Consider the following 72,089-nt stretch of genomic DNA (forward strand, 5'->3'; position numbering starts at 1 on the left):
TTCTTATTTATTTCTCCTCGTCTTCCTCTCCCCTCTCGGCGACCCTAGACCCCCTCTCGACCCTCAACCCCTAGGCGACCGTCGACCCCTCTCTTTTTTTTCTTTCTCTTCTATTTTATCCTCTTCTTCCTCTATCGCTCGGCGACCCTCGACGACCCTCGTTCCCGATAAAAAAAAGAGGAAGAAGAAGAAAAAAAGAGGAGAAGAAAGAATAGAGGAGAAGATCTTCTCCTCTATTCTTTCTTCTCCTCTTTTTTCTTTTCTTATTCCTCTTCATTTTTTATCCTCTTCCTCCTCTCATGTTCGACGACCCTCGACCCCCTCTTCTTCTCCCTCTTCTAATTCATTTGTTCATATGAATATACAAACATTTTCATATTTACAATAATTAATATCATCCAAAAAATCTATGAACAGAAAAAAATCCTAATTTTTCTAATCCTAATCTTTTGCATATATAACATAGCTAGATATATATACACACAGAGAACATATGTATACATATATATAAAAAATCCTAATATTCTTCTCCCTCTTCTAATCCTAATCTTTTGCATATATACATGAACATAGATATATACACAGAGAACATATGTATACATATATATAAAAAACAAGCATATATATATGAAAAACAAGCATATATATATGAAAAAAAATCTAGGGCGCCGGCCGGACCAGAGGAGGACCGCGGAGTCGGCGACGAGGATGGCGACGGGGCAGTGGGCGCGCGCTTGGGGTAGGAGACGCGGGCGACGGCGACGGCGGGCCGGGGCGGCGGGCCTCGGGCAAGGGGCCGGCCGGCGCGGCGACGGGGGCAGGGACGAGGGCGACGGCGACGGGGGCGACGGGGGCGCGGCGACGGGGGCAAGGACGAGGGCAACGGCGACGGGGGCGACGGGGGCGCGGCGACGGGGGCAGGGACGAGGGCGACGGCGACGGGGGCGGGCCGGGGCGGCGCGTCGCGGGCGACGGCGACGATGGGCGCGGGCGACGGCGACGATGGGGGTGGGCGGCGTCGGGGCAGCCTGGCGGCGTCGGCAACTGCAACTGCAAGATGAGAATGAAAAATTCCAAAGTGCGGTCTTATATAGCAGAGGCTTTAGTCCCGGTTCGTGGCAGCCACCGGGACTAAAGGTGGGCATTAGTCCCGGTTGCTGCCACGAACCGGGACCAATGGCCTCTTTTCGGCAGCCCAAAGGGCGGGAAGCGAAGCCCATTGGTCCCGGTTGGTGGCACCAACCGGGACTAAAGGGGGGCATTGGTCACGGTTGGTGCCACGAACCGTGACCAATGCGGCCTTTAGTCCCGGTTGGTCCCACCAACCGGGACCAATGCCCTTGTGCTGCCCGCGCCCATAAGTTTAGTCCCACATCGCTAGTTGAGAGCGCCCGGCACTGGTTTATAAGCTCTGCTGCCTCCTCCCTCTCGAACTCCTCTGAATAGCAGGCCTATGGGCCTAATTTGACACTACTTTGCCTGTGGGCCTATTGGGCCTTCTGCGGGCCTGAATCCTGGCCCATGTAGGGTTTCTAGTCGTATTCAGGCCGTGGAGGCCCAGTTGGTGGCATTTTTTTTTGTTTTTTACTTTTTTATTTCTATATTTTTTTAGTTTTTTATTTTTTTATTTCTACTTAAAACTAAATACTTACAGTTTTTTAGTGATTTCTTTTTGCTTTTAGGTCACAAAAATTATAAACTTTCTGTTAGTGCCATTAGTTTTAAATTTTAAATAGTTTAAATTTGAATTTTTAAAAATTTGTGTGAATCACTAGTTTATGAATAACTTTACTATAAAATTAGAATTTTTTCTTCTTTGCTATTTATTTTTTATTTATACTTACAATTAAATACTTATAGTTTGATTTTAGGTCACACAAATTATATTCTTTTTGCTATTGAAGAATATTATAGTTTTATTTTAGTTGATCATAACATAATATTTTAATTGATTGTTTTTATTTTCATAAAAGTTTTGTAGTTCATTCTGTTTGCTATTAATTCATTCTTTGAGCTAAATGACTCTGAAATTGGAAAGCATTTCAAAATGAACTCTGAAAAGGTTGAAAGTTGGCATGGTATCATCATTTCACCCACATAGCATGTTCCAAAAAGTAGAGAGGGTTACGACAAAAACTTGATGCACTTCGTGTACAAAATGGACAATCACTTTCGAAGTATCAAAGTTTCGAACCATAAGACATGAAAGCATTTCAAATGAACTCTGAAAAAGTTGAAAGTTGGGATGGTATCATAATTTCACCCACATAGCATTTGCTTATTGCGGGAGAAAGTCTTCACTTTTTCTTTGCTTGTGTCATTTGCTTATTGCGCCGTAACCATGGATAATCTTCATTGTTTATCAGGATGCTTGGCTCAGCCTTGACATTGAAGGGAGGAATTTCATGAAACTTTTCATAATATTCAGACATGTCTGTCTTGCCGTCCACTCCCAGGATGTCCCTTTTTCCTGAAAGAACTATGTGGCGCTTTGGCTCATTGTATGATGTATTCGCTTCCTTATCTTTTCTTTTTCTCGGTTTGGTAGACATGTCCTTCACATAGATAACCTGTTCCACATCATTGGCTAGGACGAACGGTTCGTCAGTGTACCCAAGATTTTTCAGATCCACTGTTGTCATTCCGTACTGTGGTCTACCTGTACCCCGCCGCCTAACAGATTGACCCATTTGCACTTAAACAAAGGGACCTGAAAATCAGGTCCGTAGTCAAGTTCCCATATGTCCACTATGTAACCATAATATGTGTCCTTTCCGCTCTCGGTTGCTGCATCAAAGCGGACACCGCTGTTTTGGTTGGTGCTCTTTTGATCTTGGGCGATCGTGTAAAATGTATTCCCATTTATCTCGTATCCTTTGTAAGTCAATACAGTCAAAGATGGTCCCCTGGACAACAAGTACAACTCATCACAAACAGTGTTGTCACCTCTGAGACGTGTTTCCAACCAACTGCTGAAAGTCCTGATGTGTTCAGATGTAATCCAGTCGTCGCACTGCTCCGGGTGTTTGGAGCGCAGACTGTTCTTGTGTTCATCGACATACGGGGTCACCAAGGTAGAGTTCTGTAGAACTGTGTAGTGTGCTTGAGACCAAGAATATCCGTCCCTGCATATTATTGAGTCTCTTCCCAGAGTGCCTTTTCCAGTCAGTCTCCCCTCATACCGCGATTTAGGGAGACCTATCTTGTTAAGGCCAGGAATGAAGTCAACACAAAACTCGATAACATCCTCTGTTTGATGGCCCATGGAGATGCTTCCTTCTGGCCTAGCGCGGTTATGGACATATTTCTTTAGGACTCCCATGAACCTCTCAAAGGGGAACATATTGTGTAGAAATACGGGCCCCAGGATGACAATCTCGTCGACTAGATGAACTAGGACGTGCGTCATGATATTGAAGAAGGATGGTGGGAACACCAGCTCGAAACTGACAAGACATTGCGCCACATCACTCCTTAGCCTTGGTACGATTTCTGGATCGATCACCTTCTGAGAGATTGCATTGAGGAATGCACATAGCTTCACAATGGCTAATCGGACGTTTTCCGGTAGAAGCCCCCTCAATGCAACCGGAAGCAGTTGCGTCATAATCACGTGGCAGTCATGAGACTTTAGGTTCTGAAACTTTTTCTCTGGCATATTTATTATTCCCTTTATATTCGACGAGAAGCCAGTCGTGACCTTCATACTGAGCAGGCATTCAAAGAAGATTTCTTTCTCTTCTTTTGTAAGAGCGTAGCTGGCAGGACCTTTATACTGCTTCGGAGGCATGCCGTCTCTTTCGTGCAAACGTTGCAGGTCCTCTCGTGCCTCAGGTGTATCTTTTGTCTTCCCATACACGCCCAAGAAGCCTAGCAGGTTCACGCAAAGGTTCTTCGTCACGTGCATCACGTCGATTGAGGAGCGGACCTCTAGGTCTTTCCAGTAGGGTAGGTCCCAAAATATAGATTTCTTCTTCCACATGGGTGCGTGTCCCTCAGCGTCATTCAGAACAGCTAGTCCACCGGGACCCTTTCCAAAGATTACGTAGTGTAAATCATTGACCATAGCAAGCACGTGATCACCGGTGCGCATGGCGGGCTTCTTCCGGTGATCTGCCTCGCCTTTGAAATGCTTGCCTTTCTTTCAACATTGATGGTTGGTCGGAAGAAATCGACGATGGCCCAGGTACACATTCTTCCTGCATTTGTCCAGGTATATACTTTCAGTGTCATCTAAACAGTGCGTGCATGCGTGGTATCCTTTGTTTGTCTGTCCTGAAAGGTTACTGAGAGCGGGCCAATCGTTGATGGTCACGAACAGCAACGCCTTAAGGTTAAATTCCTCCTGTCTGTCCTCATCCCACGTACGTACACCGTTTCCATTCCACAGCTATAAAAGTTCTTCAACTAATGTCCTTAGGTAGACATCAATTTCGTTGCCGGGTTGCTTAGGGCCTTGGATGAGAACTGGCATCATAATGAACTTCCGCTTCATGCACATCCAAGGAGGAAGGTTATACATACATAGAGTCACGGGCCAGGTGCTGTGATTGCTGCTCTGCTCCCCGAAAGGATTAATGCCATCCGCGCTTAAAGCAAACCATACATTCCTTGGGTCCTTTGCAAACTCATCCCAGTACTTTCTCTCGATTTTTCTCCACTGCGACCCGTCAGCGGGTGCTCTCAACTTCCCATCTTTCTTTCGGTTCTCATTGTGCCATCGCATCAACTTGGCATGCTCTTCGTTTCTGAACAGACGTTTCAACCGTGGTATTATAGGAGCATACCACATCACCTTCGCAGGAACCCTCTTCCTGAGGGGCTCGCCGTCAACATCGCCAGGGTCATCTCGTCTGATCTTATACCGCAACGCACCGCATACCGGGCATTCGTTCAGATCCTTGTAGGCACCGCGGTAGAGGATGCAGTCATTAGGGCATGCATGTATCTTCTCCACCTCCAATCCTAGAGGGCATACGACCTTCTTTGCTGAGTATGTACTGTCGGGCAATTCGTTATCGTTTGGAAGCTTCTTCTTCAATATTTTCAGTAGCTTCTCAAATCCTTTGTCAGCCACAGCATTCTCTGCCTTCCACTGCAGCAATTCCAGTACGGTACCGAGCTTTGTGTTGCCATCTTCGCAATTGGGGTATAACCCTTTTTTGTGATCCTCTAACATGCGATCGAACTTCAGCTTCTCCTTTTGACTAATGCATTGCGTCCTTGCATCGACAATGACCCGGCGGAGATCATCATCATCGGGCACATCGTCTGGTTCCTCTTTATCTTCAGCAGCTTCACCCGTGGCAGCATCATTGGACACATCGTCTGGTTCCTCTTGATCTTCACCAGCCCTCCCCCCCCCCCCGTTGCAGCATCACCGTATTCAGGGGGCACATAGTTGTCATCATACTCTTCTTCTTCGCCGTCTTCCATCATAACCCCTATTTCTCCGTGCCTCGTCCAAACATTATAGTGTGGCATGAAACCCTTGTAAAGCAGGTGGGAGTGAAGGATTTTTCGGTTAGAGTAAGACCTCGTATTCCCACATTCAGTGCATGGACAACACATAAAACCATTCTGCTTGTTTGCCTCAGCCGCATCGAGAAACTCATGCACGCCCTTAATGTACTCGCGGGTGTGTCTGTCACCGTACATCCATTGCCGGTTCATCTGCGTGCATTATATATAATTAAGTGTCCAAATTAATAGAAGTTCATCATCACATTAAAACCAAAGTGCATACATAGTTCTCATCTAACAACATATAGCTCTCCAGAGCATCTAATTAATTAAACCATACATTGAAACTATGTAAAACATTTCAATGCGAAAACAAATGCGATCATAATCGCAACCAAGGTAACAATTGATCCAACGGCATAATGATACCAAGCCTCGGTATGAATGGCATATTTTCTAATCTTTCTAATCTTCAAGCGCATTGCATCCATCTTGATCTTGTGATCATCGACGACATCCGCAACATGCAACTCCAATATCATCTTCTCCTCCTCAATTTTTTTTATTTTTTCCTTCAACAAATTGTTTTCTTCTTCAACTAAATTTAACCTCTCGACAATAGGGTCGGTTGGCATTTCCGATTCACATACATCCTAGATAAATAAAATCTATGTCACGTTGGTCGGCATAATTTTCATAAACAATAAATGAACCAATAGTTATGAAGATAATATACATACCAAATCCGAATCATAGACAGGACGAGGGCCGACGGGGGCGGATACCAAAACCATCGCACTATATAAGATGCAATAATAAATGTAAGAAAATGATACAAGTATCTATCTAAACAGACAAGTAAGAATATTTTTCCTTTCAGAAAGAAGATAAGAACAAGAGGCTCACCACGGTGGTGTCGGTGATGAGATCAGCGCGGGTGATCGACGGCGGTGAAGACGGGGACGGGGCGTGACGGACCGCTAAATCTAGACAAATCTCGAGGAAAATGGAGCTTGGAGGTCGAGCTTCGAGAGGAGAAAGTTTAAGTAGTGTGGCTCGGGAATTCCATCGAACACCTCATGTGCATAGGAGGTGAGCTAGAGCACCACAAACCCCTCCCCTCGCCGGCCAGAGAAAAACAGAGCACTGCAGTGCTCTGCTCGCGGGCGAGGGTATATATAGGCACCTCATTGGTCCCGGTTTGTGGCAAGAACCGGGACTAAAGGGGAGCCTTTGGTCCCGGTTCAGGCCACCAACCGGGACCAATGGTGGTGGGCCAGGAGCGAGGCCCATTGGTCCCGGTTCGTCCCACCAACCGGGACCAAAAGGTCCAGACGAACCGGGACCAATGGCCCACGTGGTACGGCCGGCCCCCTGGGCTCACGAACCGGGACCAATGCCCACATTAGTCCCGGTTCTACACTGAACCGGGACTAATGGGCTGAGCCGGCCTGGATCATAGCCCTGTTTTCTACTAGTGGCCCGGGCCCATGAGTCAGCCTCTGTTCTGCCCCGGCACGTGGTCAGCTCGGAACTGGGGACACGCACCATATAAGCACGCCCCACGGCCTCCGACGAACGCCGTGCCCGCCCCAAACTCAAACTCCCACCGCCAGCCGCTCTCCTCTCCTCGCGCCGGCCACAATTGAGCATGGACGCAGCCGCTTGCTACACACATGGCGACGATGACCACGATGAAGATGGCGTTGCATGTTTGATGAAGATTTTGTCCCTTTAGTCAATGATTTTTAGGTCCACCAATTGACTCCGTAAAAAGTGTTTATCAAGTCTACCCACTTTATCAAGTCTGCTAACGTTGACAAAACTCAAAGTTATATATTTAAGAGCAAGTACAATAGCAGGTTTATAGCCCGCTTACATGGCAATTTTGCCTATATGGAGTAGAGAAACATGAAAAAGTAAGGGCAGTGAGGGTTCTCATGCAAGAGTCTAGCTATATGTGTGCTTCAAGGCAAATTCAATAAATGTGAATAAAGAGATAGGGAGAAGATGAGAAAAAAAATTACTAATCCTATATAGTCAATCTTATAGCCAACCTTATAGTTAACCTTGTTGTATGAGTGACTATATACGTTGGCTACAGACGATATGGCAACATCTTATAACCAACAGTTGACTGTATTATTACCATGTTCTAAGTAGAACTAACATTAGTAATAGTACTAACTTCCATAAATGTTTGTCGAGGTATTCCCATCGGCCTAGAATATTCTACCAAGATATTTGGATATCTCGGTGCAACTATGTATAAACACAAATATAAAACATTAGATCTCATTAATTCGTTTATCAATAAATGCAATTTTATTAGATTTCTAAGATTTAAATTAAATAAGATTTCTTAAATATCTTATATTACAATTACCAGGAACAAATATTTGTTAGTGTAGCACAGGAAAGTGTTTAGTGTCAACTATCATGTTACTTAACCACCAAGTGATCTTAATTCAAGTCGATATAACAGAAATAGTAGTAAATATTATATTGAATCTTGTGTCAATAAACAAGAGACACTTATTTACTGTTAGTATAAATGATGATAAAAGTAAAAAATTTAACATAAATATTGAATTGACATAAGTTTTACATAATCTTCTACATGTCTAAATTTGGAAAAAAGTGTCTCAGAATACCAAGTTATTACGGCGGATCATGAGCGTGATGGGGTAGATAGGAGAAGCTGGAGAGGGATTTGCAAGAAATAAACAAAATAAGCACAACATGTGGAGGATATACTTGTAACTGGAAAAAAAATTCAAGACTAGTGGCATTTCGAGGGTGCATCTGTAATATATATAATATGTAACCAGCAACACAACCATTTAAATTGCATCTTGCCACACAAAAAAATAATTTAAATTCACACAAACACAAAAAATAATTTGAAGAACGCTCTCTAAATAAACACTACTTGCATGCGTTCTTTACCAACAAATCTTTTTTAAGTGAAAAGTAGAAGAAAAAGAGACAAGACGTCAGAAATAGACACATCCCAAAAAAACTAAACACAAATGGCCTACTTAGAGAATGACGCAAAAACGCACAACGGTTGTGCGAGCCAAACGGTCACACCAGACGAGTATGTGCTTAGGAAAACATGAATTTCCTAAAAAGGGAAAAAGAAAAGAAAAGTATAAATCTTGGAGCTTCAGAATCAGATGGTACGAAATTTAGATTAGAGATAAATATTTTTCAGTTAGATGAGAATTAGCAAATCCCATAATTCACATAATTTTATTTCATGCAAAAATTCAGCAAGATTTATTGTAATCAGACTGAAGGTTTTATGTACGTAGATAACATATTGTCTGATGGCTAATATAGTTTTTTAGGGGAACATGCAACTATATCTGAATATAGGAATTTATTTATTTTGGTGTTGATGGATTTGGGTTACCCATGCATTGTCATGTGTTGTTAAGCCCCGCTCCTCCGGCAATGGATGTGAAATGTCAAACTGAGCGGAGTAAAATATATTGTTGCGTCTCCTTTAGTTGTGATGAGATAGTGAATATTTTTTGGAAAAAATGCAATAAGTGATCATAGAAATCGTGTGGTACAAAAAAATACAACCGAGAAAATTTCTAATTACAACTTATAACCCGATGAATTGCAATTTTCAACCAAGAGAAAAAAATCAAAAGAAAAAAAGGTGGTTCGTTGGAGTAAAAACAAATTCACAACTTCAAATTTTACCACTTGCCTCTCCATATGAACAACACAAACATAGATAGAAAATGAAAAAATGTGTTCGTTGGAGTAGGCCACGGGGCACAAGCGGGCCAGGTTTGTAGTGTCCTATTATCCTTCTACCCGTTGGAAGCGGGTAGTTGTAGTTGCTCTATGAAGTTAGCCTCTCGATGTGCCCGCCACATTGTGGACCGTGAGTCCATGAGGCCTAGGTTTCACATGGGGCCCAGACGGTCTGCTATAGAACTTGGAATGGGTGGGGCCAACAGAAGCACAACGGAACCCGGCCCACAAAGTCCATATGTCGTAATTGTTGGGGAGCACGCCGAAACACTTCACTAGCACACTTAAAAATTTGAACCCCAGTACTCATCGATCGTTAGATCTGGGGCGGGCATGAGGAGCTCGATCTAGTAAACGATTTCGTTCACTTTGGGGAGGTTGCATCGAGCGAACCATTGCACGAAATCACTAATTAAGTGGTACCCCTTGCAAAGGTCACTCTCACCTTCTCTGATAATGACAAGCCGTGCATTGCATGTGTGCCACTTGTTGTGACCTGGGAGTTTTCCCTTTTTCATAGATTCAGTTTTTAAAAATGTTTTATTTCTTGAACCGTGTGTCCAACTCACGAACCGTTTTCATCTTTGATTTCTCGCATCAGGATCTCTGGAAAGGAGATCCCATGTTAATAGATTTCGAAAACTTATTTTTTTTCAAAAAAATCCAGAAATCAAAAAAACCAATAACTGAAACCAAAAAAAACTAATATCCCCCCAAAAAGAAAAAAGAAACATGAATCATAGTTGTGCTTTTTCACTTTTGTATAGGAAGGACAGTTGTGCTTTTTTCTTTTTGGGAGTTGTTCTCGTAGATGGACATGTTCTTTTCCGTTTTTGATATGCAAAGTTGTGCTTCTCGTGAAAACATACACTGTAGTTTTTCCTTTTACAAGAAGCACAACTATGTTCTTTTTCGGGAAGCACATATGTGCTTCTCATGCATGCATGTTCGGTGTTTTTATTTTCCTTTTCGAGAAAGCACATACACGCTTTTGGTGAAACCACATATATACTTGCTTCTGATGAAAGTACGTCTGCGCTTTTTCCTTTCTTGAAAGCATAGTTGTGCTTCACGAAAAAAACACCACTTACCAAAAAACAATTATTGTTTCACCACAACCTAATAAAAACTAGACAAAAGCCAAAAAAAAAAAACAAGACCAAGAAACATGTGGAAAAAATCCCAAGCGTGCGCCAGCGCATGAGATTTCGTTTTGGGGTGGGTAGATCTCGAATGACCGATACTTAATTAAGTCTGAGTGAAGTGACACAACATATACCAAAAAATAAGAAAGGGAAAATTAAAAAAATGCACAAACTTTCATGTAAAATCTCACGAATATAGCACCGATTGATACTTTTGACTGAGATTTAGCAATCCCGTTTTGTTTCTGGGACGCCTAAACTTTCCAAACGGGTTTGTGTGGGTTCCGATTACTCCAACTCCAACCAACCATTTTAACCATCATCACACACACACGCACGTGTGTTGCCACCTGGTCCACGGCCCGTGTGACAGTTCGTGGTCCGTGGTGAATAAAATCGTAGCCGGCAATCGTGCCTTGTGGTGCGGACCGCGTTGACGTACGCCTCCTTGTGCGTCTTCCTCACATTGGTCTCTGCCTCGCCCGAATTGAGTACACGAGTGAGCCTGAGCCAGTGGTTGCCCAGCCTACAGACTAAGATCTGCTCTGCAGGGCCCGCCCGCCCGCCTAATTAACCCCACTGCCGCTTGCTCGCCGGCGAGCTACCCTACCCGGTGGCCGCCGGCTGCCCGCACGAAACCTCAGCGGGCCCACACTATGCATATCTCCAAGTTTCTTTTGGAGCTTTCGCTGCCGTACGACCTGCCAAGCAAAACCAAAGTCGATCTGGATGGCACAGTGGAGGCGATGAGTCAAAGGTCAAAGCCCCCCGGTGCGTCATCTAGAGGGAGACGAGAAACCAGAAGCCGCCGCCGTGGCCCATCACCCCGCGGCAACACGTCCTCGCGCCATCCTCTTCTTCCCCGACAGCTCGCCAAACTCCCAACCATCTATCCATCCGCGCCGTCCATCCCGGCCCGTGCGCTGCCACAACCTCTTTCCAGGGTCGACTCGGAGCTGCGGACGCGCGCCATATAAGCACGCCCCGCGGCCTCCGAGCAACGCCGTGCCCGCCCCGACCTCAGACTCCCGTCGCCAGCCGCTCTCCTCCCCTCTCCTCCCCTCGCGCCGGCCACGATCGAGGCACACATGGCGACGATGACGACCACGACCACGACGAAGACGGCGCTGCGCCACCGCGGGTGCTGCGGGCACGCGCCGGCGCCGGAGTCGGAGGAGGACGGCCGCGACCTGGTGGCGCTGTCGAGCGCGGCGGCGGAGGGGCTGGGGAAGGAGGCTGCCAGGTGGGCCGGCGGGCTGCCGCGGCTGAAGCGGTTCGAGGAGCTGCCGGACTACCTCCGCGACAACGAGTTCATCCGCGGCGGCTACCGCTGCGAGTGGTCCGTCCGCGACGCGCTCCGCAGCGTCTTCGCCTGGCACAACGAGACGCTCAACGTCTGGACGTATGTATTCCCCTCTCTTCATCCTCTGCTTCTTGTTTCCTGCATTGTGTTTCTAGTTCATGTTCCACTGCTTGCGATCTGACTCCGGTTGTTGACGCAGCCATCTGGGGGGCTTCTTCCTGTTCCTGGGCCTCGCTGTCGCCGGCCAGACGGAGTGGCGGCCGGCCGGAGCAGCCGCGGCGCCGGGGTTCATGACGATGGTGATGACGTCGGCCAACGCGTCGTCGTTGGCGACCAACAACAGTTCGGTAAGAAAACGAAAACTCTGTCCTCACTCGACGACTAATCCTCCCGCATCTTCACTATAGTTTTTCTTCTTCTTTGTTGAGATCGCATCTCGGTAGTTGGGTCAGAACAGACTACGATTAATTCTAGTACTAATCGACTCGTATCTTTACTCGCTGGGTCGTCGCTGCACGATGGAGTAGCAATATAAATTATAAACTGAGGAGAATTCTTCAACCCTACCTGCTCTGTTCCTCCATGAAATCCAAGTGGAGTAGCATCATAAACTGGCCCAAAAATAATTAGCTGGACACCTTAGCTATACACACAGTTGGGCATGCTCTGTATCGACAACGAAACTAACTTAGGTGAGCAGGCACACACTGATCGATCGAGCTGGACGGCAGCTGTTTGTCGGAGGGAGGTTGTGGCGGTTAATTAACGAACCGCATTATCTGGTCCTAGACTAATCAGAGCTCCTCTGTCTGAATTCTGATGAGTCCAACGACCGGCAGCCGCAACGACCGATCAGAAATTGAACTTGTCGTGCCAGCTACAATGTAGTTGTAGTAGTATACTGCAGATTCTTATGGTTAATTCTGTTTTGGTTCGAGCAGAGCATGGCGATCCAGAGCGCGCTGGCGTCGGGCATGGGCGGCGCGGGGCACGTGGTGGCGCGGTGGCCGCGGACGGTGTTCGTGTTGGGGGCCATGACGTGCCTGTCGGTGAGCGCGGCGGCGCACCTGCTGGCGAGCCACTCGCGCCGCTTCAACCGGCTCTTCTGGCAGCTCGACTACGCCGGCATCGCCGTCATGATCGTCGCCTCCTTCTTCCCGCCGGTCTACTACACCTTCCTCGGCAGCCCCGCGGCGCAGCTCGCCTACCTCTCGGCCATCACGCTCCTCGGCGTGCTCGTCGTGGCGGCGCTCCTGGTGCCTGCCCGCTCGTCGCCGCGGCTCCGGCACCTCCGCGCCGGCCTGTTCGTGTCCATGGGGCTCTCGGGGGTCGTGCCAGCGCTGCACGCGCTCTGGCTCAACTGGGGCCACCCGGAGTGCTACCTGGCGCTGTCGCTCGAGCTGGCCATGGGGCTCGTGTACGCTACGGGCGCCGGCTTCTACGTCGCGCGCGTGCCGGAGCGGTGGCGCCCGGGCATGTTCGACTGCGTCGGGCACAGCCACCAGATCTTCCACGTGCTGGTGCTCGTCGGCGCCGTCACGCACTACGCCGCCACCGCCATCCTCATCGGCTGGCGCGACGCCCTGGCCGCGGCCGCGTCGGCGCTCTTGTGACGTCGCGTGTAGGATGCGATAATATTCATGTACGCGTAGGCGTAGGGCGTGCCATTGATTCGTTGATTCGTGTACCTAGCTTAGATGATTCTTTGAACATGTATCAGGTGATGTTTGTGCTCTTGCCTTCTTACTGTCAGTCTGTACTCTGTATTTCTGTAATGCTGAATGGTGTACAGCAACTGAGCTGCAACAGGAAAAGGGACGAGCACTACGATTTTTTAGTACTTGTAGTATATGAATTCTCTGTTCCTTTTGGCTACGAACACTAATGGTGTAATGCAAATTTATGCCCAAATCATAGTTCATACCTGAAACTGTGCCTGCCTATAGAATAGCACCCACAAGCAGGATGCATGAACAATGTCATAGGGACAATGACACCGTGGTCCTTTTATGCGAGGTTTGTAGTTCATTGACCGTAAATGTTCAACTACACGTTCATGTTTGGAGCTATTTTGAATGAATTTTGCCAAACTCATCGTAGACGGTCGACCGTTTGAAATTTCCTTTGACGAGTAGTTTCATCTCACAGTTTCACGCTAGGGTGCTATATTTTGTTACCTTGAATGTTGGGTGCGTGTTCATGTTAGGTTGCTTCATAAAAGTAATTGGTGATGTGTTCTGTTTGTGCTTAGCTGAGTTATACTTTGCTTTTTACTGTACTTATCGTTTCCCCCAGGGTTTGGCTAGGCACCTATTCCCCTAGGGTTTCCTAGGGTACACCCCTTCCTTCGGCGGCGCCGCCGAAGACCACCAATTTCTCACGTCAGATCGTTGTTTCCCTACCGTTGTCCGGTGGGTCGAGGCCGACTAACCCCAAATTTGCGAGTGCATGGCGGATCAAGGCAGTCCGGGGGGCGAGGGAGGCAAGAAGGGAGTTGCAGGAGAGGAGGCCTTGCGATGTGTGAAGGGATCGGGAGGCGGGCTGGAGCCGCCAGGTCCGTCCGTGGCGGAAGGGGATGTAGACGAGGGGATCACAAAAACCGCGGAGCCAGACCGGGAAGATGCAGATGAAACATACTGGGACCATTATGGACCCGATCCGAATCTTGAAAATGCTTTTGAAGGACTGAATCTATATGGCGAGGAGGAGGAAGATCTTGATCTATCATGAGAGGTGGATGAATTGATCAAAGAGGTTCGTTGGCTGGCGCTGTTTAGGGTTCACACTTTGCGTCCGCTTAGCCACGCTGCCCTACTGAAGTCGATGAGGAACGCGTGGGTGTGCGCGCAAGGGGTGACTTTCAATGGTATCACCTTGATTCTTTGCACGAGATTACACGAATTTATATATACTTGTAAATTGCTTGAAAATCGGCAAGCCACTTCATGAACCAAAGAACATCGGTTATGCTAATTTTCAGCTGGATGAAAACAATTGGCGTTCATTCGTTTTTCTGTCCGTCCGATCGCCGTGTTTAGATTTGTGTTGTTCCTTTTTTTTCGAATCTCTGGGCTGTTTGGTCGTTATCGAGCCCGCATATTTTTTTGGGAGAGACCCGTTAATCGCGTGCCCGCGCCTCCCCTCGCTGAGTGCCCTCTCATTTCTATTTTTTTTCTTTCATTTTCCTCTAGCTCCTCTCGTCTCTTCCCCTTCCATTTCCAGTGGCGGAGACCTCCGTGAGTTGAGAGATGGAGTCATGGCAACTTTGATTGGGAGATCTCCTTTGGTGGGCCCATGAGAGGGTTTCGATCTGTGTGGTGCTCGTGTGATGGGTAGGGGATCGTATGATGTGATCTGCGGGTGCTCGTGTGCTGGGCTCTGTTTCCCTGATTCTGTTCGTGTCCTGGGGTTTCGATCTGTTAGTTCGTTTGGATCTGAGCACCTGCTGATTTTTACATCTTGGTATCCCTTTGGTACGCGCTGAGTTTGATTTGGTTGGTGAGATGAGGGGTTGGTCTCTCTGTTGTTGTGCTTGGAGAAATTTAGGTCATCAGTTTTACTTTGTATGCTCATGTTGTACCTTCAGACCCATATATTTATACCTGATGCAGTTTCACTTGCAACAGAAGCTCATACTTTCTCTTCAACCACAGAAGCAGCAGAAACATTCTGCAGAAGCTCTAAATAGATCCTTTTTTACCTGATATTCTCTGCATTGAGGAAGAACAACAGAATAATACTCGCCCCCCGGACCTGGAAAAAATGCAAGTAATTTTTTAGAGATTCATGTACTGGAACTATCATTCCCTGACATTTCCTCACAAATCTGAAACACTTTTAGCTAGGGCGGCTGTAAGATCTGCTTGATGCTTGGCTAAATCCATTTTACTCTGTTATAGCATGTTAGAGGGTTCAGTTTCTCTAGTGTAAGTGTTGATTGTCCCTTGTCTTCTGTTCTCTAATGTATTCCATTTAGGTGGAGATGGTAGTTCTGTGGGATTTCCATGTATTTACTGTAGTTTTGCCTTTGTAATTTTAGTTGGTTTGCCACTGTATTATAGGATGCTTGTAACTGTTTATCATTGTAATTCATTGTAATTCATGTGTGTAGGAACTGTAATTGTAGTAATTTAGTTCTGACTGTTTAGTATGTGGTTAGTCTTGATATTGTAATTACAATGGTTCACCTTGAAATTTTTGCTTGCTTAGTGTAATTCCAATGATTTAGCATATGGTTAGTGTTCCAAATTGAATTCCGGTGGTTTGCTTAGTCTAACACAGAGCTATATCACTGTAGATTTTGCTTACTTAGTGTAATAGCTTTGTAATTCCAGTGATTTCGCATTGTTTATGATTGTAATCCAGTTTTTTTTCTTGGTTTACACTATAATTTTAGGTGAGTTGTAAACCATTGTATTTTTTGCTTTATTCTCCAGCGATATCTCTGTATTTCCACTGGATTAGTACTGTAATATTTATTGATTTCGACTGTAATTCTAGTGGTTTGAACTCTAATTTTTATTGATTTCAACTGTAACTCCAGAGTTCTAGCTTTGTAATTCCAGTTGGTTATGATTGTAATTCCAGTAGTTCTTTTCTTGGTTTTCTATTGTAATTTAACATGACTTTCAATGTAATCCTTTGTAATTTTTCGTTTATATTTTTCCAGTGACATTGCTCTGTATTTCCGGTGTCTTATTACTATAATTTTTATTGATTACGACTGTAATTCCAGTTGTTTCTTAGTGATCTAGCTCTGTAAATTTTATTTGATTTTTACTGTAATTCCAGTGTTTTTAGAGTGATCTAGCTATCTAATTCCAGCAGCTGTTTTTTTTCCCGGTGATCTAGCTCTTCCAGTGGTTTAGTACTGTGAACATTATTTGATTATTACTGTAATTCCAGTTGTTTTTAGAGTGATCTAGCTATGTAGTTCCAGCGGTTTAGCTTTTATTTTTCCAGTGATCTAGCTATGTAATTCCAGTGGGTTAGTGCTGTATTTTTAGTCCTTGATACAGCGACAGTGGTGACAGAGAATCCGGCTACATGCCAGTCAAAATTGAAGAATTCCTGCCCTTCTTCTTTGCTCTTGAATTGGATCCCTACCTCAGGTTTGGTTATGTTCCTTAAGTTCCCATCCTTTGCTGCTGCTTCTTCATTTCCCATAAGGACAGTTCATCACCATGAGGTTGTTCTGAAGTTTGCTTGTCTCTCATAGATCTGTATTGCCTCCTGGTTCTTGCTCATTTGGTATATTGTCTGATGTGTGGGATGTAGATGTATTTTGCTAGTCTTAGTTCATGTTTCAGTACTAGTTGTATTTTTTATAGTGCACAAATAATACTGGTTTAGTCCAACATTTAGACCAAGTGCTAGTTCAATAGTTACTGTAAATTGAACATTCAGACCAAGTGTTCAGCACAGATAATACATGTTTCAGTACTAGGTTTAAAATTCAGACCAAGTACTAGGTGTAACATTCAGACCAAGTGCTTCATGATGAATTTACAGTTCCCAAATAAGCAGTTTTTTCAGTCTTGTTTCTCCTGAATGGATTTTGGGATATTTTGTTTCTTGTATCCGTGGTTCCTCTGAATGCTTGTTTTTTTCTAGGAGTTGAACTAGGTTCACTGTAACACCTAATTATGTTCTTGCTTTTCCTGTTCTTGTTTTGATTCCCTGATTTTTTTGAGCAAACTGGTAAACCATGTCAGGTTTCTGCAAAGTAGGAGAGGGATCTGTTCACGATGCAAAATCTGTTCACAATTGAAGTGTGTGTTTAACGCAAGTAGAGGTGGATCTCTTTGGTTACCTTTGTCCCCTGCGTTTCTTCGGCCATGGATTTCTTCAGGTTTGTGACCAGCTCCTGCATGAATCTCCCTCACTTGTTCTTCTCGTACCTTCTTCCTGTTCTTTCCCCTCCATGGATTTCTTCAGGTTTGTGCCCCAACTGATGTATGAATCTCCCTCACTTCTTCTCGTACCTTCTTCCTGTTCTCCCTCTCCATGATTTGCTTCAATTTTTGCTGAGGACGATGGTGAGATGTGGGTTATGTGAGATCTGGTTTGGTCCTTCCCTCCCTTGTGTACTTATTGGCGCGGTGAGATGTAGTAAGTAGCTTTTTGTGTCTAGTTTGTTATTATTGGCGTGGTTCAGTTTGCTAGTACTTTTCTGTTCGAGTTAGGAAATGTGCATCTGTACACCCGTTAAATGTTGGGTTTGCCTGTTCTTGTTGGTGCGGTTCTTGAAAAGGCGGGGACTGAGTCGAGCAGGAGGACAGGGGACCGGGGACAGTTGTCAACTCCTACTAGGTCGAAAATATGACTGAAAGCAAATTCAATTTCAGCCGGATGTCATTTAGACACTCCCAAGAACAAAGGGAGCAATGGAATTAACTCTACAAATAGTGTTAATGGCTGCACGTGCCAATAAAAAGAGAGAAAGACATGATAAAGGAGGTGACATGCACACATGTTAATGTTAAATTGATTTGTGGGCTAGCATGGTTGATTGGCTCTAATTAGTATTGGATTTGAGTGACTGGTCACTTCCATATGAATTAAGCCGGATTGTAAGTAACATTATATTCCGGGATTGTTGCTATATATGAGAGAGGCCTTGTAATTAATGAATTAATCCTTGCCGAGTTCATCAATCTTGCGTTAGTAGTTCACTTTTTAAGACTTTGGTGATTCGTGAGATAATCCCAATAAAGGGAGGGAGTAGTTTTCAACTGGTGCACATTTTTTACTAGACCTCAGCCTACGTCTTTCTGTTGCCGTCAGGTGGCACGGTGAGAATATTGTTGTGTCGCATTGATATACGTCTCGGTGGAGATGTCAACTACTTCTCTCGTTGCAATGCACGGGCATATATGCTATTTCAAAAAAAAAGGACGCTGGTAACTTTCACACATGTGGCACAATGAATACTCGACCACACGACCCATCCTGTCGTACTCAGGAGACAGCTCACACGACCTTGTGTGACCAAACATTAAAACCGTACAGACGACCTTGCGTGGGCGAACATTAAAACTGCCCATACGTTTGGGCGCAGCTAAAACGGCCCACACGACCCTGTGTGGCAACTGCTCACCCCCACACCGTGAGCGCGAACACGTGTGTAATCAACTTTAGTTGCCATATGTAATTAATTGTAGTTGCCATGTATCATTAAGAGGTTTTTTAACATGCTCCCTCTTACCCCCTCTTTTCATATGAGAGGTAAGAGTATATAATATATCTGAGCCGTTGATTGTATTAAGTAGTGAGTTTGATTAAGTCTTACCTTCTTACATCTTATATGAAAAAGGGGGTAAGAGGGAGCATCTTAAAATTGCTTCATTAAATATAGTTGCCATGTGTAACTAATTGAAATAGCCACGTGTGGTTAAACCATAGTTGCTATGTATGATTAACCATAGTTGTCATCTGTGATTAACTAGTTGTCATATATGCACACCTGTAGTTGTCGTGTGTGGTTAAACCATAGTTGTCATGTATGGTCAACCATAGTTGATGTGTGCGATTAACTAGTTGCCACATATGCACACATGCAGTTGCCATGTATCACCATGTGAGCGTTATGTGGGCGAAGAGCAGTTTCACCCACATGTTCAGAAGAGGGTCGTTCGGGCGAGGAGCACCCATACGTATGGCACTAAACGATAACACCCACACGACGCTGGGTGCTTACATGGCTCTTCACCCAGATGTCAATTGCTTTAAAATTCGTGCAAATGAATCAAACGGCATCAAGCACGTGTGGGCTTGTTGATAAGTGCCATGGACGTTATCATTTAAGAAAAGGAATGCATCTCTACCAAATACTAGATGAATGAATGGTTCCCATTTCCACATGAATAACATAAAACATGACAATTCCTCTAAAGAAGAATAATGTTAATTCATTTCTAAGGCCATGTTGACGAAGGCATACACGATTTATAGTTATGTTTTGGATCCAGACAGGAATCGTATCAAAATCATGAAATCTCTAATACAAATTACGAAATTGCACAGACCACAGAGCACAGCAAAAATCCAGGGAAATGATAGATTTGTTTTCTAAAAAAGGATAGAATTATTACGAGATTCGTGTCCATTTCCAAACGCCCGTCCATGAGACACGACAGAGGATTTATTAGATAACAAACTAGCTAGGTTTGAAAGCAAAATCGCTTCAAATTGTTGAGAGAGCAGAAAACATAAACTAGCACACCCGATTGATTATTCAGAGAGCACGTAGTCGATCAGTCGAACACGACGAGCTTCTCGTACAAGGGCCCGGCGATGGCCTTCTCCATGACGGACCTCGGCGTCATGGTGACTTCTTTTCCTTTCTTCAATTCTTGTTCTTCTTCTTGTTTTGAATTCCCGTCTCCCTTTTGTAGTTCTTCTTCTTCATCCTTTTGTTGTTCTTCTTCCTCTGGGTCTGGGCCGAGGAAGAGCTTGAGCATGTTCTGGGAGAAGCCGCTGACGAGCGCCACCCCCTTCTGCTCCGACGTGACCGGCACGGACCTCGAGTCCCGCAGGTTCCAGAAGACGATCTGCGGTATGGCGTCGGCGTACCCGGCCTCGGTGTACTTCCTGGTGATGGCCTCGTAGTCCGTCTACCATGGCCTGGCCGACGCCTGGTCGAACTCCATGTCGCTGAACACGAACACCTTCTTCACCATGCTCTCGGGCGGCAGCTTGCCCGCGACGGCCACGTGGAGCAGCTGGTCGAACACCGCCTGGAAGTCGGTGTTGAAGCCCCACTCCATGCGCTGGATGAACTGGGCCTTCTCCCAGAGGGTGTCGCCGACGACGTGGTGCAGCTGCGGCGCCGCGCTGAAGGTGATGACGCGGTGGCGCCACGGCTCGTCGCAGAGCTCCGAGAGGAGGAGGCCCAGCGAGACGCACACGTCCATGGGGTGGCCGGACATGCTGCCCGACACGTCGCACACGGCGAGGCAGTTGTTGAGCTTGCCCAGCGCCAGCAGGTCGTCCACCGTGTGTTAGCCTAATCCTGCCCTGTTGTTTTTCTGTCAGTTTCGTCAGGTTCAGAGAATAACGCTGCAGTGGCAGCCGTAGCTAGGTTCAGTTATCTTTCAGTTAACTTTGGATTCGCTTGATTAGTTAGCTTAGGCCGCAAGATGCGTTCTGTGCGATCTGTGGCGACATAGTAGGAGTGGCAGGAGTGCGCTCGAGGTCGTGGGATGGCACGATTTGGTAGCCTGAGCGAGTCTCGCTGCACGTTTGTTTCGTTCTCTGAATAAAAGGAGCAGAAATCAGAAAAGCTGCAACAGTTCGCAGCGCAAATCTCTCTCGCCTCTTGAGTTCTCTCTCGGCTTCGTTCTGAATCCACAACAACAACAATTGGCATCAGAGCCTTCTGAGATCCATGGCTGGAGGGCGTGGGACGCGGCATGGCGCTGGTGGCGTCGCTCCGCATGGCGGCGCTGGGAGCGAGCAGCAAGGCGACGGCAATGGCGTCCAGCAGGAACCTAGCGGCAACGAGTCGCAGGGCACCGGCGGCGCTGGTGACGGTGCGCAACGCCTCGGCTCCAGGTCACCGGCGCGCCATCGCAGGTTGTCGCGCTCTCCTCCGCCGCGTCGTGGGCGGCACGGCGAGCTGGTGGTGCGCGAGCGAGTGGTGAGGGAGAGCGGCGGCTCTGCCCAATATCCGACACTCACTCGCACCAACTACGTCGACTGGGCTATGATGATGCGCGTGTAACTGCAGGCACAGGGCCTGTGGGAGGCCGTGGAGTACGGCGACGGCGACCGCGATGATCGCGCCGCGCTGGCCGCGCTGCTCCGCGCGGTGCCTCCGGAGATGATCCGCGCCCTAGCCGGCAAGGACTCGGCTAAGAAGGCGTGGGACACCTTGCGCACGATGCGCATGGGTAGCGAACGCGTGCGGGAGGCCAGGGCGCAGACCCGCCGACGCGAGTTCGAGGAGATACGCTTCCGTGATGGTGAGTCCATAGAGGATTTTTCTCTTCGTCTTACAGCGATCGTCAACGAGCTGGAGCTCCTGAACGACCCGGTGACCGAGTACCGCGCCGTGCTCAAGTTCCTCCGCGCGGTGCCTCACAAATTCCGGCAGATGGCATTAGCCATCGAGTCCTTCGTCGACCTGCGCACGCTGTCGATCGAAGAGCTCTGCGGGCGTCTGCGGTCCGTGGAGGAGAGCTACGCTCTGGACGACGTCGACCGCGGCGTCGGCGAACTCCTCCTCACAGAGAGGGAGTGGATCGCTCGGAGTCACCATCAAGGCCAAGGCTCCTCCTCCTCCTCCGGCGCGAAGGAGGGGAAGGGGCAGTCCGGTCCGCGACCGCAAGGCGGCGAGCGGGGCAGTGGACGCGACGGCGGCAAGAAGCCCGCCGACGGAAAGCGGAAGGGAAAGTGCCGTTACTGCAATATTCCTGGCCACTGGGCCAGGGAGTGCAGGAAGGCGGAACGCGATCGCTAGAACCAGGGCGAGGCGGCGAACCTAGGCGAGGCGGATGTGGAGCCTCCCGCGCTCCTGCTGGCCACCGTTGAAGAGGGCAAACTCCCGATCCAGGCCTCGGGCACGGCGGGCAAGGTGCAGGCGGCACCAGTTCGCGCCCAGGCAGTCTACCTCAACGAGGAACGTGTGGTTCCGGTCACCACTGGAGCGCGCGGCACCTGGTACCTGGACACCGGAGCCAGCAGCCATATGACCGGGGCGCGCGACGCGTTCACCAGCCTCGACGACACCGTGCATGGCTCCGTGCGCTTCGGGGACGGCTCCCTCGTCACGATCAGTGGCAAGGGGAGCGTCATGTTCCGGTGCGCGAACGGCAACCAGCGCGTGCTCGCGGACGTGTACTACATCCCCAAGGGCCAACATCATCTCTCTCGGGCAGCTCGACGAGAAGGGTTGCAGGTCCGTGATCGAGGACGGACATCTCTGCGTGTACGACCAGCAGCGGCAGCTGCTCGTCCGTGTCAAACGCACGGCGAACCGGCTGTACGTGCTGCGGCTGGACCTGGCCATGCCTGTCTGCTTGGTGGCCAAGCTGGATGAGCCAGCGTGGCTGTGGCACGCACGGCTCGGGCATCTTCACTTCCGGGCGGTGAAAGCCATGTCCACGAGGGGCATGGTGCGTGGGATGCCGCAGGTCGATCACGTCGACGAGATCTGCGACGGCTGCACACTCGGGAAGCAGCATCGCCTGGCGTTCCCGCGCGCGAGTCCACACCGTTCAGAGTGTGCACTGGATCTCGTGCACACCGACCTCTGCGGCCCGATCAAACCAGCTATAGCAGGCGGTAACCAGTATTTCCTATTAGTAGTTGATGATTATAGCAGATATATGTGGCTCGAGGTCCTCAGGTCCAAGGACGAGGCGTTTTCCCGCTTCAAGAAGATCCAGGCAATCGCGGAGGCGAAGCAGAGCTGTCGCCTGCGCGCGTTCCGCTCTGACAGAGGGGGCGAGTTCAATTCTGGTGAGTTCAAGGCCCATTGTGAGACGAACGGCATCGCCCACCACACCACTGTGCCCTACTCGCCGCAGCAGAACGGCGTCGTCGAGCGCCGCAACCAGACGGTGGTTGAGATGGCCCGGTGCATGCTGAAAGGCATGGGCATGCCGGCCACGTTCTGGGGCGAGGCGGTAAAGTGCGCCGTCTACATCCTCAACAGAGCTCCGACCAGAAGCCTCAACGGCGTGACGCCGTACGAGGCCTGGAACAAGAGAAGCCCCACTGTCGAACACCTGCGCACGTTCGGCTGTGTGGCTCACATGAAGAAGACAGGACCCGGAGTGACGAAACTCTCGGATCGCTCCGTGCTCACCGTGTTCATCGGGTATGAGGAGGGCGCGAAGGCCTATCGAGTGTACGACCCGGCGGCAAAGCGAGTGCATGTCACTCGCGACCTGGTGTTCGAGGAACGGCGCGCGTGGAAATGGGCGGGCGACACCGGCTCTGCAAGCGGCGGCGAACCGCTGTCGCCATCCTTCTCTGTGACGTACAGCACCGAGACCGGAGAGCACCTGGTCGACACCGGTGACACGGACGGGCACTCGGGATCGCCTGACGATGTCAGACATTCATCGCCGGCGGTCGCCACGCCAATGAACGCTACACCCTTGCCGACAGGGGACCGGCGCACTCCTCCCACACACGACAGCGCCCTGGACACTGCAGTGGACGCTGACGTGGTCCAGAGATACAGGTGCCTGGCGAGTGTGTACGACGCCACCAAGCCCGTGCCCACTCCACCAGAGGCGCCCGATCCAGCGTTCGACGACGACAAGCTCGAGACTCTGCCTCGCCACGGCGGACGAGCCGGTGTGTGTCGAGGAGGCGCTGTCCTCCCCCGAGTGGAGGGCAGCAATGGAGGAGGAGATGAAGGCCATCGCCGACAACAACACGTGGACGCCCGCAGCGCTGCCCACCGGGTCGCGAGCGATCGGGCTGAAGTGGGTCTTCAAGTTGAAAAAGGACGCCGACGGGAACGTGGTGAAGCACAAGGCCAGACTCGTCGTCAAGGGGTACGCCCAGCGCCAGGGGGTGGACTTTGACGAGGTATTTGCACCAGTGGCGCGGATGGAGACGGTGCGCGTGCTGATCGCGCTCGCCGCGCATGCAGGCTGGCCTGTTCACCACATGGACGTCAAGTCGGCCTTCCTGAACGGCGATCTCGCTAAGGAGGTCTTCGTCCACCAACCAGAAGGGTTCATCAACGACGACAACCCGCACGGCGTCCTCAGGCTCAGCAAGGCGTTGTATGGGCTGCGACAGGCACCACGGGCATGGTATGCAAAGCTCGACGCATCACTCTGTGAGCTTGGTTTTGTGCGCAGTCCCCTGGAGCATGTCGTGTACAGGCGCGGTAGCGAGACCTCATTCCTGCTGGTTGGGGTCTACGTTGATGATCTGATCATTACGGGGACAGACGGCATCGACATCGCTGCGTTCAAGGCCGAGATGCAGCACTTGTTCAAGATGAGCGACCTCGGGTTGTTATCTTACTATCTCGGGATTGAGGTGAAGCAGGAGCACGGCAGGATCACTCCCTGCCAGCGTGGGTATGCCGAGAAGGTGCTTGAGCGCGCCGGCATGGCCGGGTGCAACCCGAGCCAAACTCCCATGGAGGTGAGGCTCAAGCTCTGCAAGGAGGACGGTTCGCCACCGGCGGACGCAACTGAATATCGCAGCATCATAGGATGCCTGCGCTACCTCGTCAACACACGCCCCGACATCGCTCTGGCCGTCGGAGTGAGAAGCCGGTACATGGAGGCGCCCAGCACACGCCATTGGACCGCGGTGAAGCAGATCCTCAGGTACATCCGCGGCACTTTGCACTATGGGTGCAGCTACATGAAGGGCTCCGGAGCTCCGTCACTCGTCGGCTTCAGCAACAGTGATCACGGTGGCGATGTGGACGATCGCAAGAGCACATCAGGCGTGGTGTTCTTCCTCGGTGGCAGCGTAGTCACCTGGACCTCGCAGAAGCAGAAGGTGGTGGCAACTTCGTCCTGCGAGGCAGAGTACGTGGCCGCGGCGGCGGCGACGTGCCAAGGGGTGTGGCTGAGTCGCCTCCTGGCTGATCTGACGGGGCGGTCGGTGGAAAAGTTTCAACTCTACATCGACAACAAATCCGCGATTGCCCTGAGCAAGAACCCGGTGCATCACGACCGGAGCAAACACATCGACATCAAGTATCATTTCATCCGTCAGTGTTTGGAAGAGAACAAGCTCGACGTTGATCACGTTGGCACTGACGAGCAGCTCGCAGATATCCTCACCAAGGCGCTGGAGAAGATCAAGTTCGTGGAGATGCGGGCGAAGATTGGTGTGGCAGGCTTAAGGGGGTGAATTGTTAGCCTAATCCTGCCCTATTGTTTTTCTGTCAGTTTCGCCAGGTTCAGAGAATAACGCTGCAGTGGCAGCCTTAGCTAGGTTCAGTTATCTTTCAGTTAACTTTGGATTCGCTTGATTAGTTAGCTTAGGCCGCAAGATGCGTTCTGTGCGATCTGTGGCGACATAGTAGGAGTGGCAGGAGTGCGCTCGAGGTCGTGGGATGGCACGATCTGGTAGCCTGAGCGAGTCTCGCTGCATGTTTGTTTCGTTCTTTGAATAAAAGGAGCAGAAATCAGAAAAGCTGCAACAGTTCACAGTGCAAATCTCTCTCGCCTCTTGAGTTCTCTTTTGGCTTCATTCTGAATCCACAACAACAACACCGTGCGCCTCCACTGCAGGTTGGCGACCTCGGGGTCGAAGTAGGCGGACGTCAGGATCTCGTGCGGCAGCAGCGCGCCCGCCGCGATCTTCACTTTGCCGGCCTCCACGTCGGCGAGGTAGCGGGCGAAGCGCGCTTGGTCGTAGTAGACGAAGTGGTCCTTGTAGTTCTTCATGGCGACGGAGGACACGCGCGTGTACACCACTTTCGCCCACTCGCCCGCTGAGATGAATATCTCGGGGAGCTTCAGGGCATGGCGGAGCGGCACGTACGCTTCCTTGCGGAGGCGCTCGCATACCCGGTAGGTGTAATGCGCGTCCGGCAAGTCCTCGGGAAGATCGCGGGCCGAGCACTTGGGGAAGAGGCGGCGCGCGATGGCCTCGCAGATGAGCGTTGAGCGGTCGTAGCAGCTGTCGACCGACGGGCACCACTTCCCGGCCAGCGAGAGATCCATGTTGCCTTCCGAGAGCTTCTTCAGGTCCTCGGCGAGAAGGTCGGCGAACACCTCCGCCGTCATGTCGTGCAGGAGGCGGTAGTTCTGGTCGCGGGTGTACCTCTGGACGGCCGTCGCCGCGGCGTCCGCGCGCTTCTTCCTGCGCGCGACGGCGGCTTGGGCGGCCTCCTCCAGATCACGCCTCTGGCTAGCTGCAATGCGCGCCCTCCTCGTGCGCTTCTTGTTGCGGCGCGCGAGCCCCGACACCTCAATCCTCCGGCCGCGGCTCGGCATACGCGTACGAGATCGGAAACGGGCGAAGCGAGCGTAGGCGGGGTGGGCGTGCGCGCGGGCCACGAGCCCTCCTCCCTCGGCGGCGAGGCGGGCCTGCTTCCCCGGCTTCCTGGTGGAGACGCCGCCGTGGATGATGCGGTGGAGGATCTCGCGGAGGTCCTTGAGGTAATCCTCCCATTGTAATCTATACTTCGGTTGCATTGGCAACCTTCGCACCTCTCCCCTTGCACCTCTACGAACAGTCGCATTTCTTGATCGTGTCTGTTCCTCTTGTATATATACCGAGAATCATTCAATGGAATTGATAGTTGATTCATTCGATCCTCTCTCGATCTCGATTCGAAACACGTTATCAGCACGCTCCCGTAGAGCGACTTCATCAGCGCGGCGCAAATCCCTGCCGGTGGCTAGCGAAACAGCCGCGACGTCGTTCCTCCCGGCCATTGCTAGCCTTTTTGGCTACCGACGGTGGAGGCCCTAGCGCCCCAGGACACCACCGGCAACGCCCGCTCACCCCTTCTCTTCTTCTCCTTGAAGAGAGCCGGCGCACGGCCTCAGCGCGTGGTGCCCTCCTCTGTGAGGGCCGGCCTTCAACCTTGAGCCCTCAACGCTGCCGTGGCCCTCAGACCCGGCGTGCCAGCGCGCGGTGGCAGCAGTGTGGTGGCGCCCGCCTGACGACCTCCGGCGGCACGGCGCCCGGCGTTCCATCGCTGCTTCCCCCGGGCCTGAATCGCGGCTCCTCGCGAACGAAAGAGGCAACGGCGGTCGAAGAAAATGGTGGCCAACGACCATCGACGCTCAGATCGCGGCGGCGCCCAGCCCGTCTCCATAGGCCATGACCGCTCATAGCGCACCTGTCGGCACTCCTCCCTTCGACGGAGAAGCCAAGGACTGGCTTGTGGCTTCGCCCCATCGGCACGGTGCCAAGAATGCCTCGGCCTCCAATGCCAAGCGCGGCGGTGCTCCGTCCGGCTCGTCGCAGAAGAGGCTCTAACCGGCGGCCTACGGCCTTGGCGATGGCGACCAACGCCTCCCAGCGTAGGTCCCTGGACGCCTGGCTCCTCGGAACACGGCGACCCTGACGTGTGCTCCCGACTTCCGACGCGCAGCATGCCGACGCCCTCCGGCGCAGAACGCCCGTGGTCCACAGCCTGCACGCGCAAGCAGCAGCGTCGGCGATGTCCTCGACTACTATCTCCCGATGGCAATCACTGGGGCTTGGTTCAAGAGTTCTAAACTCTGATGTAGAACCACACGTCCACACGGGAGAAAGAGATAAGAAGCCTTATCTCTTCGCGAGTTTTGAACTATAGCCCATGTTGCTTTACCTATTTCCACAATAGGCCAAAACTCGTGTCTATAAGTCTTGCGGCTAATTCTTGGACTTTTCAGGATAATTCAACATGGTACAACTACTAGTGCTATTCATTAGCACTTGTCATATTTAGACCATGTATGTATAGATATGCATTTCACCCATTTTTTGTTGAGTTTTAATATTCCAGAAATGTGTGTGTTGATATTCAACATGTTCAATGCGTTTGCTATTGCAATTCCCTATACAACAACATTGCTTTGCTTGAGATTTTTTTATCTCTTGCAAAGATAAATTTAGTACCTCTAGAGTACTGATTTGTGATTGAGAATTTTCTTCTCTCGCAAAACAATCTCATTGCGATTGAGATTAATTTTCTCTCATAAAATATTAATTTACACTGCTGAATTATCTTGAAACTTGATACAAGATCATCTCATTTAATTTGAGGTCTATACAATTCAAGTTTTTCACTTGAGCATCAAGTTTGCAACATCATTACTATTCATTATAATAGTGGTGTATTTTTGTTGAGTATGATGTATTCCGGAATGTATGTATCTCCATGTTCGCTACATGTCAAGAATAATACATCTATTTGCAATTGAGATTTTTAATTTCTTGCAAATACATATGAAAAATTCAAGGTGTCATCCTTAGCTATTTGAGATTCACACTAATGATTTCGAGCCACCTTCTTGAAATCTATTAATTTTGCAACATTACGATGTATTTATATTACGCAATCTGTAATATAAATAAATTACCGCTTTTTCACCGGGGATGATATGTTCTATGTGTTTACCACATTGACATTCTTCATGAACATGTCACAGCGGTCGAGATTTATTTCTCCCGCACAACAAACTTGTAAATTTTTGACAATAACATCTCCCTCATTATATTAGGAAAACACAAGGTAATGAGTTCGATCTACTGCCCATGTGCAGACTATCTCTATTACTGTGAGATCTGTATGATCTTCAATGTGTTATGTTTCCACAATTGAGGTTGAGCATTTTCAAGTTATACACTTGAGTCAAATTTTTGCATTCTTTTTACAAAACCATGATGGTTTTTAATTTACTTCTTGTAAATTAATTATCTCTGGCTTGCCCCTATAAGTAATAGATGGCTAACAATTTGAGGCACTTGCCCTCAATGGCCACAACTTACTTAAGCGGCTTATGGACATCAAGATCAGTCTTGCATCCCATGGGATAGCGCCTGCAATCCAAGCCACGCCACTGGGACGCAAAGGACCTCAAGGGTAATGGTTTGAAACTCACTTCAAACCCTCAACCTGACACCATCAAGCTGTCACGAGACCCTATGAGCATGGAGAGCATGAGGGTTGAATATGCATCAACCGACATGTTTGGAGACTATACATTTAGTCCCTTAGTCTCCTTAGTGATCTATTTTTATGTCCATTTATGATGTTCTAATAAGAACATGATTATTGTTGTCATCATATATTGTATATCACAATATATTGTATCAGCATTTTCATACAAATTCATTTGTATGTATTCTATATATCTGACAGTGATTTTCTTGAGAATCTTCATGTCTATATATAGATTTCTACGGGAGTCAATCCGATGAAAAATGATATGTGCCTTGTGGACATATGCACCGCAAACTCTATACTCAAGGAAGTCCAATGTTTCTACTCTCATTGAGAGAAAGGAGATATTTTTAAATCGCTAGACGCAATGAGGTATTTGTTGGCTCAACTCGAGTCATATTTACTATCCCTGTGGGTACTCGAGTAACATCGGGATGCTTTATTGCTTCCCGGGATTAACTCGTACCCTACTAAACTATGGAGGTATCCGTCAAAATAGTTTCCATAGCGAAACTTGTGATGACAACAAAGAGAAATAACTTCTCTTTACCATGTGCAACGGATATGGCAAGCACATTCTCTGTGTATCATCTAGATTGTACTACACATACAATACAACCCGTAGCACATGTTGCTTACGAGATAGTTTTCCAGAGTGTCTTGTACATGACAAACTTGGCATACTCGCCTTCGTCATCGAGACATTGGGTTGAAATCAAAACTATCAGCAATTCCAGTAGTTTATGATTATTTTGATGCTAAATACTAACACAATTTGGATTTTATGTGCGCTACAAGTAACACAGGGAAGCTAATTTTAAGGCTCGCACACCTTAAAGTCTACGTTGAACCACTCAGACTCGTTGAATGCATCAAGTTGAGGGAAGTGGCTCTTCCCATCCATTGACCAGACTATTTAGGTATTCCATGGTTCTAAAAGACATATCTATATGATGATCTTAAGTGTGTGCTTTATTCACACGAAACCATTGGCTCATTATCCTGACATCGATTTCAAGCAAATCGAATGGATAACATTGCAAAATTCTCCTTGAGTGCCTTCTCTATGGCCCTTGGATTGAAGTTTAGCAATTTGTCCTAATGTTTAGACTCAAAATGGTTTGGTAGAATCCTATCCAAAGTGTTAACCTCATTGCATTATCTTTACTTTGGAATTGCAACTTACCAACTTTACGTTGGAGTCATGCAGTTTTACACGCTCATGACAGAACTGCATAATATTATTCCACTCTGTTTTTGATATGTGGATATCTACCAAGTATTTCCTATCTGCGGTAATTCGGTTGCATACCGATATCACCACCCGACATACATCATTGGCTCCTCAACATATAGTTGGGATCTATGCGAGGAATAACTGTATTTCCGTCAATACGTCGAGCCCCTCGCATGGGGAGTTATTCAAGGCTAGTATGCTGATTCAATGAGGAACATTTCCAGGCATTAGGGGGAGATTTCAAGTACCATAAAGAATGCCAGGAAGTTAGTGGATTGTTCAACACATTATCTGCCTCAAATCCACATACTCAAAGATCTGAACCATGCGTTCAGAAGATTTGCAACGCATTGCAAATAACCTGCCGGATTCATTTACTGACTATAAAGGTGTCACGCAATCCTACAATCCTGCAAAAATATGTCGAAAAGAGTGGAGGTACCATCTAAAACCACTCAACTCCTCGTTCAAAGCAATATGGGGAGAAGTATGACAATAGTACATCAGGATTCAGCTTCTTGCTAGCAAGGATATCAAGGCCTCCGAATCAGTAAATGCAGGTCAACTTCATGTTGACAGACACCTAATGGGTAGTATACACCCAGTGGATGGGAAACCTCCACCAACCCAGGTCAGAGTGCACACAATGACCGGGACATCGGAATACCCGACTCAATCGCATTGGGAAATTGCGAGTAGTCACCATGGGTAACGATATTTCCATCAATTATATATTGATATATAGATTCTGGAGAATCAAATAACCGGAAGTCTACAATTGTCGACATACATTTCTTAACTAGATTGCAAAACCTTTCACATGATTCAGGTCCAAAGACCATGGCCATGGCAAAGTGTGAACAACACTTGGACTGAACTCAAGCAAAGGGTATAATCTAGGTAGAAATGATCTTGCTCAATAATGGGAAGGTATTCATAAGCAATACCTACACTAGTTTTCTTCTGGAAAAAGAATTGAGAAGAACAAGGTGGTGAAACATAGAGCAAGCATTGTAGCACAAGGGTTCACGCAGATACCCAACTATTCTCCAGAGGTGGAATCTCTTTCCGATAACTTATATCATTGGCAGTACAAAATCATCTATCTCTGCAGTTGATAGATGTAGTTATCACATACCCATGTGGATCACTAGATTCAGACATATATGGTTGATTCCTGATGGAATCTCACTTCTGAATCGAAATGCAATACGCAACATACATTGTGTAAAATCAATAAGTCACCATATGGCTTATTATTGTCGGTACATTTGGTATAACCGACGTAGTGAGTTCCTTATACACAAGGATTACTCCTACAATGATGATTGTCCATGTTTGTGTGTCTGCAATGACGACACATGTAATCATCTAAATGACGGAGTTTAAAATGAAGGATTTGGGTAAACCAAAACACCGCTCGTTACTACAACTTGAGCACCTTCATTCATACATTATGGTACACTATGTTGTCTATATCCAAAATATATTGGAGAAATTCATTGTGGGCAAATCTTATCCATCCATAACTCTCATGGTAGTTCATTCTCTAGACATAGAGAATGATCTATTTAGACCAAGAGATGATGGAAATGAGATATTGGGACTCAACATTCCATAATGCCATTGGATCCACCAAACACAATTGGTTGGTGCTCAAGAATATCTTTTGATATCTCCAAGGCATCAAACATCTTGTCCTGGTTTTCAATTTCACAAAAATGTGAACACTGATATCATTGGGTACATCGATCAGATCCCCATTATGTCAGATCATAGACAAGCTTAGTGTTCCTACTAGGTGTGGTAGCCCTCTCATGAAGAGTCTTCGAAACAGACCTCATGGCTACATCCACCAACCATTATCTCAACGATAATGTTTCTTGTGTTGCCCGGATGCAAACAGGTTACATAATAAGCAATATCACTATATTGCATATCTTGCAAGTCAAATCATGCGACTAATTTTTTCATCGGGTTTCTACCAACTTCTATGTTCCAGAAATGTGTTCATGGAATTGGTAGGTGACGGCTTCGAATTTTGCAAGAATCAGGGGGAGTATCTTCCTGAATTGTTCCTGTTCAGTGCATCATATTATACTCTTTTTCCCTTCATGAGTTTACTTTATAGGTTCTCATAAAGGTTTTTAATGAGGTAATATCAACATGAGATCATATGTCATACTTTCAGTTTTCCCCACCGGGTTTTTAGGAAAGTATATACGACATATTTATTGTCCTCTGAACTCTATGGGTTTTTTCGTATTGAGTTAAAAGAGACAATAACCATTATATGTTGCACCATTTTCTCCTTATTTTTCCCACAGGGTTTTTGGAGAAGAGTTAATTCAAGGATGATTCCAGAGATGGTCGGTTGCAAAGACAAGGAAGGATTAGGGGGAGTGTTAGGATTAAATTAATAGGTTAATTAAAGAGATAATCCTCCCATTGTAATCTATACTTCGGTTGCATTGGCAACCTTCACACCTCTTCCCTTGCACCCTCTACGAACAGTCGCATCTCTCGATCGTGTCTGTTCCCCTTGTATATATACCGAGAATCATTCAATGGAATTGATAGTCGATTCATTCGATCCTTTCTCGATCTCGATTCGAAACAGAGGGCGAGTGTGGCGGGGTGGGAGCCGTGCATCCAGAGCGCGGCGGTGTAGAACCCCTTGCGGTCGGCCTTGCCGGTGCCGCGCACGCCGCAGAGGTTGCAGGCGAGGCGGAGCGCGGTGGTCGGCTCGGCGGCCCAGGCGTTGGCGACGAGGGACGACACGGACGAGGGCGGGGTGCCGGGGACAACGTGAAGAAGAAGTCGAGGCAGGGGTCGCCCGAGGTGGCGAACGTCGCGGAGTTGTTCTCCGTGCGCGTCTTGGGCGGCGGCGGCGGGGCCGGCCTGTTGAAGTTGGCGTCGAGCAGGTCCAGGAACTGGTCGCTGGTGGGGGCGGCGGCGCGCCCGGCCGTGGTGGCCAGGCTCTCGATCGGCGGGCCGCGGAGCGTGCTGGAGACGGCCCTGCGGCACGCCGCAGCTGCTGCCACTGCCGCCGCCATTGGTGATCGGGTTTTCGGGTGAGGGTTTTGGCTCAGGGTTTTTGGGAGGTGTATATCGTGTGCAGAAAATGGGGAGGAAATGGCGCGGTTTGTTGGAGGCGAATATAAAGCAATGTTTTAAATAGCAAGCTATGGCATATAGCGGTGACACTTAAAAACAGCTATAGCTGGGCTATAGCGAGATATAGCAAGGCTATAGCGGCAAATTGTACATGAAATCATTTAGCGGCAACATGTTCAAACAGCTATAGCGGAGCTATAGCGGGGCTATAGCCGGCTATTTAAAACTATGATATAAAGCGAGTGGTGTCGTGTGGTAGGCATATTTTTTAGTTTGATTTTCCGAGGTCATATATTTTTCAGTTTGCTGTCACGCATCGAATATTTAATAATGTAAGCGAGATTTTTATTTTGCTGATTTAACATACACCTACGGTCGTACGGGCATATAATCCATGTATCAGATGTACTAGTACTTAGGGAGAACGTACAAAGACAAGTACTCTGCAGAAAGGAATGTGTGGACATTTTTATTTTGCGGAAGAAGGAATGTAGTAGTATTTTTTTTTGAAACCGAGGCAAAGATTGCCTTATCTATTAAATAAGCAGAAGAGAATTGTTCAGTTAATTACGAAAAACCGGGCAAAAACGGGAACAACAAGGGCCAAGCCCACCCCCATAGATTGAAACACACAGGGCAAAGCCCACCCTTATCGACAACATGCCGACCTACGGCCAGACAACACAACTCCAACTCTGACGAAGAACTCAGAAGAACGAAACCAGGCACAACTGGCGCCACGGAAGATCGCCGAAAGGGCCACCTGCAGCCAGTCGTCATACACCACAGGGCCCCGCCATCGCAGTTTCGACTCCACAACAACAAACAAACTGAGGCAATGCCATGGACACGCCGGAGAAGAGCAGACTATCGCAACCATTGCCGCGTCACCGACATCGCTCCCACCATCATCTTTGCCACAGAAGTTTTGGCCGCCATAGTGATTCTCTCGGGGCCGCCGCCCCAACATCCACCGCTCCCTCGCGCCTAGCGCAATCAACCGGCACCGCCTTCCGGGGCCGCCGCACCGACATACCACCACTCCCCTCGAGCAGCAACGCCGCACAACCCAGCTGCCCGCAGCCCACGCTGCTCAGGGCAACCGCTCGCAGACCACGAACGTCGCACCACATCCGGGGCCGCCGCCCCGACGTAAAGTCAGACCGCCCCCTCTGGGGCGCATCGACCGGGCCGACGACCTCGCTACCCACGCAGCATCAAGCCGCCACCAAAACAATGCACAACCGCGACTCTGCCCCATAGAGCCACCGTTGCATCGCTATCCGAGGCCGCCGCCTCGGTGTACATCCACCGTCCAGAGCCGCCGCCCCGGCCTCCATCACCCCGACGACGACGCAACTCTGCACCACTACCATGAGACCACTACTCCACGAAGGTCATTGCTTCCAAGGCGGTGCCTCCAAGAAGGTAACGACATAATTGCCGCCGCCGACCAAACCCAAAATGGTCTATATACTGAAAACATTTCTTCGGCTCATTTACCATCAGTTGAAGGACTAGAAAAAACATATTTTCAAAGCTTGGTGTTATTCTTTTTATCAGTGACATTTTCCACCTTTAGCTTCTCATCAAGGGTCGTGGAATTTTTCCGAACCTTTTGGTTCACCTTATATTAATAAAATTAACTTGTCAAAAAGAAAAGCAGGAGGCCAATGGAGTATTTGTTAATCTTGTTGAGCTGATGCAGGGATGGATTTTCCGTACCTGGTGTGCCCACATTGGCGACGCCCCAAGGAGCTTATGCGACACCCAACAAACTCTACTTGATGCCCACACACGTTAAATAGTTGGCGTGACGCCTGACGCGCGCTCCCTGCCGGGCTAGCCCAATTAGACGTTCGTTTAATTCCGAGTGGTTTAACTATTTTCTTGTTGTTTCTAAAAAAATGCTTTTTTGTTTGTTTATTCTTGTTTGTTCTGTTTTCAGTTGTTTTACTCTTTATCTTCAATTTATATTTCAGTTTTCCTTTTCCCTTTTCTAATTTTTATTTTATTCTTTTTTTGGTTTAGATGCTTTTTTATTATTTCTTTCTTTCTTGATTCCCCTCAGGTTTCGGTTTCCTCATAATGTTTTTATTTATCTTTTTTATATGTTTTCGTAATTTTACTAGTATACAATGAACATCTTTGAAATACGTATTAAACATTTTTTATGTAAGTTGAACATTTTTGTTATATATGGTGGCCATTGTTTTAATGCATGGTGACATTTCTGTTGTATAAACTATATATAGTGAACATCTTTTAATGCACAGTTAACATTTTTATACTATACATTGAAGTTTTTTAATTACATGTTGAACTTTTTGGTAATATATGGTAAACATTTTTTAACAGGCGATAAAATTATAAAATGTATATATATTTTAATTGGTTCTTATATACTATTAAATTCTATGAAAAATCTAACAACCAGTTCTTATGGAAGACAAATTGATATAAAACCATTGAAAAAAATAATAAAATGAAAGGGAACTTTTCAAAGGTGTGCACCACACCCCTAACCATGCATCGCCAGTACGGGCCGGCCCATTATTCTTCAACTATGCGAAACTTCAGCCATTTTTTGCCTACAGGCATCCAATAGGAAGCCTCGCAACACCCTACAACATCAAGGTGACTAAAATCACGATGTCTAGGGTTTATGTCTATTTTCATTTCTGGGCCTTACCTTGTTGCCCCTTTAGCCTTTTTTTTCCTAACTAGACTCCTCACTCCGTCTTTCGGCTTTTGCCGCCCACACCTATGATCTCTCATTGGTTGATCATCTGATGGATTCCGTGACGGTTGAAGCGTGGGGCAAAGCTTTGCCTCGCCAACATGGAGGTAGGAGGAGGTCTCACCTCAGTCGGCGCCTCACATCACTACTATAGGACCAGCCCAATAGTAGCCAAAGGGGTGACCGTTCGTTCTTTCTTCTTCGCTTCTTTGTTTGTTAATTTTCTCTTTTTATTTTTCACCTTTATCATATTTCTAAATATTATAAACACACATGATTCAAAAATTAATTTACTTAGCCTTTAAAAAAATGTTCACCATGCATGTGAAAAATATTAACACAGTGAAAACTTTCTCTTCATGCAGTTTTGAAACAATGTTCACACCATTCAATAAAATGCTTCAGACAATTAAAAAATGATCCTGCATTTCAAAAATGTTTATTTTTTATGAAATATAAAAATTATTCGCATAGTTTCAAAAAATGTTTCTTACAGTTCAAAAAATATTCATAAAATTCTTAAATTTTTTAATACAATATAAAAAATGTTTCATAGCATTCAAAATAATGTTCAAAATATATTAATTTTTTTTAACATAGTGAAACTTGTATTTGAAAAGTAATTCATAATGTGTTTGTAAAATGTTCAACATGTATCAGCAAAATGTTCTTTGTGTATAAAAAAATCTTTGACTTGTATTTTAAAAGTATTCATCATGTATACTGAAAATTGTCCATTATCTACTTGAAAAATGTTTCACATGTAACTATAATATATTCAACGTCTATGAAAAATATATGCAATTTTTATTTGAATATGTTTTCACATGTATTACAAATATGCTGAAACATGTATTTGAAGAAATGTTTCACATATAGTTATAAAATAGTAAACGTCTATTAAAAATATATGCAATGTTTATTTGATTTTTTTCACATGTATTACTAAAATGCTCCAACATATATATATGGAAAAAATGTTCTCATCTATTTGAATTTTTTCTCAATTTGTATAAAAAATGTACAACATGTAAAGAATAAGTAGAAAATTTGTATTAGAAAAATCTACATGCAACTGAAGAAAGAAAAGTAACCAAAAGCAAAAAAAAACATGAAAACAATAAATAAAGAAGAAAATATAAATAAATAAATATTTTTGAGGTTTTTTATTGGGGGAACCTTACCAAAACCCGGCCGAAACTGATGGGAGGTGCCATGTTATTGGGCCGGCCCATCCCACCGGTCGCTTGAGGCGAGACGAAGCTCTGTTTCACAAAGAGCGAAACATGGCCCTCACTGAAGTGTGTGCACAACCTATGACGGTACCACAAGATCTTGAAGCCTGGAAAAATCCATATCACTTTTGATGCTCTAGCTATGGTGCACGAAATCAATAGCATTTGGGGAAGGAAGCAATTCACGGATGGGATTTTCATCCATGAACACGGCTTCTAATTTGAATGCTCATAGTTTAGTTTGGAGCGTCTTGCTGATTGCAAGTGGTCGTTTTTGACTGATCCCTGGGATTCAGTTATTGTACCTCTAAAAAGAAGACCACTTATTCTATGATATATCTATATCAATATAAAAAGACACAAAAAAGCAGATCCAAATAATCTTGACCGTCAACCGAGGTCAATCCAATGACCTAGGCTGCTCCAATGGCGAGCGCTTATCATGTTTAGCATGCAATTAATATCATACCAAATAAAAATGTTAGAATTAATCACATAATTAACATGCAAGATGATATCCTACTTGATATCCACATGCAATTAATATTTACCTAATATCAACGTGCATTGCACGTACACATTACTAGTACCGTATAAAAGACCACTTATTCTGCTAAAAAACAACCCCTCATGGGCTTGGGATTTGAAGGACATTACTTGTCTCCTACATACATATACAATGGGTTCACGGCGTACCACCATTGACGAAGTGGTGATGAAATGCGTTGAGATGGACACTGTCCAAATCGTTCTGTTGCGGTGTTGCCCATGTTCGCCGTCTAGATCTTCCCACCGTCAACGGTTGCCGCGATGCCGACGTTAGTGGAACCGCCGACCTTGAGAAGAGAGTGATGGGGAAGACAATGAAGAGTGAGTGGTGAGGGCATTTATGGCACGCCTTTGAGAAAGACTGCGCAGTCTCACGCTGATTTCCACTTGCAACAGCGTGCCGTCTTTGCAGTCGCACTGACCTGACTCATCAGAAATGATCGATTCAGCCGTTCCTTTTTCTCTGAGCCGCTTTGAGGAGTGTGCGATATTGGCCAAGCCAAACACGCACGTAACCAAATAAAACGATCAATGAAACACGACTTTTGTAGAATCTGCACATTTACTCTTGCATTCCATGCCTATTTTAGATGCTTTTTTGCAAGTGTAAGGAGGATATTAAGGCTATTTTTTTCATCTCTTTCCTCCTCTACAAGAAAAGCTCTTCTTCTTCTGTCGGCACCGCCGCCGGTCCGTCCCATCTCCGACGGCCTCTAGGCCATGGAGGTGCGGAGGATTTCGGTCCCAAGCATTGGAGGGACCCCGTTCTCGTTTTTGTTAGATCTAGCGTCTTGTTGGGGCCGTGTGACTGCGATGTTATATCCCTTAGTAGAAATAATGTCTCCCATGTTCTATCCCCGTTCTGATGGTGCGTCTAGTATCGTCGAAGGGCGTGTGGAGGTTTGTCTCTGTCGGATCTCGCGGGATTCGGTCGGTGCTGGTCTTCGGTGGATCTGATTGGATCCGGTCTTCGTCCATCTTCGCTTGGGTGTTTATAGGTTTGACCCTTTCTTCATCGACGATGGTTGCTAGTCTGGTGCGCTGGTCCTATGGGGCCTTAGCACTTTCCGACTGTCTACTACAAGGTCGCTCCAATGCTTGTAATCGTCGCAAGGTGGTCCATGAACATGGTTGTAATTTTTATTACCTCTGTTGTTCTTTGTACTGTCATGATTGAAGATGAATAGACTAAAAATTTCTCGCAAAAAAGGTGTAAGGAGGAGATTGGTTAAGCTGCCTATGGTGAGTAGCATTAATATCAATGCATATAATACAAATGTATGATACTACCTCTGTAATACATAATATCAAATATTAGTATCTTAGATGACCTTATTTATTGTCATGCATGACATATACTAGTAGCATAACACTATTATGATACGGTATTGATATCACGATATGATACTCAATTCTCTCCTTCTTTATTTATTTCTATGTCACCTCATCAAAATTGTCACGTTTTGGGTTTTTATATTAAGGAAATAATCTCTGTACTCTTTTTCGCAAATTTCCTATATAAATTAAAAACATTTTTCTGAAAAAAAAGAATGCACGTCTTCCTTTTTGCATTTGTCCAAACAAAAAGACAATAACAAATATGAGATGAAAAGTTTAAAGTTCGTTTCATGAACAGCTCTAAACTATAGACAGAGTTGGCCGCCTGCAATTTCTTCAGCAGAATGGAATGTAAACAGCTACAGAGAAAACCATTGCAAGCAGTCACGCTCACTCACACGCGTCCCTACTCTTCACCTTTTTTTTTACCAGTCCTTCAGTCGAACACAACGAGCTTTTGGTACTCCGGCCCGGCGATGGCCTTCTCCATGACTGCCCTCGGCGACAGGATGTATTCGCCCTGGAGGAACAGCTTCACCATGTTCTTGGAGAAGCCGCTCACCAGCGCCACCCCCTTCTGATGCGCCGTCACCGGCACCGAGCGCGAGGCCCGCAGGTTCCAGAAGATAATCTGCGGCATGGCGTCGCCGTACCCGGCCTCGGAATACTTCCTCGTGATCGCCTCGTAGTCGGTCTCCCACGGCCTCGACGACGCCTGGTCGAACTCCATGTCGCTGAACACGAACACCTTCTTCACCATGCGCTCCGGAGGGACCTTGCCGGCGACGGCCACGTGCAGGAGCTGGTCGAACACCGCCTGGAAGTCGGTGTTCATGTCCCATTCCATCTCGCGTATGAACTGTGTCTTCTCCGCGAGGGTGTCGCCGGAGATGTGGTGCAGCTGCGGCTTCTCGCTGAAGGTGATGACGCGGTGGCGCCATGGCTCGTCGCAGAGCTCGGAGAGGAGGAGGCCGAGCGCCACGCATACGTCCATGGGGAGGCCGTTCATGCTGCCCGACACGTCGCACACGGCGAGGCAGTTGTTGAGCTTGCCCAGCGCCAGCAGGTCCTCCACCATGCGCTTCCACTGCAGGTCGGCGACTTCATCCTTGTCGTAGGCGGACTTCAAGATCTCGTGCGGCAGCAGAGCGCCGGCCGCGATCTTCTCCTTGCCGGACTTGACGTCGGCGAGGTACCTGTTAAAGCGATCTTCGTCGTGCTCGAGGAAGAGGTCCTTGTAGTTCTTCATGGCGACGGAGGCCACGCGCGTGTACACCACCTCGCCCCACGCGCGCGCCGAGATGAAGATCTCCGGGAGCTTGAGGGCATGGCGCAGCGGCACGTACGCGTCCTTGCGGAGGCGCTCGCGCACGCGGTAGGCATAGTACGCGTCCGGCAGGTCCTCGGCAAGATCAGGCGCTGAGCCTTTGGGGAACAGGCGGCGTGCAATGGCCTCGCAAATGAGCGTGGAGCGGTCATAGCAGCTGTCGATCGACGGGCACCATTTTCCGGCGAGCGAGAGGTCGATGTTGCCATCCGAGAGCTTCTTCATGTCCTCGGCGAGGAGGTCGGCGAACACGTCGGCCGTCATGTCGTGCAGGAGGCGGTAGTTCGGGTCCCGGGCGTACCTCTCGACGGCTCTCGCCGCTGCATCCGCGCGCTTTTTCCTGCGCTCGACGGCGGCCTGGGCGGCCTCCTCCTGGTCGCGCTTCAGGCTGGCAGCAATGCGCGCCTCGCTCGTACCCCCGTACATGGGCTCTTCCGCGTCTTCGCTCCACTGCTTCTTTGGTGTCCTGGCGGTGGTGGCGACACCGCCATGGATGATGCGGTGGAGGATCTCGGGGAGGTCCTTGAGGTATCCGAACTCGGCGACCGGGCGCGCGTTGAGGGCGAGCGTGGCGGGGTGGGAGCCGTGCATCCAGAGCGCGGCGGCGTAGAACCCCTCCCGGTCGGACTTGCCGGTGCCGCGCACGCCGCGGAGGTTGCAGGCGAGGCGGAGCGCGGTGGTAGGATCGGCGGCCCAGGCGTTTGCGAGGAGAGATGAGACGGTCTCGGCCGGGGTGTCGGGAACGACGTGGAAGAAGAAGTCGAGGCAGGGGTCACCCGAGGTGGCGAACGTCGGGGAGTTGTTCTCCGTGCGCGTCTTCGCCGGCAGCGCCGGGGCAGGCTTGTTGAAGTTGGCGTCGAGCAGGTCCACGAACTGGTCGCCAGTGGCGGCCGCAGCTACCGTTGCGGCGAGGCTCTCGGCCGGCGGACCGCGCAGGGTGTAGGAGACGGCCCTGCGGCACGCCGCAGCAGCAGCCGCCGCCGCCATGATGATCGATCGGTTTGGTCTGGGTGAGGGTTTTGGCTCTGGGTTTGGGGGGATTTTTAAGATCGTAAATATCGTGATTAGTTTAGAAGAGACGGATTTTGCGGTGGATCGCGCGCCATTTGTGGAAGGTTTTGCTAATTATAAGACGGTCCTTATCCTCGGAAGGTTTAGTATAGAGCCGTTTTATTTTCCTATCTCACATATATGCATCTCTTTCTTTGTACGTTAATATATTTTGACGCAAGTGTTATCGAATTCAAAATTCGTTTAAATATTTCAGGCCCAAAAAAAATCTGGAAAATCCGTGATCTTCTGGAAACCGTTTTTTCTGGTTCCTCCCAGAAAAAACCGGAATCGAGGAAAAAAAAACCTTGGCAGGGACATGTACATTTCTAACGAAGTTCTGCTAAACTTTTTTGAATTCAATTCTGCTCAATCTTATTAAGCCATGTACAAGAATCAAGATTCCATTTGTTTCACAGGTATTCAATGATTGCATATCATCCATGGTTTTCCTAAGCCATATACCAAGGATCAGCCCCAAGCCAGATACATATTTTTCCACTAAAAAAAGTACCTTTTTTAGAGAGAGAGAGAGGAGGACCACCTGATTAGATTAATTTTTTGCGAAAACACTGGACCTTTCATTGATCAACAACAATGTTGACATAGTCAGGGGGTTCCAGAAACCATATGTATCGGCCTCGCATTAAAACAAGAGAGTTTCTAGCTATTTGAAGAGCATCAAAGTTCGGGTCACCACGTTCATGTCGAAATGATAGATCACCCACCGCGATCTTTGCACTCCCGATTTCTTCTATCACCACTAAATTTTTGCCTCAACTTCCTTTTTCGACCACACTTGCACAATCAGATACAATGACAACCACTCCTATGCTCTGGTGTTGCCGCATGAACAAAGCTTCACGACATGTCGTGACCTAAACACATGCCGAATCTAATATCCTGTCCAAAAATTGTACTGAGGTTCCCATGAACAAGCCATCTTCTTTTCTGGATATAACAACTGCTACCCATCTTCTGTTCTCCGTCGAAAATGTTCCATCACAGTTCCCTTTGACCACACCTAGTGGTGGCGGAATCCACTTGCTTCTCTGTTCACGAACCCCTCTCATGGTTTTTTGTATCTCCCCATCCTCCAGTGCAACAAGCTCATCCAAGAAACATGTAATAAAATTGCTTATGCAAAGGACTTTGGCAGATGTTTTCGTGAATTAAGTCACGCTTCGCCCTCCGCAACGCTCATAGAGTAACCATCATAGTAACATCTTTAATTAAAGGGGAGTTTGTACATCGTTCAGGGCTTAGGTCTCACCCGTCCACCCAAAAACCATGTGCTTGCATTAACTCAATCAAATCATACCAAAACCTCAACTAAGTCACAACTTTCCTTGCCTTCTCCTACCCATAACCAAATAAAATTAAATATTACCAAAACCTCAACTAAATCAAAACTTTCCTTGCCTTCCCCTACCCATGCTCAAATCAAATCAATCTTACAATTTTTTCGAATATGTGGGTGTAAGATATATGTGAGACATATTTGATGTTGAACAACTAAAAATATGTGTGCCCCAATTTCATCGCATGAAAAGTCTTTATGATCCAGTTCCTCTTCCATGGCAAACAATCAATTTTTCGCATTAGGCTCTCCACAATTCTGAATTCTCGCATACGTGTCCCTGTCTACCAGTACCCACACACATTGTGTAATTGATACTCCAAAAAGAATGTCTTCACAAATCATCTCTCCCGTAGGCTGTGCATTTTGATTTTGTAGCCATATTTCTATGTTTTCCAGGCTAGCCTCCATGAGAAAATTACAATTTTCCCCAGTATTTTATACTTCCAAAGTCTCATCCATCCCTTCTGTTCCTTCTCCGTGTTAGACACACTAGGGCTTCCTTCAAGCCTCCTAAACACCAGAGAAAAAAACTCAACAATCAATGCCCAAAGAACTAGCAAAAGAAGCCCAAGCCACTTCTTCATGATTATTTCATCCACACCTTTTATGTAATATCGTCCAAAAGTTAATATAATTGCTCAAAGAGAAAAATGATGGAAGCATGATCATCAAGAAATTTGCGACCAAAGAAATTATTGGGTGTCTTTCAAATGAACTAGTAAATGAGAACTGCCAACCAAGGAGCAAGCTTCACGATTCCATTACAAAAGAGAAAATTCATCTGCCGGGCATATCCTCAACGTCGGATGGTGCCCTCTGGAAGCTCACAATTCGCCACCTATCAGATGAATATTGCTAAAGAACACTAAAACGGAAGATGGTTCACCATCTCTTTCACAGAGTAGGGCAATGCTCATCATCTCTCCATCCCCTTCTCATGAGATTATCTTGTGTTAAGATGTTCTTTCTCAGTCTCAACCGAAGGAAAATTCTGATTTTCAAAGGGATCTTTAGCTTCTAAAGATGTTTGTAGTGGGCCACTAGTCCTGCTATGAGTTGAAGATAATAAAGTGATTTCGCACATAACTTGCCATTGTTTAATTTCCAATCATACTATCTTCTTCATCATTCGTTTGCAAATATTGAACTTTTTCTTCAAGTTGTAACCACTATAATGCCACTTCGTCCATAAGTATTCTTCTAAAAGGTATCCTATCTGATCATCATCCATGATATTCTTGATTGTCTTCTTCTTTGAAAATGTGACGCTATGAAGCCTAGAGAATTGGGGAGCTAGATCCCCTCCCCCCATCCGTCCAATCATCTTCCCAATGCATTTTTATAGCTCCATAACCAATTGTTTTCTTATGTATCTCGGAAAGATATGACCCCCACCCAATCAAGCTCTGTCATAAGTGAGAAACACCTGAACCATTTTCCCACTGGGCCAAAACATGCCTGCTGAAGATATTTCTAGTAAAGTATCATTTTCCAGTTGTCGATGGTACTTCACAACTTCCACAACCACTCGCATAGAAGACTGTAATTCATTTTGGTCAAGTGTAAGATTCACATTGCTCCATAATATTTTGGCAAGTAGATAGAAGGCCTCTGAAAATTGTTCAAAATTAGAGATAATTTCTCTGGTTTATAAGGGCATCCATGGCAGACAAATAGATATATATTGCAAGAAATATCAAAATAGCTTAGATAGGCAACCATGCAGCCTAAAAAAACTCAATAAGACTCTGAAGAAGACGTTCTAAGGTTCCAATTTCCAAGTGGACAAAGGTTCACACTAACATATTAAAAGTCTCAATTAGGCAATATTAAATAAGCAACTAATAGCAATGACTCCTAGACACTTGTATGAATGTTCACTAAGCATTGTCCAGAAATATCTGATGTTGCTATGCGGTGCATATGCCATGATGGTCTCCCATGCATGTCGCTTCTTTGGGGCATCTCCAAGGGATAGCCTAGAATTTGGCTACCTAAAAACTGATTTAGGTGAGAAGAGAGAAGATTTAGTGTTTTTTTTCACAGCAGACGTAAAACTGGGTATCTAAATTTTCGAAACCAAATGAAACATGAAGACCCGATAGTGGGGAGGCCAGGAGGTGGATCCAATCACCGCCGAGGCACCGAGGTTATTTAAGCCGACGGAGGTCGTTGGGGCCGAGACGCTTGCCGGAGGCAGAGGAAAGGCGATGTAGGAGGGGATCCAGGCGTGCTAGATAGTTTGGCGGCGCAGCGACGCGCGAGCACCGACAACTCGGTCCGTCTCGATGTGGCTTGCTGCACGTCGCCTGGCTCCTATTCGAGCTCGGCAGACAGTGGCGAGGCTCATCTTGGGCGGCCGTAGGGCTGAGGAAGGCTGGAATCGATGAGACCAGGTGGCGCCGTCATGAGCTCGACAACAGTTGTGGGGGCAAGCATTTTTTTAGGCGAGTGGGGGCAGGCATCTTGAAGCAAATGGATGGCCGTATGCATGTGGGCCCCAGACGTGCGTGCCCCGAGTTTGTCGAACTAACCCAATTAGATAAGATAGTATCACACCAAATGAGAAACAGTAATGAAATAATCACGCAATGGGAAGCCAAGTAGAAACATGAGTTCATCATGCACCGGCCTTAATTTGATATTCAAGTTCAACTGCAAAATCAATCTTCACACATGAATTTTTCCGAAATTGTGGATTATGCCACTTACCACCCTCTGAAATATTGTACCCAAGATGACATCTGTTTTTCTTTTGCGGGTAACATATCGATATTTATAATGAAAAAGGCAACACCCTCTTGCCTCCCTAGCTCAACAAAGCAAGGCTCCGGTGCAAGATTTCTATATATACATGCATATTATGTAGAAATCATAAGGTCCAAGTTTAACTTAGCGGTTTGTTTATTACTTCTAACGCCCAAATTTGATGTACTGCTACACTAGACACACACTACACGAAAAGGTTGCCAGTACAAGCGTACGTTGAGCAGCAACAAGCAGGCATCGTCACGTGAAAAGGGCAGCAGTCAGCCAGGAAGCCCGTGTCTCCTTTCCGCCCAGACATGTTTTGCGCGCCAACCAGAGTAGATTGAGAGAGCAGGTGACAAGCATGGTCTCATTCACTATCTCGGACAACTCAGCTACGTATACATTGTTCCATCAGTTTTGCACTATACAGACGACAATGGTTCACGAAACAAAGGCACACTTAGACGACTCTGCCTAACAAATGGTACTAGCTAGCACCACACTTGCTGAAGCGTCACCAGGAATTCATAACTATTCAACATGTTTTTGGCTAAAATCTCAGCCGTTGGTGGGCCGGATTTGATCGGCGACGGCGGGCTTGCTACTGCTGCAAAGCCAGGTTTTATCTCTCGACGGTGACGGAGACGTTATCGCTGCCTCCGCTAATGTTGTTGTTGATGGCGTTGGGCAGTTCGACGTTCTTCTCCTTCTTCGGGGTCGACTTGTAGTAGCAGGCGTAGAGGATCAGCTGGACGAGGCCGAAAAAAGCGCCAAGGCCATTGGGGATCTGCACATAGTTAAAAGAGGGCACCACAATTGATTAGATCTATGCAAAGTGTAAGTCTGCGTTTGGAGCTTTCTGGGATGTGTATGTATGTACTGACCGTTACATAGAGATCGAACTTGATGAGCGCATAGGCCGTCCAGCAGCACCCATTGAGGAAGTTCACCAGCGACAGGAAGAATGGCATGTACTCCACGCTCTTGGTCCTGATCACTTTACCCTGCAAGCAGTACAGTATTAGTTACTAGTACTTTCATAATTTGCTACAAGCACAAGGCCAAGTCATTAAATATATATGATTAAGATGATGAGTAAACAAATTCCATGGTCAATTAACAGCAGTACAAAGATGAACCCTACACCTAGAAGGCATGACCCACGGGATTCATGAAACCCCGATGTTAGTGGCCGGTGCGGTATCCTTTTTCTTCGATTTCGACATCATGTCATCATCAACTCATAGAGTTGGCAAAAGGGAAGGATCACAAAAAGGCAAAGATTACAACAGTGGGAACATATGATCTATATCTCCATGCATTGCATCCCCTAGGTACCGCACATACACTTGTGATGAAGCGCTGGATCACAGGTTTTAGTTAGATCATGAACGTCACTCAACAGCTAACACGAGAGTTTGGCGGTTGCAACAGAAAGTTGTTTCGTTCGCTAGCGCTAGCCATACGGACTACAAGTACATTCCATAAGGAGAGGACAATGTTGGTTAGCCACACGTGCGGCATTAAGTTTGCTCATAATGGCTAGTATCATAAGTTAGTATCATGCATATGATACTAGTGTATTGATACTATCTTGGTAATTCATAGTATCATATCTTAGTATCTTATAGGTGACCTTATTTATTGCCATATATGTCATAGAGTAGCATAGCATTTATTATGATACTCAATCCTCTTTTTCTTCATTTAATTTTTATGTCACCTCAACAAAATTGCGTTGTTGACATGCATGATACTAGATATGATACGGGTAGCCCAACACGCAACTACTAACTGAGTGCAAAATAAAACTCTACAAAATAACAACACCTCCCACCAATTAAAAAAAATAGATCATCATTTTACGTACCATGATGGTGAGCGGGGAGGCATACATGATGGAGCCGAAGATGACGCAGAGGATGCCGACGATCATGGAGCGCTTCTCGTGGGTGTGGGCGCCGAGGAGCACGCCGATCACCACGCACACCATGAACACCGCCTCGGCGGCGAGCACGCCGAGCATCTTCAGCTGCACGTACACACGCAGGGGCATGGGTTAGGGCCACATCTTCTCTATATATACAAAAACCAACAAGCCATGGGGATTAATTAGGAGGGACGTAGTACGTACCCGCTTGTTGTTGGTGGAGTAGATTAAGAAGATGATGAGGTAGGCGCCCTCGATGACGAGCCCGATGCCGTTGATGGTGGCGACGAGGATGCTGTTGGGGTGGACGATGGGGAGGCCGTAGAAGACCCAGAGCATGCAGTTGAGCAGCGTCGCGAGGTAGGGGTCCGGCTTGAACTCCTCCACATCCTTGGCCTTGCAGATCCGACATAACGTCGGCCTGCACCGGCAAGGCAAAAGAAACAAGTTAACGACAGCCACCTTCCAGACAAAGGCCGCGGAGGAGAGGAGGGCAGGGGCTTACGTAGGGGAGAGGAAGAGCCCGAAGGAGATGACATTGCCGATGATGCCGATGATGTTGCGAGCTGCGTCGGCGGAGACCATTTTGCTCGCCGGGAAGGAGACGGCTGACTTGAGGAAGAGGAGCGATGTTCGTTGTGAACTGGCTGGGGCGATGAGAGAGGCCTAGCTTATAGCGTGGCGGGGTTCGCATTCCCCAAGCTATCCCCCAATGGATATGGCTAGGGGTTAATGGTTAGTTAGACTGGCTCCTCGTGGCTGGGTAAAATCCGAGTCTAGCTCGTGGGTCAGACTGCATCATACCTTGGGTGTAACGTGCGCGCGTGCATGCCCTGATCGGAAAACTGAGAGAACATGGGGGGCATGCATAACCTCCGCGTACGCAAGTGCCGTGCCCGGCCACATCCGTACCAATAACATGACATTGCAAGACACCGAATAAAGATAGGATAGATGAATGCAAGGCCCGCTCAAAAGAGATGCACAAGGATGTACGATTTGACATAGATGTGGAAAGACAGCAGAAAAAAAGGCAAAAGCAAATAAGCAAAGCATCTGGTTTGTTCGGTTGTCCAAGAAGCTAGATTTAAATTTTTATTATGTTTGACCCCGTATTTTTTTATTATGTTTGAGGTGTTTTGTACTTTCACTCAACTTTTGTAATAGATCTATGTTATTAGCAGTGTGACACAGATGCATTTGCTAGTCTATCAAGAAAATCATAAAAAAAATTGCTTCCATTCACATGAATTTTGGCAGTTTTTTAAAGGATTTCCGGTAGCTTTTTTTCAAGCTAAAACACACTCACTTTGTTACTCAATAATGTCTCCTCTGTAGCGGTCCTTTTGCGCTCCAGGACCACTGAATCCCCTTTGTTAGTTTTTCTTTTGTTTGCATCGTTCTTGTTTCCCCTCGTTTTGTAGCACTTTAGCTCGCCCCTGCTGTACTCCCCTGGCTTGACGTTTTGGCGATGATTTATGCGAATTGAGAACCCGTGGAACTTTGCATATTCTTGATAGTAGTTTTGAGCTTCCTCAAAGGTGCCAAGCTTAATTTCAGTGCTTGGCGGTGGGTACACCACCATCTCAGAGTGATTTTCATCCCAGTTGGACGCCTGCCACTCATTTGGCGCATGTGTTGCCTCTAATGTTATTGCAATGTGCGCGTTTGTGCGTTGCTTGCGACAATCTGTTATGACGGCTTGTGTTGCGCTGAAAAAACTGGTTGTGCTAGCCTTGTAGTCTGTGTAGGACAGGCATCCTTAGTTGAAACAGGAGGCCCTGCATTTTTCTACAAGGATCAATGTTAGGTTCTTTTTGCTGTACATGGCAAATATTGTCATCTTTGCTTGGCAAATTATACTATATGTACATGGCAAATAACGTTATTTTTGCATGTCAAGTTTTTGCAATACCATGTAGTAAACCTTTTCTGAAGCTCCCTTATTTTTCCCTTGGCAACTAACATACCATGGTGATGGCAAATTATTGCAGTACACAGTAGCAAAACATATTTTTCTACTCTTTATTCAATGTTTCTTTGTCATGATATCAAGTGCAAGCAAACCGACTGAAAGTTGTATGCCGAAGAGCACACACATTGTTTCTAATTTTTACAAAGTTAGATGGCAAAACATTCTCTCAATGCCCACTAAAATCCATTGTTGTTAATTTCATTCAATTTATGATGGCAATTTCCCCAATATTTCAAAATTTAAAAGACATTACCAGAATAATTCCCTTTTTCATCTAGCTTTTCCATTGCAAATTGTAACAATATGTTTTCAACAGGAAATCTACATGATCTCAATTATATAATGGGTATTTTCCATTTATGCAATTGTAATGATATGTTCATGGCAATTATTTTCTCATGCAGCTTTTATCGAAAGTCCATCTTCTCACAGTGAAAGTTGTCACATGCCAGTCCCTGACATCAACTGCTGAAACTCTTTATGTCATGCACATGCAAGGTAAGTATTTTGTTGTGTTCAGTGCTGAAATTGGCTCTTTATGTTTTTCTCTTTTTTGTGTTGTTCGGCATGAAAAACAAAAACCAATGTAAACATGGGAAATTTGTTTTTTTTTTGCACCAAACAATTACTCCTATACACGTGTATCATATGTTCCTTCACATACTGTCGTTATAGGGGTAGCAGTGGACAAGTTGAATCCAAATCATCCAGTTTTGTCGTATTTCACGATGGCATTCTCCATGCCTGGCTGCTACCGCCCTGTCCATTTTTGTTTTGCAAAATAAGGAAAACCCCGCATGCAAATCACATTACACATCAAAGAATGTTTGGGGCTAGTGGGCACAGAAAGCATAGTCTCATTTTTGTACCCATCTACCCATGGAAATTTTCAGTCATATGTGGATGGCATTTTGTTACATTACAACTTGGCTAATACTATCTCTGTGTCATGGCATGACGTGCAAAAGAGCAACTCTACACTACTAAGGAAAAGCTTAGCAGTAGTGCGTGTTTTAGGCCTATCAGTAGCACGGGCGAAAGCGTTACTGCTACGGCGCTACAGCTAAAGGTTAGCAGTAGCGTGGGTTAACCCACGCTACTGCTATATCGACTTAGTAGTAGCGCTTTCTCCAAAGAGCGCTACTGGTAATTACTAGTAGCGCTTCTCCCAGCCCGCGCTACTACTATTATTCCGTATTTTATTTCCTTTTTATTTCATGTTGTATTCATACACCTTTATACATTTTTTCATACAACAACAATTTAGAGTTTGTTTTTACATCATAATGAGTTATTACATCACTGGATGAAAGAACCGTGGAGTAGTTTCAAGCGGATGGACATCCACTTGAAACTAATCCGCGGTTCTTTCACCCAATGATATAATAAATATCATCATCATCATATCATTAACAACTTATCATCATAATATATCATTGTCATATAACACCTCCTCATGATCATCAATGAGACATCATATAGCAAGTTGGTCACTAGTCATAATCACAACTACTCCTCATCATCAACTCTAACACATTGTACCATATAATAAACATTGTACCTCATAGGACCTACTACATTCTCTTAGGACCTACTATATTTTCTTAGGACGTACTATATTCTTTTAGGTAAAATAGCATAAAACAAGATAGCCCCTGACTCTTCATTATGGAGAATGAAGATTATCTTGTCTCCAATTCTTGCCTTTCGAACAATGTTTCTTCCAAGAACCTCCTTACAATTGTTCATATATTTTTTCCATTCTTTGATTACCATGTGTTCATCAGTTTTAGAAATCCGATATGGACATGTGAGATTCGTAGGATGACCTGGCTGTATGTTCAAAACATCAAGGCGACCATTTTGATATATCAGATGAGGCACACAATCCTTCGGGATTTTCTGTTGAAAAACATAGTAATAACTTCGTAGTTAGCAATGTAGTTTAGTTTTAGAAGTATGCAAAAGATGCACGGATGTCGTGATAGTAAAAAATCTTACCATGGCATCTCCATGAATGTTACCGTGGTTCAATACGTGCACTAGTGGCACATATTGACCATAATGTGGAGGAGTTTGATAATAGATATTGTAATTCTAAAGTTCAGTACAAAATGCGATCAGATGATTTTTCTCCTGATAAGTTAAGTCGGAGCCATCGGTGTAGTAGGTTCTGTCTACCATCTTCCGCACATTGTTTGAAGAATAAAAATAAGCTGTCAACTATTTGAAATAAACAATATAAATTAGTTAATAACTATGTTTGAGAAACCCATGTAGCGGTAGAATTGAAAGCGTATCAACAAGGACCTAAATGTCCATATTGTCTTGCTCGATGTCAGGATCACCAAGATCCATGGTGATAAGCATATCCTTATAAAAGCCATACATTTTGCAAAGTGCTTCCCAAGCAACCAAAATGGGTTACGCTCTGAGAATTGTACAGATTTACTTCAAAATCCATACCATGATGGGCCCTTAGGTGAATTTTCTTCGTTTCGAAACTTTCATGGTCTTCAAAACCCATCCTCTCCAAGACATAACATCTTGCATGGCATGGGATAAGCTAGTCGAATTGTAAAAGATGAAAATTACACGTTGAAATAGTTGAAGTCGTGCTTAATTACGGAAAAAACACTTGTCGTCGTTGCGTACCGTTTCAACATTGAAGGTCCCCTGGAGCTTAATGCTGAAGCGCCGATCTTCATCCAATGAGGCCTGTCGCATAGACCTCGGTCATCGTTGCACCAGTCGCATTCTCCCGGGAGACTTTCGTCGTCCGAGTACGACATTTCCTATGTTCATAATTCAAAGATTAAACTTGTACAATTAAATATATGTACTACAAACACTAAATTAGTGTTGGGGAACATAGTAATTTCAAAAAATTTCCTACGCACACGCAAGATCATGGTGATGCATAGCAACGAGAGGGGAGAGTGTTGTCTACGTACCCTCGTAGACCGGCAACGGAAGCATTGACACAACGTAGAGGAAGTAGTCGTACGTCTTCTCGATCTGACCGATCCAAGTACCGAACGTATGGCACCTCCGAGTTCTGCACACGTTCAACTCGGTGACGTCCCTCGAGCTCCGATCCAGCCGAGTGTTGAGGGAGAGTTTCGCCAACACGACGGCGTGATGACGGTGATGATGTTCTACCGACGCAGGGCTTCGCCTAAGCACCGCTACGATATGACCGAGGTGGAATATGGTGGAAGGGGGCACCGCACACGGCTAAGGAATGATCACGAAGATCAACTTGTGTCATGGGGTGCCCCCTTGCCCCCGTATATAAAGGAGGGAGAGGGGGAGATGCGGCTGGCCCTAGGGGTGCGCCTGGAGGAGTCCTACTCCCACCGGGAGTAGGACTCCCCCCTCTTGCCTTGTTGGAGAAGGAAAGGGGAAGGGGGAAAGAGGAAAGGGGGGCGCCCCCCCTTCCTTGTCCTATTCGGACTAGGGGGGGAGGGGGCGCGCGGCCTGCCCTGGCCGGCCCTCCTCTTCTTCCTTAGGGCCCATGTAGGCCCATTAACCCCCCCCCCCGAGGGGGGGGGGTTCTGGTAACCCCCGATACTCCGGTATAATCCCGATTTCACCCGGAACGTTTCCGATATCCAAATATAGGCTTCCAATATATCAATCTTTATGTCTCGACCATTTCGAGACTCCTCATCATGTTCGTGATCACATCCGGGACTCCGAACAACCTTCGGTACATCAAAACACAAAAACCCTAATTACGATCGTCACCGAACTTTAAGCGTGCGGACCCTACGGTTTGAGAACTATGTAGACATGACCAAGACACATCTCCGGTCAATAACCAATAGCGGAACCTGGATGCTCATATTGGCTTCTACATATTCTACGAAGATCTTTATCGGTCAGACCGCATAAGAACATACGTTGTCCCCTTTGTCATCGGTATGTTACTTGCCCGAGATTCGATCGTCGGTATATCAATACCTAGTTCAATCTAGTTACCGGCAAGTCTCTTTACTCGTTCCATAATACATCATCCCGCAACTAACTTATTAGTTGCAATGCTTGCAAGGCTTGAGTGATGTGTATTACCGAGAGGGCCCAGAGATACCTCTCCGACAATCGGAGTGACAAATCCTAATCTCGAAATACGCCAACCCAACAAGTACCTTTGGAGACACCTGTAGAGCACCTTTATAATCACCCAGTTATGTTGTGACGTTTGGTAGCACACAAAGTGTTCCTCCGGTAAACGGGAGTTGCATAATCTCATAGTCATAGGAACATGTATAAGTTATGAAGAAAGCAATAGCAACAAACTAAACGATCAAGTGCTAAGCTAACAGAATGGGTCAAGTCAATCACATTATTCTCCTAATGATGTGATCCTGTTAATCAAATGACAACTCATGTCTATGGCTAGGAAACATAACCATCTTTGATCAACGAGCTAGTCAAGTAGAGGCATACTAGTGACACTCTGTTTGTCTATGTATTCACACATGTATTATGTTTCCGGTTAATACAATTCTAGCATGAATAATAAACATTTATCATGATATAAGGAAATAAATAATAACTTTTATTATTGCCTCTAGGGCATATTTCCTTCAGTCTCCCACTTGCACTAGAGCCAATAATCTAGATTACACAGTAATGATTCTAACACCCATGGAGCCTTGGTGCTGATCATGTTTTGCTCGTGGAAGAGGCTTAGTCAGCGGGTCTGCAACATTCAGATCCGTATGTATCTTGCAAATTTCTATGTCTCCCACTTGGACAAATCCCGAATGGAATTGAAGCGTCTCTTGATGTGCTTGGTTCTCTTGTGAAATATGGATTCCTTTGCCAAGGCAATTGCACCAGTATTGTCACAAAAGATTTTCATTGGACCCGATGCACTAGGTATGACACCTAGATCGGATATGAACTCCTTCAACCAGACTCCTTCATTTGCTGCTTCTGAAGCAGCTATGTACTCCACTTCACATGTAGATTCCGCCACGACGCTTTGTTTAGAACTGCACCAACTGACAGCTCCACCGTTCAATGTAAACACGTATCCGGTTTGCGATTTAGAATCGTCCGGATCAGTGTCAAAGCTTGCATCAACGTAACCATTTACGATGAGCTCTTTGTCACCTCCATATACGAGAAACGTATCCTTAGTCCTTTTCAGGTACTTCAGGATGTTCTTGACCGCTGTCCAGTGATCCACTCCTGGATTACTTCGGTACCTCCCTGCTAGACTTATAGCAAGGCACACATCAGGTCTGGTACACAGCATTGCATACATGATAGAGCCTATGGCTGAAGCATAGGGAACATCTTTCATTTTCTCTCTATCTTCTGCGGTGGTCGGACATTGAGTCTTACTCAACTTCACACCTTGTAACACAGGCAAGAACCCTTTCTTTGCTTGATCCATTTTGAACTTCGTCAAAACTTTGTCAAGGTATGTGCTTTGTGAAAGTCCAATTAAGCGTCTTGATCTATCTCTATAGATCTTAATGCCCAATATGTAAGCAGCTTCACCGAGGTCTTTCATTGAAAAACTCTTATTCAAGTATCCCTTTATGCTATCCAGAACTTCTATATCATTTCCAATCAATAATATGTCATCCACATATAATATCAGAAATGCTACAGAGCTCCCACTCACTTTCTTGTAAATACATGCTTCTCCAAAAGTCTGTACAAAACCAAATGCTTTGATCGCACTATCAAAGTGTTTATTCCAACTCCAAGAGGCTTGCACCAGTCCATAAATGGATCTCTGGAGCTTGCACACTTTGTTAGCTCCCTTTGGATCGACAAAACCTTCTGGTTGCATAATATACAACTCTTCTTCCAGAAATCCATTCAGGAATGCAGTTTTGACATCCATCTGCCAAATTTCATAATCATAAAATGCGGCAATCACTAACATGATTCAGACAGACTTAAGCATCGCTACGGGTGAGAAGGTCTCATCGTAGTCAATCCCTTGAACTTGTCGAAAACCTTTCGCAACAAGTCGAGCTTTGTAGACAGTAACATTACCGTCAGCGTCAGTCTTCTTCTTGAAGATCCATTTATTCTCAATTGCTTGCCGATCAACGAACAAGTCAACCAAAGTCCACACTTTGTTCTCATACATGGATCCCATCTCAGATTTCATGGCTTCTAGCCATTTTGCGGAATCTGGGCTCACCATCGCTTCTTCATAGTTCGCAGGTTCATCATGATCTAGTAGCATGACTTCCAGAACAGGATTACTGTACCACTCTGGTGCGAATCTTACTCTGGTTGATCTACAAGGTTCGGTAGTAACTTGATCTGAAGTTTCATGATCATTATCATTAGCTTCCTCACTAATTGGTATAGGTGTCACAGAAACTGGTTTCTGTGATGTACTACTTTCCAATAAGGGAGCAGGTATAGTTACCTCATCAAGTTCTACTTTCCTCCCACTCACTTCTTTCGAGAGAAACTCCTTCTCTAGAAAAACTCCGAATTTAGCAACAAAAGTCTTGCCTTCGGATCTATGATAGAAGGTGTACCCAATAGTCTCCTTTGGGTATCCTATGAATACACATTTCTCCGATTTGGGTTCGAGCTTATCAGGTTGAAGCTTTTTCACATAAGCATCGCAGCCCCAAACTTTCAGAAACAACAACTTTGGTTTCTTGCCAAACCACAGTTCATAAGGTGTCGTCTCAGTGGATTTTGATGGTGCCCTATTTAACGTGAATGCGGCTGTCTCTAAAGCATAACCCCAAAACGATAGCGGTAAATCTGTAAGAGACATCATAGATCGCACCATATCTAGTAAAGTACGATTACGACGTTCGGACACACCATTACGCTGTGGTGTTCCGGGTGGTGTGAGTTGCGAAACTATTCCGCTTTGTTTCAAATGTAGACCAAACTCGTAACTCAAATATTCTCCTCCACGATCAGATCGTAGAAACTTTATTTTCTTGTTACGATGATTTTCAACTTCACTCTGAAATTCTTTGAACTTTTCAAATGTTTCATACTTATGCTTCATTAAGTAGATATACCCATATATGCTTAAATCATCTGTGAAGGTGAGAAAATAACGATATCCGCCACGAGCCTCAACATTCATTGGACCACATACATCTGTATGTATGATTTCCAACAAATCTGTTGCTCTCTCCATAGTACCGGAGAACGACATTTTAGTCATCTTCCCCATGAGGCACAGTTCGCAAGTACCAAGTGATTCATAATCAAGTGGTTCCAAAAGTCCATCAGTATGGAGTTTCTTCATGCGCTTTACACCGATATGACCTAAACGGCAGTGCTACAAATAAGTTGCACTATCATTATCAACTCTGCATCTTTTGGTTTCAACATTATGAATATGTGTATCACTACTATCGAGATTCTAATCCCGAAGGTAGATGTAGAGGTAGCGTGCCGACCGCGATCACATCGACTTTGAAACCATTTCCCACGCGCATCGTCACCTCGTCCTTAGCCAATCTTCGCTTAATCCGTAGCCCCTGTTTCGAGTTGCAAATGTTAGCAACAGAACCAGTATCAAATACCCAGGTGCTACTGCGAGCATTAGTAAGGTACACATCAGTAACATGTATATCACATATACCTTTGTTCACTTTGCCATCCTTCTTATCCGCCAAATACTTTGGGGCAGTTCCGCTTCCAGTGACCAGTCTGCTTGTAGTAGAAGCACTCAGTCTCAGGCTTAGGTCCAGACTTGGGTTTCTTCTCCTGAGCAGCAACTTGTTTGCTGTTCTTCTTGAAGTTCCCCTTCTTCTTCCCTTTGCCCTTTTTCTTGAAACTGGTGGTCTTATTGACCATCAACACTTGATGCTCCTTCTTGATTTCTACCTCCGCGGCTTTTAGCATCGCGAAGAGCTCGAGAATAGTCTTATTCATCCCTTGCATATTATAGTTCATCACGAAGCTTTTGTAGCTTGGTGGCAGTGATTGAAGAACTCTGTCAATGACACTATCAATAGGAAGATTAACTCCCAGTTGAGTCAAGTGATTATGATACCCAGACATTTTGAGTATATGTTCACTGACAGAACTATTCTCCTCCATCTTGCAGCTATAGAACTTATTGGGGACTTCATATCTCTCAATCCGGGCATTTGCTTGAAATATTAACTTCAACTCCTGAAACATCTCATATGCTCCATGACGTTCAAAACATCGTTGAAGACCTGGTTCTAAGCCATAAAGCATGGCACACCGAACTATCGAGTAGTCATCAGCTTTGCTCTGCCAGACGTTCATAACATTTGGTGTTGCTCCTGCAGCAGGCTTGGCACTTAGCGGTGCTTCCAGGACGTAATTTTTCTTTGCAACAATGAGGATAATCCTCAAGTTACGGACCCAGTCCGTGTAATTGCTACCATCATCTTTCAACTTTGCTTTCTCAAGGAACGCATTAAAATTCAACGGAACAACAGCACGTGTCATCTATCTACAATCAAACATAAACAAGCAAGATACTATCAGGTACTAAGTTCATGATAAATTTAAGTTCATTTAATCATATTACTTAAGAACTCCCACTTAGAAAGATATCCCTCTAATCCTCTAAGTGATCACGTGATCCAAATCAACTAAACCATGTCCGATCGTCACGTGAGATGGAGTAGTATCAACGGTGAACATCACTATGTTGATCATATCTACTATATGATTCACGCTCGACCTTTCGGTCTCCGTGTTCCGAGGCTATATCTGTTATATGCTAGGCTCGTCAAGTTTAACCTGAGAATTCCGCGTGTGCAACTATTTTGCACCCGTTGTATTTGAACGTAGAGCCTATCACACCCGATCATCACGTGGTGTCTCAGCACGAAGAACTTTCACAACGGTGCATACTCAGGGAGAACACTTACACTTTGATAATTTAGTGAGGGATCATCTTATAATGCTACCGTCAATCAAAGCAAGATAAGATGCACAAAAGATAAACATCACATGCAATCAATATAAGTGATATGATATGGCCATCATCATCTTGTACTTGTGATCTCCATCTCCGAAGTACCGTCATGATCACCATCGTCACCGGCGCGACACCTTGATCTCGATCGTAGCATCGTTGTCGTCTCGCCAATCTTATGCTTCCACGACTATCGCTACCGCTTAGTGATAAAGTAAAGCATTACAGCGCGATTGCATTGCATACAATAAAGCGACAACCATATGGCTCCTGCCAGTTGCCGATAACTCGGTTACAAAACATGATCATCTCATACAATAAAATTTAGCATCATGTCTTGACCATATCACATCACAACATGCCCTGCAAAAACAAGTTAGACGTCCTCTACTTTGTTGTTGCAAGTTTTACATGGCTGCTACGGGCTCAGCAAGAACCGTTCTTACCTACGCATCAAAACCACAACGATAGTTTGTCAAGTTGGTGCTGTTTTAACCTTCGCAAGGACTGGGCGTAGCCACACTCGGTTCAACTAAAGTTGGAGAAACTGACACCCGCCAGCCACCTGTGTGCAAAGCACGGCGGTGAAACCAGTCTCGCGTAAGTGTACGCATAATGTCGGTCCGGGCCGCTTCATCCAACAATACCGCCAAACCAAAGTATGACATGCTGGTAAGCAGTATGACTTATATCGCCTACAACTCACTTGTGTTCTACTCGTGCATAACATCAACGCATAAAACCTGGCTCAGATGCCACTGTTGGGGAACGTAGTAATTTCAAAAAATTTCCTATGCACACGCAAGATCATGGTGATGCATATCAACGAGAGGGGAGAGTGTTGTCTACGTACCCTTGCAGACCGGCAACGGAAGCGTTGACACAACGTAGAGGAAGTAGTCGTACGTCTTCCCGATCCGACCGATCCAAGTACCGAACGTACGGCACCTCCGAGTTCTGAACACGTTCAACTCGATGACGTCCCTCGAGATCCGATCCAGCCGAGTGTTGAGGGAGAGTTTCGTCAACACGATGGCGTGATGACGGTGATGATGTTCTACCGACGCAGGGCTTCGCCTAAGCACCGCTACGATATGACCGAGGTGGAATATGGTGGAAGGGGGCACCGCACACGGCTAAGGAACGATCACGAAGATCAACTTGTGTCATGGGGTGCCCCCTTGCCCCCGTATATAAAGGAGGGAGAGGGAGAGGTGCGGCCGGCCCTAGGGGTGCGCCTGGAGGAGTCCTACTCCCACCGGGAGTGGAGGAGTCCTACTCCCACCGGGAGTAGGACTCCCCCCTCTTGCCTTGTTGGAGAAGGAAAGGGGAAGGGGGAAAGAGGAAAGGGGGGCGCCCCCCTTCCTTGTCCTATTTGGACTAGGGGGGAGGGGGCGCGCGGCCTGCCCTGGCCGGCCCTCCTCTTCTTCCTTAGGGCCCATGTAGGCCCATTAACCCCTGGGGGGTTCCGTTAACCCCCGGTACTCCGGTAAAATCCCGATTTCACCCGGAACGTTTCCGATATCCAAATATAGGCTTCCAATATATCAATATTTATGTCTCGACCATTTCGAGACTCCTCGTCATGTCCGTGATCACATCCGGGACTCCGAACAACCTTCGGTACATCAAAACACAAAAACCCTAATTATGATCGTCACCGAACTTTAAGCATGCGGACCCTATGGGTTCGAGAACTATGTAGACATGACCGAGACATGTCTCCAGTCAATAACCAATAGCGGAACCTGGATGCTCATATTGGCTCCTACATATTCTATGAAGATCTTTATCGGTCAGACCGCATAACAACATACGTTGTTCCCTTTGTCATCGGTATGTTACTTGCCCGAGATTCGACCGTCGGTATATCAATACCTAGTTCAATCTCGTTACCGTCAAGTCTCTTTACTCGTTCCGTAATACATCATCCCGCAACTAACTTATTAGTTGCAATGCTTGCAAGGCTTGAGTGATGTGTATTACCGAGAGGGTCCAGAGATACCTCTCCGACAATCTGAGTGACAAATCCTAATCTCGAAATACGCCAACCCAACAAGTACCTTTGGAGACTCCTGTAGAGCACCTTTATAATCACCCAGTTACATTGTGACGTTTGGTAGCACACAAAGTGTTCCTCCGGTGAACGGGAGTTGCATAATATCATAGTCATAGGAACATGTATAAGTTATGAAGAAAGCAATAGCAACAAACTAAACGATCAAGTGATAAGCTAACGGAATGGGTCAAGTCAATCACATCATTCTCCTAATGATGTGATCCCGTTAATCAAGTGACAACTCATGTCTATGGCTAGGAAACATAACCATCTTTGATCAATGAGCTAGTCAAGTAGAGGCATACTAGTGACACTCTGTTTGTCTATGTATTCACACATGTATTATGTTTCCGGTTAATACAATTCTAGCATGAATAATAAACATTTATCATGATATAAGGAAATAAATAATAACTTTTATTATTGCCTCTAGGGCATATTTCCTTCAATTAGATCATTATTATTCATCACGGGTTGATTATCGGTCTGCCGAGTCTTTTCTTGAAAACTCTCAGCTCACGTGGTGTATACATTTGACCGTTGGTGATGATCGCTCCTCCTTTTGTCCCCGAGTGCATTACACCAAAATGTCTAGCACACGGGAACGAAGGAGAAGCGTCCATGCTACCTCTTGAGCACTGCATTGGTTCTCCCTTGAAGAGGAAATGGTGATGCAGCAAAGTAGCGTAAGTATTTCCCTCAGTTTTTGAGAACCAAGTTATCAATCCAGTAGGAGGCCACGCTCAAGTCCCTTGCACCTACACAAACAAATAAGAACCTTGCAACCAACGCGATAAAGGGGTTGTCAATCCCTTCACGGCCACTTGCAAAAGTGAGATCTGATAGAGAAGATAAGATAATATTTTTGGTATTTTTATGATAAAGACTAAAAGTAAAGAAAGCAAAATAAACGGCGCAAGAATTAGCTTGTTGACGGGAGGTTAATATGATGGAAAATAGACCCTGGGGCCATGGTTTCACTAGTGGCTTCTCTCAAGATAGCATGAGTATTACGGTGGGTAAACAAATTATTGTCGAGCAATTGATAGAATTGAGTATAGTTATGAGGATATCTAGGTATGATCATGTATATAGGCATCACGTCCGTGGCAAGTAGGCCGACTCCTGCTTGCATCTACTACTATTACTCCACACATCGACCGCTATCCATCATGCATCTAGAGTATTAAGTTCATAAGAACGGAGTAACACTTTAAGCAAGATGACATGATGTTGAGGGATAAACTCATGCAATATGATATAAACCCCATATTCTTATCCTCGATGGCAACAATACAATACGTGTCGTTTCCCCTACTGTCACTGGGATCGAGCACCGCAAGATTGAACCCAAATCTAAGCACTTCTCCCATTGCAAGAAAGATCAATCTAGTAGGCCAAACCAAACTGATAATTCGAAGAGACTTGCAAAGATAGCCAATCATACATAAAAGAATTCAGAGAAGATTCAAATATTGCTCATAGATAATCTTGATCATAAACCCGCAATTCATTGGATCTCGACAAACACACCGCAAAAGAAGATTATATCGAATAGATCTCCAAGAGAATCGAGGAGAACTTTGTATTGAGATCCAAAAAGAGAGAAGAAGCCATCTAGCTAATAACTATGGACCCGAAGGTCTGAGGTAAACTACTCACACATCATCGGAGAGGCTATGGTGTTGATGTAGAAGCCTTCCGTGGTGAATGCCCCCTCCGGCGGAGCGCCGAAAAAGGCCCCAAGATGGGATCTCACGGGTATAGAAGGTTGCGGCGGTGGAATTAGGTTTTCGTGGTGCTCCCCGATGGTTTGGGGGTACATAGGTATATATAGGAGGAAGAAGTAGGTCGGCGCAGCCACGAGGGGCCCACGAGAGTGGAGGGCATGCCCAGGGGGTAGGCGCGCCCCTGCCTAGTGGCCTCCTCGTTGATTGCTTGATATCCACTCCAAGTCCTCTGGATCATGTTTGTTCCAAAAATCACGCTCCCGAAGGTTTCATTCCGTTTGGACTCCGTTTGATATTCTTTTTCTACGAAACACTGAAATAGGCAAAAAAACAGCAATTTGGGTTGGGCCTCCGGTTAATAGGTTAGTCCCAAAAATAATATAAAAGTGTATAAATAAGCCCATAAAACATCCAAAACAGAATATAATAGCATGGAACAATCAAAAATTATAGATACTTTGGAGACGTATCAAGCATCCCCAAGCATAATTCTTGCTCATCCTCGAGTAGGTAAATGATAAAAATAGAATTTTTGATGTGGAATGCTTCTTAGCATAATTTTCAATGTAATTCTTTTTATTGTGGCATGAATATTTAGATCCGAAAGATTCAAGATAAAAGTTTAATGTTGAGATAAAAACAATAATACTTCAAACATGCTAACAAAGCAATTATGTCTTATCAAAATAACATAGCCAAAGAAAGCTTATCCCTACAAAATCATACAGTTAGGCTGTGTTTCAATTTCGTCACATAAAACGTTCTCATCATGCATAACCCCGATGACAAGCCAATCAATTGGTTCATACTTTTTAACGCGCTTCAGCCTTTTCAACCCTTACGCAATGCATGAGTGCAAGCCATGGATATAGCACTATCGGTGGAATAAAGTATAATGATGGGGGTTATGAGAAGACAAAAAGGTAGAAAGTCTCACATTGACGCGGCTAATCAATAGGCTATGGAGATGTCCATCAAGTGATGTCAATGAGAGGAGTAGGGATTGCCATGCAACAGATGCACTAGAGCTATAAATGTATGAAAGCTCAACAAAAGAAACTAAGTGGGTGTGCATCCAACTTGCTTGCTCACGAAGACCTAGGGCATTTTGAGGAAGCCCATCATTGGAATATACAAGCCAAGTTCTATAATGAAAAATTCCCACTAGTATATGAAAGTGACAACATAGGAGACTCTTTATCATGAAGATCACAGTGCTACTTTGAAGCACAAGTGTGGAAAAAGGATAGTAACATTGTTCCTTCCCTCTTTTTCTCTCTATTTTTTCTTGGGCCTTTTTTTCTGGCCTCTTTTTTTATTTAGTCCTGAATCTCATCCCGACTTGTGGGGGAATCATAGTCTCCATCATCCTTTCCGCACATGGGACAATGCTCTAATAATGATGATCATCACACTTTTATTACTTACAACTCAATACTTAGAACAAAATATGACTCTATGTGAATGCCTTCGGCGGTGTACCAGGATATGCAATGAATCAAGAGTGACATGTATGAAAAATTATGAATGGTGGCTTTTCCACAAATACGATGTCAACTACATGATTATGCAAAGCAATATGAAAATGATGGAGCGTGTCATAATAAACGGAACGATGGAAAGTTGCATGACAATATATCTCAGAATGGCTATGGAAATGCCATGATAGGTAGGTATGGTGGCTGTTTTGAGGAAGATATAAGGAGGTTTATGTGTGATATAGCGTATCATATCACGGGGTTTGGATGCACCGGCGAAGTTTGCACAAACTCTCAAGGCGAGAAAGGGCAATGCACGGTACCGTAGAGGCTAGAAAATTGTGGAAGGTTGAGAGTGCGTATAATCCATTGACTCACATTAGTCATAAAGAACTCATATACTTATTGCAAAAGTTTATTAGCCCTCGAAGCAAAGTACTAATATGCATGCCCCTAGAGGGATAGATTGGTAGGAAAAGACCATCGCTCGTCCCCGACCGCCACTCATAAGGAAAGCAATAAAAGAACACCTTGTGTGTCAAAATTGTCACACAACTTTTACCATACGCGCATGCTACGGGACTTGCCAACCTTAACACAAGTATTTCTCAATTTCACAATTACTCAACTAGCACACTCTAATATTACCACCTTTATATCTCAAAACACTTATCAAGTATCAAATTTCTCATGATATTCAATGAACTCAATATGGAAGTTTTTATTATGCTCATCTTAGATGCCTATCACCTTCGGATTAATTTCACAATTAAAGCAAATTACCATGCTGTTTAAGACTCTCAAAATAATATAAGTGAATCATGAGAGATCAATAATTTCTATAAAATAAAACCAGCACCGTGCTCTAAAAGATATAAGTGAAGCACTAGAGCAAAAACTATATAGCTCAAAAGATATAAGTGAAGCACATAGAGTATTCTAACAAATTGCGAATCATGTGTGTCTCTCTCAAAAGGTCTGTACAGCGAGGATGATTGTGATAAACTAAAAAGCAAAGAATCAAATCATACAAGACGCTCCAAGCAAAACACATATCATGTGGTGAATAAAAATATAGCCCCAAGTAAAGTTACCGATAGACGAAGACGAAAGAGGGGATGCCTTCCAGGGCATTGATGTCTACCACACAACCTTCTTCTTGTAGACGTTGTTGGGCCTCTGAGTGCAGAGGTTTGTAGGACAGTAGCAAATTTCCCTTAAGTGGATGACCTAAGGTTTATCAATCCGTAGGAGGTGTAGGATGAAGATGGTCTCTCTCAAATAACCCTGCAACCAAATAACAAAGAGTCTCTTGTGTCCCCAACACACCCAATACAATGGTAAATTGTATAGGTGCACTAGTTTGGCGAAGAGATGGTGATACAAGTGCAATATGGATAGTAGATGATGATTTTTGTAATCTGAAAATATAAAAACAGCAAGGTAACTAATGATAAAAGTGAGCACAAACGGTATTGCAATGCTAGGAAACAAGGCCTAGGGTTCATACTTTCACTAATGCAAGTTGTCTCCACAATAATAACATAATTGGATCATATAACTATCCCTCAACATGCAACAAAGAGTCACTCCAAAGTCACTAATAGCGGAGAATGAACGAAGAGATTATGGTAGGGTACGAAACCACCTCAAAGTTATTCTTTCCAATCAATCCGTTGGGCTATTCCTATAAGTGTCACAAACAGCCCTAGAGTTCGTACTAGAATAACACCTTAAGACACAAATCAACCAAAACCCTAATGTCACCTCAAGTATCCGCGGGTATGATTATACGATATGCATCACACAATCTCAGATTCATCTATTCAACCAACACATAGAACCTCAAAGAGTGACCCAAAGTTTCTACCGGAGAATCACGACGAAAACTTGTGGCAACCCCTATGCATAGGTTCATAAGCGGAACCCGCAAGTTGATCACCAAAACATACATCAAGTGAATCACGTGATATCCCATTGTCACCACAGATACACACGGCAAGACATACATCAAGTGTTCTCAAATCTTTAAAGATTCAATCCGATAAGATAACTTCAAAGGGAAAACTCAATCCATTACAAGAGAGTAGAGGGGGAGAAGAAACATAAGATCCAACTATAATAGCAAAGCTCGCGATACATCAAGATCGTGCCAAATCAAGAACACGGGAGAGAGAGAGAGAGATCAAACACATAGCTACTGGTATATACCCTCAATCCCGAGGGAGAACTACTCCCTCCTCGTCATAGAGAGCGCCGGGATGATGAAGATGGCCACCGGAGAGGGATTCCCCCCTCCGGCAGGGTGCCGGAACGGGTCTAGATTGGTTTTCGGTGGCTACGGAGGCTTCTGGCGGCGCAATTCCCGATCTATTGTGCTCCCCGATCGTTTTAGGGTATGTGGAGATATATAGGAGGAAGAAATACATCAGGGGAGCCACGAGGGGCCCACGAGGGTGGAGGGCGCCCCCCCCTGCCTCGTGGCTCCCTCGGTTCTTTCCTGACGTGCACTCCAAGTCTATCGGGTAGCTTTCCTTCCAAAAATAACTTCTCCAGAAGGTTTCATTCCGTTTTGACTCCGTTTGATATTCCTTTTCTTCGGAACACTGAAACAAGGAAAAAAAACAGAAACTGGCACTGGGCTCTGGGTCAATAGGTTAGTCCCAAAAATAATATAAAAGTGGATAATAAAGCCCAATAATGTCCAAAACAGAAGATAATATAGCATGGAGCAATCAAAAAATTATAGATACGTTGGAGACGTATCAGGCATCCCCAAGCTTAAGCTTTTGGTTGTCCTTGAATTTTACCTTGGGGTGCCTTGGGAATCCCCAAGCTTAGGCTCTTGCCAATCCTTGTTCCATTATCCATCAAATCTTTACCCAAAGCTTGAAAACTTCACAACACAAAACTTAACAGAAAATCTTGTGAGCTCCGTTAGTAAAAGAAAACAAACCACCACTTCAAGTTACTGTAATGAACTCATTCTTTATTTATATTGGTGTTAAACCTACTGTATCCCAACTTTTCTATGGTTCATAAACTCTATTACTAGCCATAGATTCATCAAAATAAGCAAACAGCACATGAAAAACAGAATATGTCAAAAACAGAACAGTCTGTAGTAATCTGTAGGTTTTGAATACTTCTGAAACCCAAAAAATTCTAAAATAAATTTCTGGACGTGAGTAATTTATCTATTAATCATCTGAAAAAATAATTAACTAAATAGCACTGTCCAATAAAAAATGGAAGCAATTCTCGCGAGCGCTAAATTTCTGTTTTTTACAGCAAGATCGCAAAGACTTTCCCCAAGTCTTCCCAAAGGTTCTACTTGACACAAACACTAATTAGAAGCATAAAACCACGTCTAAACAGAGGCTATTTGAATTATTTATTACTAAACAGAATCAAAAAGCAAGAAACAAAAATAAAATTGGGTTGCCTCCCAATAAGCACTATCGTTTAACGCCCCTAGCATGGCATAAAAGCGAGGATAAATCTAGGTATTGCTATCTTTGGTAGGCAATCCATAGGTGGCTCTCATAATAGATTCATATGGTAATTTAGTTTTCTTTCTAGGGAAGTGTTCCATGCCTTTCCTTAACGGAAATTGGAATCTAATATTCCCTTCCTTCATATCAATGATTGCACCAATCGTTCTAAGGAAAGGTCTACCAAGAATAATAGGACATGAAGGATTGCAATCTATATCAAGAACAATGAAATCTACGGGCACATAATTCCTATTTGCAACAATAAGAACATCATTAATTCTTCCCATAGGTTTCTTAATGGTGGAATCCACAAGGTGCAAGTTTAAAGAACAATCATCAAATTCACGGAAACCTAGCAAATCACACAAAGTTTTTGGGATCGTGGAAACACTAGCACCCAAATCACACAAAGCATAGCATTCATGATCTTTAATTTTAATTTTAATTGTAGGTTCCCATTCATCATAAAGTTTTCTAGGGATAGAAACTTCCAACTCAAGTTTTTCTTCATAAGATTGCATCAAAGCATCAATGATATGTTTAGTAAAAGCTTTATTTTGACTATAAGCATGAGGAGAATTTAGCACGGATTGAAACAAGGAAATACAATCTATCAAACAGCAATTATCATAATTTAATTCCATGAAATCCAAGATAGTGGGTTCATTGCTATCTAAAGTTTTAACCTCTTCAATCCCACTTTTAACAATTTTAGCATCAAGATCTAAAAACTCCGAATTTTTGGGACGCCTTCTAACTAAAGTTGAATCATCTCCAGTCCCATCATTATCAATACTCATATTGCAAAACAAAGATTTAATAGGGGACACATCAATAACTTTTAGATCTTCATCTTTATTCTCATAAAAACTTTCCGGCTTGGCGGCCATCTTATTAACTAAGGTGGCCTGTTTATCCGAAATTTCAACTATTAATTTTTCAAAATGAGCAATCTGAGTTTTTAAACCATAAAATTCCTTAGACATGTCATCAAGTTCTTTATTCATGTACTCCATAAAGCCTTTTTGTTCCTTGAGATCGTTTCTAAAGAAATTATTATGCTCAAATTGTAAATTCATAAAGCTTCTGACATTGCTTTCAATCTCTTCCAACCTTTTAAGGTGAAGATCACTGTAACGCCCCGAGACCGATGTGCCAGGTGTCTTCCAGTTATTCGCTGTTGTTGCCTTGTCATTGCTTGTGTGTCATGCATCCCATATCATGTCATCATGTGCATTTCATTTGCATACATGTTCGTCTCACGCATCCAAGCATTTTCCCCGTTGTCCGTTTTGCAATCCGGCGCTCCTATGTCATCCGGTGTCCCTTTCTACCTCTTTTCGTGTGCGGGTGTTAAACGTTTTCGGATTGGACCAAGAGTTGTCATGTGGCCTTGGTTTACTACCGGTAGACCGCCTGTCAAGTTTTGTGCCATTTGGACTTCGTTTGATACTCCAACGGTTAACCGAGGGACCGAAAAGGCTGTGTTGCAGCCCAACACCTCTCCAAAGTGGCCCAAAACAAACCTAAACCCCCTCCATCATCTCGGTCGTTCAATCACGATCGCGTGCCCGAAAACCGCACCTCATTTGGACTCTCCTAGCTCCCTCTACCTATAAATATGTGTCCCTCCTGGAATTTTCGCGCAGATGAAACCCTAACCTCCTCCTCCGCGCGCCGCCGGACAATTCCTCCCGCGCCGTCCGGACATGTCCGCTGCACCCTCCACCTCACTCCGGCCAATGAGGGCCTGCCACGTCACCCGCCGCCGCCTCCCGCGCCAATCGGAACGCGCCACCTCAGCTGCGCCTCCCTCCACCCGCCGGGGCCCGGGCGAGGCCCTCCCGGCCCATCTCGCCACCGCCGTGCTTCGCAGGCGCCCCGCCCGAACCCCGCCGGCCGCCTTCGCGCGCGGTCGCCGGACCTGCTCGCCGGCGCCACCATCCGTCCCCGAGGCTGCGCCTCACCCCGCGCCGCCACCGAGCTCCAGCCCCACCGCCTCGCTCTTGTCGCCGCCGCCGCAGTCCGGCTCGCCGGCGCTGCCGCCTCCGCCGCTCTTCACCGCCTCGGCGTCCGCACTGCGCCTGTATGCCTCCCTGCCGAGCGCCGCCGCCGCCATGCGCCGCCTCTCGCCGACGCCGCCCCGCCGTCACCTCGCCGGAACCGCCCCTCGCCGGATCTAGACAAGGTGGATCAGATCCACCCCTTCATCCATCCAAACGCGCATCTCCCGATCCGGATCTCGTCATCCCGCTCCGTCCGATCCCGTTGACTTTCTCGAAGAGGTCTAAATTTCGTCTAAGCCCAGTAATTTTATGCATTTTTCATCGCATCATAACTTCATCACTGTGGCTCCGATTCGTGCGTGTGGCATATCAAAATATTCGTCTCGACGAGTACATCATTTCATCTCATTGCATCATTTTCACTTGACATCATATTGATGCCCGAAATGCTGTTGGAAGAGGTCTATGTGACGATAGTTTCAGATCTGTTTCAGCAAATGCACTTTTGTCATTATTGCCATGATTAATGTGTGCATGCTATGATCCTGAGCTCTACATGTGTTTTGAAGAATGCCATGCCATCTTTACAGGGGTGTATGCCATGTATTTTTGTGATCTTTGTGGTGACTAGCACAAGCATGCAAAGTAACTTACTCAATGTTGCTGATTTCAGGGACTTAGAATTTCACTAAGTCCTTGTCCTGTTATTGTTTTTATGCCATATGTTCATGTTATTTCCTAGTGATCCGTGCCTCTTTTGAGCATGATCAGTACGGATGTTTTTTAGATATTGTGGTGCTCTATCTATACATGTCTTTGTTTGAAATTATGGAGCACCCTAGCTTGAGTCAATCAAGCTCTACTTTTGCTATAAAATGTTCCTGGCAGATTGTTAACTTGTTTAGCAATTTTGCCGAGCTTGTTGTTGTTGATCCATGCATGCTATGATGTTGTTCTTGCCATGTCTAGCTTCTATGCCATGTCTATTTGCTGGGTGTATGCTTAGTTTAGCATGACATGCTTTTTAGTGAGTGCATCGAGCTCGTAAACATGCCTACTTGTTAACTGTTTTGCCATTCTCCAGTTTTTCACTAAGTCTGAAACCAGTAATCTTTTGCTCTTTTGTCATGCTTGTTTGAACCTGCTATTGATTGAATTAGCCGTAGCTCAGTGTTCATCTTTTGTCAAGCATCATGAGCGGATCCCTGCCATGTATTTTTTTTCTATGTTTGAGTGCTGTAGCATATTTATCTTGATGCATTTAAATGGCTACTTGCTGTTTATCGCAGACCGGTGCCATATTTGTTTTGCTTGCCATTTCCAAACCATGCATCCGATTCCGGTGATCTTTATATCAATTTCGACCGAAATCACCTCCCCTTTCCAGTGGCACTCTTGGATTTCCAAGTTGAGGCCAGGTTAAATCATTCCTTTCCAAATCATGCATATGCACCACATACTACATCCCGCATATCATGCCATGTTCATGTGTTGGTTGTTTACTTTGTTGTGTGCTTCTTTTCGGTGTGTCTTCTTCGGGTTGGTTCCGATAACGTCGCATTTGAGATGAACCATTCGACTACGTCCGTTTGTCTTCTTCATGCACTCGTTCTTCTTCCTTGCGGGATCTCAGGCCAGATGACCATACCCTTGAAATCACTTCTATCTTTGCTTGCTAGACGCTCGCTCTTTTGCTATGCCTATGCTGCGATACCTACCACTTGCTTATCATGCCTCCCATATTGCTAATCCAAACCTCTAACCCACCTTGTCCTAGCGAACCGTTGTTTGGCTATGTTACCGCTTTGCTCAACCCCTCTTATAGCGTTGTTAGTTGTAGGTGAAGATTGGAGCTTGTTCCATGTTTGGAACATGGATATTTTTGTTGGGATATCACAATATCTCTTATTTAATTAATGCATCTATATACTTGGTAAATGGTGGAAGGCTCGGCCTTATGCCTAGTGTTTTGTTCCACTCTTGCCGCCCTAGTTTCCGTCATATCGGTGTTATGTTCCCGGATTTTATGTTCCTTACACGGTTGAGTTATAATGGGAACCCCTGGATAGTTCGCTTTGAATAAAACTCCTCCAGCAAGGCCCAACCTTGGTTTTACCATTTGCACTAACAACCTAGCCTTTTCCCTTGGGTTTCACGGACTCAAGGGTCATCTTTATTTTAACCCCCCGGGCCAGTGCTTCTCTAAGTGTTGGTCCGAAACAGGCAGCCTGCTGGGCCACCTCGGGGAAACTTGAGGGTTGGTTTTACTCGTAGCTTGACCTATCCGGTGTTGCCCTGAGAACGAGATATGTGCAGCTCCTACCAGGATTGTCGGCGCATCGGGCGGCTTTGCTGGACTTGTTTTACCATTGTCGAGGATGTCTTGTAACCGGGATGGCGAGTCTGATCGGATTGTCTTGGGAGAAGGAATATCCTTCGTTGACCGTGAGAGCTTGTGATGGGCTAAGTTGGGACACCCCTGCAGGGATTGAACTTTCGAAAGCCGTGC

At 45.8% G+C, this 72,089-nt stretch overlaps 3 protein-coding genes and 1 pseudogene across 3 annotated transcripts; 1 reads left to right on the forward strand and 3 right to left on the reverse strand.

Annotated features, from left to right (window-relative positions):
* The first annotated feature begins 11,004 nt into the window (after positions 1-11,004).
* On the forward strand, positions 11,005-13,531 carry LOC147961734 (heptahelical transmembrane protein ADIPOR2-like). The gene is made up of 3 exons (XM_087536443.1): positions 11,005-11,784; positions 11,885-12,032; positions 12,627-13,531. Exons 1-3 carry the CDS (start codon positions 11,471-11,473, stop codon positions 13,296-13,298), a joined length of 1,134 nt encoding a protein of 377 aa, XP_087392569.1. The 5' UTR covers positions 11,005-11,470; the 3' UTR covers positions 13,299-13,531.
* A 6,409-nt stretch (positions 13,532-19,940) lies between these two features.
* LOC125554669 (uncharacterized) lies at positions 19,941-33,185 on the reverse strand (annotated as a pseudogene).
* Positions 33,186-39,819: 6,634 nt separating this feature from the next.
* LOC125554668 (uncharacterized) lies at positions 39,820-41,531 on the reverse strand. Its single transcript, XM_048718151.2, has one exon. The coding sequence runs from the start codon at positions 41,413-41,415 to the stop codon at positions 39,934-39,936; it is 1,482 nt and encodes a 493-aa protein (XP_048574108.2). The 5' UTR covers positions 41,416-41,531; the 3' UTR covers positions 39,820-39,933.
* A 4,787-nt stretch (positions 41,532-46,318) lies between these two features.
* LOC125553723 (bidirectional sugar transporter SWEET6b-like) lies at positions 46,319-48,638 on the reverse strand. The gene is made up of 5 exons (XM_048717456.2): positions 48,424-48,638; positions 48,123-48,339; positions 47,859-48,020; positions 46,873-46,992; positions 46,319-46,775 (listed from the first exon to the last, which is right to left on the reverse strand). Exons 1-5 carry the CDS (start codon positions 48,501-48,503, stop codon positions 46,611-46,613), a joined length of 744 nt encoding a protein of 247 aa, XP_048573413.1. The 5' UTR covers positions 48,504-48,638; the 3' UTR covers positions 46,319-46,610.
* Between the last annotated feature and the right edge of the window lie 23,451 nt (positions 48,639-72,089).

The sequence above is a fragment of the Triticum urartu genome, chromosome 7A, assembly GCF_056163025.1.
Source record: "Triticum urartu cultivar PI428250 chromosome 7A, HENAU_Tu73, whole genome shotgun sequence".
NCBI lineage: Eukaryota > Viridiplantae > Streptophyta > Magnoliopsida > Poales > Poaceae > Triticum > Triticum urartu.

Bases quoted from the DNA above. Each gene is read 5' to 3' on its own strand.
- LOC147961734 (XM_087536443.1), top strand. From the start codon at position 11,471: ATGGCGACGATGACGACCACGACCACGACGAAGACGGCGCTGCGCCAC. The intron at 11,785-11,884 runs GTATGTATTCCC...TTGTTGACGCAG, and splicing joins GAGACGCTCAACGTCTGGAC to CCATCTGGGGGGCTTCTTCC. The intron at 12,033-12,626 runs GTAAGAAAACGA...TGGTTCGAGCAG, and splicing joins TGGCGACCAACAACAGTTCG to AGCATGGCGATCCAGAGCGC.
- LOC125554668 (XM_048718151.2), bottom strand. From the start codon at position 41,415: ATGCACGGCTCCCACCCCGCCACGCTCGCCCTCAACGCGCGCCCGGTC.
- LOC125553723 (XM_048717456.2), bottom strand. From the start codon at position 48,503: ATGGTCTCCGCCGACGCAGCTCGCAACATCATCGGCATCATCGGCAAT. The intron at 48,340-48,423 runs GTAAGCCCCTGC...TTGCCGGTGCAG, and splicing joins GGGCTCTTCCTCTCCCCTAC to GCCGACGTTATGTCGGATCT. The intron at 46,993-47,858 runs GTACGTAAAATG...TACTGCTTGCAG, and splicing joins CCTCCCCGCTCACCATCATG to GGTAAAGTGATCAGGACCAA.